The sequence below is a fragment of the Onychostoma macrolepis genome, chromosome 10 (assembly GCF_012432095.1).
Source record: "Onychostoma macrolepis isolate SWU-2019 chromosome 10, ASM1243209v1, whole genome shotgun sequence".
Taxonomy (NCBI): domain Eukaryota; kingdom Metazoa; phylum Chordata; class Actinopteri; order Cypriniformes; family Cyprinidae; genus Onychostoma; species Onychostoma macrolepis.
The window spans coordinates 12332821-12393768 of record NC_081164.1 but is presented as its reverse complement, the minus strand read 5'-3'; the positions used below and the strand labels follow the sequence as shown (position 1 = coordinate 12393768).

Below are 60948 nucleotides of genomic sequence, written 5' to 3'. Positions count from 1 at the left end.
TTAAAATGGTGAAAATATTTAACAATTTTACTGCTTTTGCTGTATTTTGGATCAAATAAATGCAGGCAGAAGAGAATTCTTTAAAAACAACGATATATATATATATATATATATATATATATATATATATATATATATATATATATGTACATATTTACGTTTAGTCATTTATCTGACGCTTTTATCCAAAGCGACTTACAAATGAGGACAACAGAAGCAATCAAAATCAACAAAAGAGCTATAACAAGTCTCAGGTAGCTTAACGCAGTACACGTAGCAAGGTTTGTTTGTTTTTTTAAATTGTATATTAAATAAAAAGAAAACATGTTGACCGTTCCAAGGCGGCATTCATGGAGCGGTTGAATGAGCTATCTCCATATAGATATCTATGGTCACAGCACTGTTTATGAGTCTAATAAAACAGAAATTAATTTTGCATTTTTGAAATTCTGGTTCCATTGTCCCAAAGTCAATGTTTTTTTTTTTTGTTAAATGGCCGCAATACGGTCTGTGGTTAAATACATCTGTAATACCCCATTTGTAATTATTTATATATTGCAATTGTATGTATATATATATATATATATATTTTTTTTTTTTTTTTTCGGGGTAAAAAAAAATGCTATTAATGACTCGTTGGAATAATTATACACAAATTAGATAAATGTTTTAAAGTCTTTTATTTAGAAGTAGCTTATAGCATATCACATCGCAACACATTGTTGTCACTGCTTGATATTAATTCATGTCAACAACCCAATAATTTATGACTGATAAATGAACACAGATTGAAGCATTTAGCATGGCCAAAACATTTTATTTGTTCTTATTTTCCTTTAGTAAACTTTAGTTATCATGAATAAAATATAAACAGCCCAAATCTCCAAAATAAAGAATAAAGAAAAGCCACATAAAGTTTCATTAAAAACCTCACAGGGTAAGAACACAGTGAGCATAAGTTAGATAATCAGTCTGTTTTTCCATTATCGTCGCTGTTCGTTTTTCAAAGCAAAGAAACACTGTGAAAAAAATAATTATGCATGTCAAGTATGCTTGTTTTCACCTCTTGGTTTCCTATTACGTAACTGGCTAGCTGAAAAGAGGAACAAAGTGACAGCATAACAAGGAAGTAAATAGATGTAGTGTTTAGAAAAAGCAAAAAAATAAAGGCACTCATGGGCTGCCTAATGTATCGCCCATGAAAAAACACTTATATATGTATACAGTATAAAAATCTCTCAGATATCTCTTAGACATAACATGCTTAACATGTACAATGCAAATTAGTATACAGGAGCATCAGGAGTGTTAGTTACATGACAGAGGACGCAATCATGCATTTGTATGGATCATGTAAAAATATGTATATTTCTGATGCAAGGATAAAAAACAAAACCCATGATGCATATGGCAAGAGTTCTTACATTTGATGTGACATGTAAATGGCTCTTCTTTTGAACATATGGTACCTTAATTTAACGTAACGTTTTTTTTATAATATGTATCTCCCTGCTATGAGAGGGACAGTACAATCATGATATTATGGGCACTTCATATTTTGGTTACTTGTTACATGATCAAGGCATAAAATTGGCATTAGCTATTCTATTATTGCACTGTTTTTTTTTTACAAATCTCAGGCAATCTTGACCTATCTGACTTTTTTTTGTTATCAGGGACAATCCAAAGAAAACACAGTGAAAAACAATGGCACGATGCTTTAAATACTAACAGCGGTTTGCAAATTGTTTTGATGAAATGATCTGTGACGTTGTTTTAAAAGCGAGTGAGCAAAAGGATGCATGAAATGTGGGAGTGGCTAGTTGAAAACTGATTTTACTGTACATTCACTGCATCCAACGACTGTTGCCGCCACCACTTCCTGTTTAATAGCTGTAGAAAAGAGGTTTTAAGAGAAGTGTTGTACTGTAAACACTCCCAGGAATACGAAAAGAACTGATGGACATATTTATGCACAAACACATGTCATTATTCAATGATTGCATATAAGAATATAGGCGATAGTGAGAACGTGGCATTTAAAAATGTTCGACAGGGCTTCCACAAAGCGTTTTTTTTCTTTAGCAGAGGGCTACAGTGGCATAGAGCACTTTGGTGAGTGGTGAATTTTAAGGCAATACTGTGAACTCAGTGTTTGCGGGGTCGTCCAGCAGGGCCGTTTCATTTGTCTTGCATCTTCTCTAGGATGGGTACGATCATGTCGAATTTGGGCCTCTTGGCAGGATCCTCGTTCATGCAGATTTTCATTAGCTTGCAAATGTGGGGGGAAATGCCTGGCGGGATGGTGGGCCGCAGTCCCTCTAGTGCCACCTAATGAAGAGATAAGGAATAGCCAGGGTCAGAAATGGATTTTTACATCACTTACATCATTTTTAGCATTACATCACTTGGATCCTCTGCAGTGAATGGGTGCCGTCAGAATGAGAGTCCAAACAGCTGATAAAAACGTTGTCATAATCTACAAGTAATCCACATGACTCCAGTCCATTAATGAATGTCTTACAAACTGAAAAGCTGCAGGTTTAAAACAAACTAATTCATAATGAAAGCATTTCTTTGTAATATCTTGCTAAAATAGTCCATAATCAATAAAAATGCTTCCTCCAGTAAAAACAGTCCATGCCCTGTTGTCATCTCACATCAAAATGCACATATTTGTTGACCTTTGTTTAGAAATGCTTTTGACTGTTTTCGCTTGTAGATAGCGTTTGATCATATTTCTTTTCTGATTCAGACGAGACCACTTTTCACTGGAGAAAACAATATTATGAACTCATTAGAAGTGAAAAACGTCTCAATGATGGTTCTGTTTCTTACAAACATGCAGCTTTCACTTCACAAGACATTTACTGATGGACTGGAGTCATGTGGATTACTTGAGGATTATTGTGGTGTTTTTATCAGCTGTTTGGACTCTCATTCTGACGGCACCCATTCACTGCAGAGGATCCACTGGTGAGCAAGTGATATAATGCTAAATTTCTCCAAGTCTGTTCCAATGAAGAAACAAACTTATCTACATCTTGGGTCGAGGGTTAATATATTTTTGTTTATTTGGGCTGCATTTTTACCCCAAGCAACCCTAAATTTTTGTTTCATTTTGGTTCGGCTCTTACTTTCCAAAGTCATAGAATCATCTCACCTTCATGCCAATTTCCATGTTTGAGAGGTCAGCGAAGGGCACTTCTCTGGTGACAAGCTCCCAGAGCAACACTGCAAAACTCCACATGTCCGCAGAGCGCCGGTTAATCTCCTCTGGCTTCTTCTGCAGGGCTGAGAAGAGGTAAGATATCAGTGAATCAAAACTTCCTGTTTAAGGTGCAGGCACATCTATTCTGCGGGCAAATCTATCTGTTCTGCAAATTTCTGTAGGTAAAATACAGCCATTTCAAAAGGAATTCACGCGATTGTGAATTTTCCCATGCAGATTTCACAATGGGTTCACGCTGTTTATGCAAATTTGCTGCACTGCCCAACAGAAAACTGCTTGGTTTGAATGTGACTTTTGTGTGAGCTGTGCTTCATATATCGCTACACTACTGATAATAGACACTGAAACTTTGCCGGAGAAGATTCGTAGAAATTTCGCTAATGTGACCGTATCTTAGGCAAATAAAGTGGATAAAATAAAATCTTCTTGAGAAGTTTGAATTTAGGAATTCAGTAAGTGAAGAAAAGGAACAGTACCTTCAGGTGCCACCCATGCGGGAGAGTACATCCTGCCAGGACACTGGAAGGAGAACTTCACATCTGCCATGCTTATCCTGGCCGTCATGTCTTCATCAATCTGATGTCAATGAATCAATGAGAACAGATTCATTAGGATGTGTGAGCATGAAACAGTCAGTTAGGGTAAGCTCAGGTTTTTGCTGCCTCAGTCAGTTGATTGTGTGTAATATGACCAGTGCAGCTACTAGTAGTTGAGAAGTTGTTTGGTTGAGGCTTTGTGCTTTAAACTGATACCTACTGACTTTCCATATGGACTTTCCTTAAAGGGATAGTTCACCCAAAAATGAAAATTCTGTCATTTACTCACCCTCACTTAGTTCCAAACCTGTATGAATGTCGTTGTTCTGCTGAACACAAAGGAAGCTATTCTGAAGAATGTGGGAAACAGAGCAGTTCTGGGGCACCATTGACTTCCATAGTATTTTTTTTTCCCTACTATGGAAGTCAATGGTGCCCCAAAACAGCCTGGTTACAAACTTTCTTCAAAATATCTTCATTTGTGTTCGGCAGAACAAAGAAATTCATACAGGTTTGGAACTACTTGAGGGTGAGTAAATGATGACAGAATTGTCATTTTTGGGTGAACTATCCCTTTAAGAGGCAGGGAGAAATCCACTATCAAAGAATGTACTTTCACTACATTACTCAAACTCTGAACTTGTGGTGGGATGTACAGAAACTTCAGACAGAGAACACAGAGGAACTAAGACTATTTATAACAGTTCCTGTTCACAGTGGTCTATCTGCTGAGACTACATTTATGGAGTGCAAGTTTCACTGAATCAGTTCCACATACCATGACAACAAATAAAACAAACAAACAGTGAGAGTGTATTTTGCAATCACCGGTTAACCCTGAGTATCTAAATTCTATGGAAATGAATCTACAGCTAGGTTTGTAACTACACATCTTCATGTTCTCTTGTAGAACAGGAATAGACACTCTGGAAAAACCCAAAGTTGTAGAAACCAAGATTAACACGAAACGTCTGCTTCAAGTTCCTCACCATGACGCTCTTGCTGTTGAGATAATGCCGAGGGATCATGGGCTCCAGTGTGTGCAGGAAAGCCATTCCACAAGCTATATCCAAAGCAAACTTCACCGCTTGCATCTGATCCACAACAAAGTCTAGATGGACAAGAGAATGATAACGATACAGGAGAAGGATTGAGTGGGTTTAACTTAAATTTAAGAATTAAAGACGTCCTTTTTTTATGTCATGTCCAGAATTTAAAAAGCAATCAATCATATTTCTAACTTTATTAAACATTCATTAACATTCAAATGAAGTTGACAAACACCAAATGGTCTGTGTGAGACAGTAATGTGTGTGTTTTACTTACTGGTTCCCTCGTGAAGCACATTGTAGAGGGAGCCATAGGGCATCCAGTGTGTAATTATGATTGGATGAGGGGCGGGTGGAGACTGACACGCCCCCAACACGGGCAACACGTTTGGGTGGGAGAAGATTCTACAACAGGGTAAACACCGAGGTGGAGAAGGACACATGAACAGACAGAAACAACAGACCACTAACACAATGTAGATGTTTTTACAGATTTTGAACAGTGTTATTTTAGTATCAGTGTAATTAAAACTACTATTATAGTTTTTATTATTATTTTGAATTCATTTTCATCTTTATATTTTCCATTTTTATTTCCATTTTAGTTAACTTTAGTCACTTTTATTAGTCTATAGATTTTAATGTATTTTCATTTCAGTTTTAGTTATTTCTGTACATCAAGTTAAAATGAAAATGAGAAATGTTTCTTATGCAGCTAGCTGAAATACAATAAGTTAATAATAAATAACATTTTCTTTTATATTTTAGTTTCAGTTCGGTTTGGATTTAGGGCACATCACTCTACGGAGACAGCAAATTGTCATTTTGTTGAACAAATTAAATCCAGTCTTGATAGGGGAGGTGTTGTTGATGCTGTCTTGATTTATCTAAATTGTCAAAGTTTAATTTTTCTACTAACACGTTAACTCAGATGGAATCATACTTAAATTTAACGAAACAATGTAGAAGAATTATTGATGCATGCTCACCATTTCTTGACTGTAATATTGGAGTCCCCCAAGGGTCGATTCTTGGACCAATTTTGTTTAGTTTATATATTAATGATCTGCCTACAGTTTGTTCAGAGGTCCAGGTTTACATGTATGTAGATGATGCAGTTGTTTATACTTATGTAAGACAAAAGAACAAGTTTCTATGAAACTTACTCAGATTGGGTATGCCACTCTTTCCTTACTCTTAATTGTAAGTAAAACTGTGGGAATGTAATTTTCGATTAAGAGAGTTGATTAGCATTGTCCAGATATTTTAGTCAAAAGAGAGAGAGTAAATATTGTTGAGCATTTTAAATATTTGGGTATGATTATTGAAGTGCTAGAGAAAGCTTGATAATCTTCAGGAATATTAGGCACCAGTCACCTATATCTGTGCGCTTTATGCATACAATAATTCTCCCACATTTATCCTATAGTGCTACAAGTTGGTCCCAAATAATTATAACCATAATATAGTATTTATAAACAAGCTGTGAAAATTTTAGCTAAGAAGCCAAGGAGTTATCATCATTGCATTAATATTAAATATTATTAATATATTATTAAATATTAAAAATGCATGGTACCTGGTAAATAAACTAAACTATTTAACTATAATAACCCTAATTTGGAACAACATTTTTGGGCAAACTGTCCCTTTAATTTGTGTATTCTGGGCAAACTGGACTGGAGGTTCATCACCTTAGTTTAGGGTACTCCTCATTAAAGTCACGGCTCTTTCTTGTAGTCCAATCCCGCACATGAAGCATCTTGACCACAATCTCTGTGCCCTGCCAGCGGCCTTGCCACAGCTGCCAGAGAGAGAGCAAAGGCATCAGTGCTTCCATAAATGCTCTGAGACATGGGTAGCTATTGTGGTTTGGTAAATGAGCTCACCTCCCCAGAGTGGTTCTCGTTGATCTTGGCCAGCATGGAGAGCTGCTTATAATCTACGCCAGCATGTTTGTTTAGTGTGCCGTTACCTGAAGGCATCATGGGAAAAATATACAACAATCAAACCTCGGTTATGGATAATTCATATAATTTTATAAGGCAATCTACAGTTACGCTGAATGACAATAAAATGCTTGTTTGCCAAAGCATCTACGTTATGAATTTAAATGAGAATCAGATGTTCTGAGGGTGCTTACGTGGTCGCGTTCGAGTGGTTCCCTTCCAGAAAGTGTCCTTGAAAGGAACTTTGGTTAGGCTTTGTCCTTGTTTCTCCGCCAGCTCTGATTCATAAACACAAAAGAATTATTAGGCAGGGGAACATATAAAAAAAACAGATCTTTGAGGCTTCACAATGTTAGCAAACAGCCTTTCCAACAAATCTTCTGCTGATGTCACATTTGCTACATTATTAAAGAAGAGAGTTTACCTTTCAGATTTGCAGCAAGCTGTGGTTTGGCCTTGTCCAGTGGAGTTTCTCCATACTTGTTGCAGATGCTCACCTGAGCCCCATTATTGATCAGATCCTGGAAAGAATAATAACATATTTGGTGTGATTAAAATGACATTGTTTAAACATTTTCAAGGTAATTTTTCTCAAATGTTATAGGAAGAAAGACAACATAGTGGTTGTCCTTTGCGATCAGTGTTATTTTTTTTATTATTATTTATATACTATTTTCCTATTTATTTATTTTTTTGTTAGTTTTATATTTTCAAGTTTCCAAATTTTAAGTTTTAGTAATTTTGTTTGTATTTGTAATTTTTATACATTTTTTTATATTTCTATTTAATATTTCCACATTTCATTTTCAGTTTTAGTAACATTAGTACTTTTTTAATTTTTTAATCTAATATTTTTATTTTATTTTGATATTTCAGCTTTATTTGAATTAACAAAAGCAATTTTAATAGTTTTATTCTTAGTTAACTGTAACAATACAGTTATTGATACAATAAAAATGAACTGGAACTACTGAGCTTCAAAAATGATGTAAATAAAAATGACACATAAGTGATTAATAAGACTTCTGCTATATTTTTGTGCAATATTCCAAATCTTCTGAAAACGTACTAAAGCGTTATGTGAGGAACAGACCAAAATTCAATCTTTTGTTTATGGTAAAGACATTTGCCAAAATATCTTTGCTGCACAAAAGAAAGAAAATCAATTCATGTATTTTCCCCAAACAGCACCATCGTATAGATTCAGAAGACTTCAGAACCACTTCTATGATAATGTTTGGTGTTTGAAAGCTCTTGTCCCCATTCATTATAACTGCAAGGAAAACAGCGTTCACACAACCCAGAGTTTCTCATTTTTCCCAGCAGAGGGCACTTCAAACTAACCTCTGCCACCAGGTCATGGGCCCAGAAGCAGGCGTAATGGAGAGGGGTGTTGCCGTGCTCGTTTGCCGCATTGGTATCTGCTTTACACTGGATCAGCTAGACAACACAAACCACAACATAATTTAGTATCCAAAACAGCAAACACAAAAACATCCATTCCAAATCTGATATACAAAATTAAAAGTGACTTAAAATAATGAGTTATTTATTTTAAAAGTAAATTAAAATAGACATTTGTCAGTTCCTTATTCCTTCTTGAGTGTTTAAAGTTTGTGTGTGTGATTATTTATAATTGCTGTTTGCAGCTGTGTGTTTGTTTACACCTTTCCATGACCACTGTGGTCACAGTGGTTGTTCAGGTGCAGTTGTGTGTGTGTGTGTGAGCGTTTATCCGCTATGATCTGTTCACACCTTGGCCAGAATGTCACGGTGGCCGTGGCTCGCAGCCAGGTGCAGGGGTGTGTCGTCGCCGCGGTTCATGACATTGATGCGAGCCCCTCTCATGATGAGCATATCCACGACACCTGAACGACCCTCACGGCACGCCCAGTGTAACGGACTGAATCCGTGATCATCCCTGCAAGACACAAACACACGCCAGCATATTAAGAGTAAGTCATAAATATCACATGAATACTTATTAAAACAATAATGTATAAAGTATTCATTTAAAAAAATAATAAAAACACACACACATATACATACATACATATATATATATACATACACACACATACATACATCATACATACATACATATATATTATATTATATATATATACACACACATACATATATATATATGAAGAGTTTGGTTCCAAAATGCTATAAATCCATTTTAATTAATTTGAGTAAAAATGTGTTTTCTTTACCAAGAAAGTGGCTAGATGAAAACCACTATTTTCTGGTTCAAACTTTCACATACCTTCTTATCTTTAGGTTATAATAACATTAAAAATTAAAATCCAGATTTTGATTTTCAAAAATGTATTATAAAAAGAGATTATTTTTTCTCCAAAATTCAATAAATGAATTTATTGTTGTTTTTTTTTTTTCAAAATGCAATCCACTGAATCAATATAAAAGTTATTTTTCATATTGAAACTGTTGACAATATACAACAAAGCAAGTTGATCCACATATGACAGCCTCTGAACTTGGTCAATACTAATCTTATATTACAGGCAATGGACTAAAAATAGCCTACATTCAACCAACCATCGCTCCCAAAATTAATTCAACGGGTCATCTTGTTAATTCTATAAATTAATTACAACAATAAAAGAAAATTTCATCATGAACAAGAACATGAACAACAATATCACATTAGAACACAGAAATTCCAAAATGACATTTCCCTTACATTCAACTTCCAGTGCATTCATCTTTGCCATGTTACATTCATTTAGTTGACTAGTGCTATACACTGTATTAACAAAAACATTAATGGCATTAATAAAAACACAAGATACGCAATATCGCGTTCATAATCGAATGCGATTCATCTGCGATTATGAATGCGATATTGCGTAGCTTGTCAGTGATCTACGGCTTTGTGTATTAAATGCTGCTCCATCTGAAAGCAGGTGATAGAGTTTGCTATCACAAAACCGGCTTTACTGACTAGATGCGCATGACAATCACATGCGATTTATCGTGAAGCGCTTTTTGTTTGTTTGTTGATCACAAAGTACAAAGTAGATGAAGAAAACTTGGATGCCGGGTGTATTCAAAGCGCCGCCATTACTGTCTACAGTGCATGGAATGGTGCGCTGTGATTGGTTGAGCGGATATATCGCGATCTGCAGAGAAGGGAGACTGGCGTTTGATGCGGTTTGAAAAAAAAAAAAAGGGAGAAAACATGACAGAATAACACGATGGATATTTTATAGACTTTTTATGGACCAGATACAATACTGATTTTGGTGTTAATTAAAGGCCTAATTATTAAAGGCCTAAATTCATTTTATTTAAAATGTAATTTAATTAAATTTTTATTTATTTATTTGCATACATGTTTGGAAACAATGACAAATTCGGTTTTTGGGTGGACTGGCTTCAAAAAAGATGGAAATTTCATATGCAATTCAATTGTATTAATCCTAAATTTAGGCATGAGTATTTTTATAGTGCATACTTGTTTGGAAATAATGACAGAAGCTTGTTTTGTTTTTTGTTTTTGGTGTAGTGTCCCTTTAAATCAAGGCACTTTTTTTTTTTGACGCAGTGGTTGGCGGTAAACTGTCTCCAGTCAGGCTAGTGATCCTGCTCTCAGCTGTCTGTCTCCAGCCAGTTAAATATAAACAGCCGTTAACTGGCCCCTTCCTCCAGATTATGTATATCCCTCTACCCCCGTCTGTTTGAGTCTGAGATCCGTTCTCAGGCCTTCCTATTTCCTTTTCAAAACCACAGTCAAACTCACACTTATAGTGCTTCAGGTTGATGGTGACCCAAAAGTTACAATAACAACACTGTGATCAGATCAGAGCCCTGTGCATTAGGGCTGCTACTGAGAGCACGTGTGAATGAACCAATGGGGGTTTTACTATTAAACCACTGAACGCAACTGCTGAGAGTGTGTTATAAATAAAAGAAGGTAATGTCTGCAGCTGGTGGTCGTGCTCATCCCCAAAGTAATTACTTGTAAGCTTTTGTTTTCAATAATGAAGTGTTTGTTGAAGGGCTGGGAGTGTGCAGTACAGTAGGAAGTCTCTGGGTAAATAATCAGGCCAGTAGTGTGGCTAAACTTAGGGTAGCTGCTGAAAGTACTCACAAGGTCCTGCCGGAACAGACCAGACCACACACATTCACACTCTATCTCACTCACTCACACACACACACACACACACACACACTCGGAGTCAAATGGTGGGTTGGTCACAGCTGAAGGGGTTAAAGACAAGAACAATGGACAAAATATTAAGACAAATAAACAGGAAGTCCCCCCTCCTCAAATAATTTAAATCAAATTAAGACAGTGAGTCCTGAGCTTCCCAATGGGAATTCCGGAATGTTCTTTATTTCTGGCCAAACTGCACATTTCAAGGAAGGAAGGAGGGGAAAACGAAAGAATGCAAGCAAGGCAAGGAAAGCGACGAACAAATTAGGAAAGAAAGCAGCAAAGAAACTGGAAAAGACAGGAAGCTAGAAAGGAAGAGGGGAAGAAGTGGGAAAGAAAAGAGGAAAGAAAAGGAGGCGAGGAAAGAGAAAAAGAAAGAAAGAATTAAAGAAAGGAAAGTACAAATACATAAAAAGCAAAGAAAAGAAGAGTAACAGGAAGAAACCTGGGAAAGACTTAAAAGTTGGAAAATAATCTGAAAAAAAGAGGGATAAAACAGAAAAAGGAAGAAAGTGAAAAGGAAGCAAAGGAAGGAAAAGAAAGTGCAGAAAAGGAAGATGGATGAAACAAAGTGGGAAAGAAAGAAAGAAAGAAAGAAAGAAAGAAAGAAAGAAAGAAAGAAAGAAAGAAAGAAAGAAAAAGTTGAAAAGAAGCTGGAACAGAGGGAAAAAACGAAGAATGCAGGAAAGGTAAGTAAAGACAGTAAGTAAAGAAGGAATGAAAGAAGGAATAGTATAAGGAAGAAACTGGGAAAGACAGGATGAAAGTTAGAAGGAAGCTAAAAAGGAAAAGAAAAATATGGGGAAAAAATAAGTGGGAAAGCAAGCAAGCAAGAAAGAAAAAAAGATAGGGAAGAAAGTTCCCAAAGAAAAGAAAAGAAAAAAGGAAGAACATGGGAAACAAGGAAAGAAAGATGGAACAGCATAAGGAAGAAACCCAGAAAAACTGGAGAAAAGTTGGAAAGAAAGGAAGCTAAAATGGAAGCTAAAACAGTGCAAGACAAAAGGAAATTAACAAGAAAGAAAGCAAGTAAGGAAGTGGGGAAATAATGAAAAAATGCAGGACAATGCAGAAAGGAGAGCTATCTGTGGTGACTCTTATCACATCACTCAGCAGTGCCCCGACACACAAATGAAGCAGCGGAGGGGCGGACTGCGGAAACCAGAGCGGGAAACACAGGAAATAATATTCCACGCTCTCTCTTCCACCGCTAGCGGCTCCCCCCCTTTGCCTGTGTGAGAGTGTGAGCGCTCGGGACAATTCATATCCAGTTAGTTCCTCTCTCTTGTCCTTGTAAGGACGTGAAGCACGCGCTATTAACCAGCACACACACACACACAGAGAGAGAAAGGAACGTTTACGCTAACAGACTTACACACGTACAAAGACAGACTAAGTAAACATTGATACTGGAGTCACAGCTGAAAGATTACGTCTTGAGCCTGCAGTTATACGATCAAAGAGTTGAAAAGCGCAGTTATTAAAAGCTTCCTTTGGCCAAAAAGCGTTCTGGGGTTGCATTCGGTGATGATTTAAAAGTACAACTCCACATCTGAGTTCAGGTTTCTACCTTTCAGCAACAATCTGGTTGAGTGAAAGCTCATATACTGAATTAGATCATAAACTGCACATCAGTGAGGCGCCATGGTCTAAAAACGTATCTGAGCTAACAAGGTAGTGAAGTGCGCCAGAATGACGTATACGTGACAGGAAATGAAGCTGGAAAAGGTAAAATAATATTTTTGGTACCTTCTGATTCAAATCAGACATCAAAAAGGATGTACGAGTGTTATATTTTTAGATAGTGCAGCTAAAAACAAGAAGTTAAAATACAGGAAGTATTTTAGTAGTAAATAATTCACTCTAAACACTGTAAATGCTCCTGATTGGCCTGAGCGTCAGAAGCTTCAGTGTCTGTTATAAAGCCACAGAGACAAACACAGCTGTAACCTAGTATTTAGTTTGCTTCAGTTTTCTGTTCTTCTACTATCATTAGCCGCTCTGAGCTCTGTCCAGACATCAAGAACGAGAAAAAAAAAAAAAAAAGCCACAAAATGTGTCAGTTCCTCTTTGAGTCACAATTTGAGAGCAGGCTTGCTGTCGACTTAAATGGCATTTGCTACTAGAGAAGCACAAATGCAAAATTTGGGTGCTGATACGGATATCCGATCTGCAAAACAACTTGATGATGTAACGCATAGTATTATAAACTGCACACAAGCAACATACAATAAAAATGTTAACTTGCAAGAGTACAGAATTGCACATGGAAACACTTTTACGGTTAAAAATGAAGTTCCTTAACCTAGTAAATATTTCACCATATTCTTTTCTACTCCAAGTAAAATTTATTATTGTATAAAAATATGTCAGACCAAACTTTAGACAAACTTTACAACAATTTTAACATTTTATTGTCATTTAAAAACAAGTATGAATTTACTTGTCAAACATAGGTGTATCTGTCAAGCTTTAAGTTACTTTCTTAATACATGTTCAATTAATATACCTAATACATGTGTTCTTTATCAGTATGGGTTCATTATCGTTTATCTAAAGGTAATAACTTCTCTTTTGAAATGACCTGCTATCTTGACACACTTCCCACATCTTTTTTCAAAAGTGTGCTTAACTGTTTAGAAGCAGATCTTAGAAGTGGTGAACGCCTCACTTCTTACTGGGACTTTTCCAAACTCCCTGAAAACTGCAGTTGAAACTCCTTCTGAAAAAGCGCAATCTTGATAACACAATGTTGAGCAACTATAGACCAATATCAAATCTTCCTTTCATAGGTAAGATTATTGAAAAGGTAGTTTTAATCAGCTGAACAACTACTTAAACTCAAATGGATACCTGGACAATTTTCAATCTGGTTTCCGAGCGCATCACAGTACAGAGACAGCGCTTATTAAGATAATAAATGATATTTGCTTCAATTCTGATTCTGGCAAAATATCAGTGCTGGTACTACTAGATCTTAGTTCTGCGTTTGACACTGTTGATCATAACATACTTCTAGAGACTGGAAAACTGGGTCGGGCTCTCTGGGATGGTACTCAAATGGTTCAGGTCATACTTAGAAGGGAGAGGTCATTATGTGAGTATAGAAGAGCATAAGTCTAAGTGGACGTCCATGACATGCGGAGTCCCACAAGGCTCAATTCTTGCACCACTCTTGTTTAGCCTGTATATGCTCCCACTAAGTCAAATAATGAGAAAGAACCAAATTGCCTATCACAGCTATGCTGATGATACCCAGATTTACCTAGCCTTATCTCCAAATGACTATAGCCCCATTGACTCCCTCTGCCAATGCAATGATGAAATAAACTGTTGGATGTGCCAGAACTTTAACAAGGAGAAGTTAAACAAGGAGAAAACTGAAGTCATTGCATTTGGAAACAAAGATGAAGTTCTCAAGGTGAATGTATATCTTGACTCTAGGGGTTAAACAACTAAAAATAAAGTCAAAAATCTTGGGGTTATTCTGGAGACAGACCTAAGTTTTAGTAGTCATGTCAAAGCAGTAACTAAATCAGCATACTATCATCTCAAAAACATTGCAAGAATTAGATGTTTTGTGTCCAGTCAAGACTTGGAGAAACTTTTTCATGCCTTTATCACCAGCAGGGTGGATTATTGTAATGGTCTCCTCACCGGCCTTCCAAAGAAGACCATTAGACAGCTGCAGCTCATCCAGAACGCTGCTGCCAGGATTCTGACTAGAACCAGAAAATCTGAGCATATCACACCAGTCCTCAGGTCCTTACACTGGCTTCCAGTTACATTTAGGATTGATTTTAAAATACTTTTACTCATTTATATATCACTCAATGGCCTAGGACCTAAATACATTGCACATATGCTCACTGAATATAAACCTAACAGACCACTCATATCATTAGGATCGAGTCAGTTAGAAATACCAAGGGTTAACACAAAACAAGGGGAGTCCGCTTTCAGCTATTATGCCTCCCGCAGTTGGAACCAGCTTCCAGATGAGATCAGATGTGCTAAAACTTTAGCCACATTTAAATCCAGACTCAAAACTCATCTGTTTAGCTGTGCATTTGTCAAATGAGCACTGTGCTACGTCCGAACTGATTGCACTGTGTATAATCATTTTCTATTCTTAACTGTTTTAAATTCTTTTTAAGTCAATTTTTATATCTTGTTTTTATTATTATTTTTTAATCCCTTGTTTTTATTGTTGTGACTTTTTTTAATGACTTTATCACTTCCTTTTATGTAAAGCACTTTGAATTACCACTGTGTATGAAATGTGCTATATAAATAAACTTGCCTTGCCATCCTGTTCCACTGAACAAGATGTTGTTTAATTTTAATTTAACATAATATTAGTATTACTAACTTAAAATTAATTAATGAATATCAAAATATCAATAAATGTCATTTTTCAAATTGTCATTTATCATCTGAATTATTTTTTTTTTAGCATTTTGCATATTAAAGATTTACCAACATAAAGAAAAATGCACTGTGTGAAACTGTCATGGTGGAGAGATTTTTCAACAGTTTTCTTCTAAAGACATTTCTTGTGGTTTTATTATCATAATAGTGATGTCTTTGTTAGTGGTGACGAAATGTCAGTTTGCAAAAACAAACGTCTTAACAGCTTTTTCGATATTGCTTAACATTACTTTTCCTTCAGTGGAACAGGAAGCTCATTCTGGTGGTAAAGGTTTTTTTTTTCCTTTACACTTTAATGAAACATTGCATAATAAAAAAAAAAAAATCACTCATGCATTAATAAGATAGTTCACCCAAAAATAATAATTTTGTCATAATTTACTTAGCCTCATGTTGTTATAAATCTGTATGAATTTCTTTCTTATGTATATAACACAAAGATATATATACATATACATACAGCATATATATACAGTGCCCTCCAAAAGTATTGGAACAGTAAAGACAAAATTGCTCTGTTGGCTGTGTAGTCAAGATATTTACAAATATGATTAAAAGATGAATATGAGAAAAAACTACAGAATGTCACATTTTATTATTGGGTGATTCAACACAGATTATTTTACCAGCTCAGAAGATTAGCACTTTTAGAGTTTCATCCCTCTATCTGATGTGAGCGTAAGTATTGGAACAGTTGCCTCACAGGTCTTTCTAAGTGGTCAGCTGTGTCCTGCTGCATTAATTCTTCAGATATTAAAAGCAGGGAATGTGTTGTATCAGTTATATCCATTACTTCGAGTTTTGGAACTGTGTTTATGGACCAATGAGAAAGATGAACCTTTATCGAAGTGATGGGAAAGCAAAAATGTGGAGAAAAAAAGGGAACTGCAATGATCCCAAGCATACAGCCTCATCTGTAAAGCATGGTGGAGGTGGTGTCGTGGCATGGGCATGCATGGCTGCCTCTGGAACAGGCCCTCTCAACTTTACCGATGACTTAATGAATGATGACAGTAGCAGAATGAATTTGGAAGAGTACAAAACCATCTTGTCTACCAATATTCAAGAACATGCCACCAGATTCATTGGGAAGCGCTTCATATTGCATCAGGACAATGACCCGAAACACCCCGCCAGTTCAGTCAAGGAATTTATAAGGGCAAAGAAATGGAAAGTCTTAGATTGCCCAAGTCAGTCTCCAGATTTAAATCTGATTGAACATGAATTTCACCAGCTGAAGAGGAGAGTAAAGGCAGAAACTCCCCAAAACAAGCAACAATTGGAATTGGCTGCATTAAAGGCTGGGAAAAGCATTTCAAAGGATGAGACCAAGAGTCTGGTGATGTCTATGGGTCACAGACTCTCTGCTGTGATTGAGCGCAAGGGATCTGCAACTAAATAATAGCTTTTAATCTTTTATATCTGCCTTATGTTCAGCTGTCCCAATACTAATTGATGTGAGCATAAGTGGGATGAACTCTAAAAGTGCTGTTCTTTTTATTTGGTAAAACATGTGTGTGTTGAAACGGCTAATAATAAAATGTGACATTCTCTAGTTTTGTCTCATATTCATCTTTTCATCATATTTGCAAATGTCTCGACTCCACAGCCAACAGAACAATTTTGTCTTCACTGTTCCAATACTTTTGGAGGGTACTGTATATATACAGGTGCATCTCAATGAATTAGAATGTTGTGAAAAAGTTCATTTTTTCTTGTAACTTATTTCAAAAAGTGAAACTTTCATATATTTTAGATTCATTACATGTAAAGTAAATACTAATAATAATAATTTTGAGGATTAGAGCTTACAGCTCATGAAAGTCAAAAATCAGTATCTCAAAATATTAGAATATTTACATTTGAGTTTCAATTAATGACCATTCCTACAGTATAAATTCCGGGTATCTCTTGTTCTTTGAAACCACAATAATGGGGAACACTGCTGACTTGGCAATGATCCAGAAGACGAATATTGACGCCTTCCATAAAGAGGGTAAGTCACAGAGGGTCATTACTGAAAGGTGTGGCTGTTTACAGAGTGCTGTATCAAAGCATATTAAATGCAACGTTGATTGGAAGGAAGACTTTGGGTAGGAAAAGGTGCACAAGCAACAGGGATGAACGCAAGCTTGAGAATACAGTCAAGCAAAGCTGATTCAAACACTTGGGAGAGCTTCACAAGGAGTGGACTGAAGCTGGAGTCAGTGCATCAAGAGTCACCACGCTCAGATGTCTTCAGGAAAAGGGCTACCAAGCCACTTCTGAACCAGAGACAACGTCAGAAGCATCTGGGCAGTGGAGAAAAAGAACTGGACTGTTGCTTAGTGGTCCAAAATCCTCTTTTCAGATGAAAGTAAATTTTGCATTTCATTTGGAAATCAAGGTCCCAGAGTCTGGAGGAAGAGTGGAGAGGCACAGAATCCACGTTGCTTGAAGTCCAGTATGAAGTTTCTGAAGTCAGGGATGATTTGGGCTGCCATGTCATCTGCTGGTGTTGGTCCACTGCGTTTTCTGAAGTCCACAGTCAATGCAGCCATCCACCAGGAAATTTTAGAGCACTTCATGCTTCCTTCTGCTGACAAGCTTTATGGAGATGCTGATTTCATTTTCCAGCAGGACTTGGCACCTGCCCACACTGCCAAAGGTAGCAAAAGCTGGTTCAATGACCATAGTGTTACTGTTCTTGATTGGCCAGCAAACTCGCCTGACCTGAACCCCATAGAGAATCTATAGGGTATTGTCAAGAGGAAGATGAGAGACATCAGACCCAACAATGCAGATGACCTGAAGGCCACTGTCAAAGAAACCTGGGTTTCCATACCACCTCAGCAGTGCCACTAACTGATCACCTCCATGATATGCCGAATTGAGGCAGTAATTAAAGCAAAAGGAGCCCCTACCAAGTATTGAGTACATATACAGTAAATTAACATACTTTCCAAAAGGCCAACAATTCACTAAAAATGTTTTTTTTTATTGGTCTTATGAAGTATTCTAATTTGTTGAGATAGTGAATTGGTGGGTTTTTGTTAAATGTGAGCCAAAATCATCACAATTAAAAGAACCAAAGACTTAAACTACTTCAGTCTATGTGCATTGAATTTATTTAATATTTGTTATTTAGTTATTTGTTCTGGCACAGAGTCCTGCACGCGGGGTACCCGACGGGTGAACCGCAAAAATTGATGTAACGGGTGGAATAATATTGACGTGTCGGGTGCGGTGCGGGTGTGGGTCGGACTGGTGACAGGCACGGGCGGGTTGCGGGTACAATTATAACCAAGACTATTTCGACTTAATCCAGTACACGCTGATAGGCAGCTCCTTTCAAATTGTCCCGTGCTTGTGTTCGCGCTCTGTCTGAAGACCGGGCTTCTACAGCGGATTTGCAAACACTGAGCACTGTAGCCAATCGACAGCTGTATTGACATTGATTGACAGCTGTAAGTCTAGTGATTACATTAAAGGGAGCGCTCTTTGCTCGCTTTTCTGTAGTTAATCTATTCACAGTTTGAATAAAAGCTTTAGTCCGCAATAGTTTTAGATTGTTTACACGTTGAATGGTGCTTTCTCTCTCTGTGTTAACTTGTTGGGCTGCGTGTGTTAAATGTTATTATTACATTTATTATTATTTATTATTAAAATATTAAAGCATTAACTCAGAATGACTTGTTAATTGCTTGTTACATTAAAAATAAAATAAAGGTGTTTTGTCTGCCTTATGTAGATTTAATGCGGTGTGGTTCGGTCGCGGTTTTTATGTCAAACGGGTCGGGTCGGGTTCGGAATTAAATTAGTGTTGCTGTTGGATAACGGGTCGGGTATTCGGTTAACTACTGCGGGTGCGGGCGGGTGCGGGTTTATCAAACAGGACCCGTGCAGGACTCTGTTCTGGCAAATGAACTCTTCATTCATATATATATATATATATATATATATATATATATATATATATATATATATATATATATATATATATATATATATAGATAGATAGATAGATATAGATAGATAGATATAGAAGAGATATTATGAAGGATGTTGGCAGTTGCTGATAGCCATCAATTCCATAGTATTTTTTCTCCTACTATGGACGTCAATGGCTACCACCGACTTTTTGGTTACCAAAAATATTCAAAATAGCCTATTTGTGTTGTTCAGCAGAAGAAAGCAACTAATACATGAATTTAGGCATTTCATTATAATAATATACAATATGGAAAATGGATATTCATATGAGATTTTCTCAAATTCCTATGAAATTTAAAAGTGTATTAGTTTAATCAATTATTAGTTAAAAAATTAACTTTAAATGAGTGTAAGATGTATAAAAATAGGGGAAATTGGCATTCACAAATAAATATCCAATATCGACAATTCTGATAAATAAATAAAAAACTAAATCTAGTATCAGTTGATAGCTGATATGGTGGCCATATATCTAAATATTTAACATATCTGATGCTACAATAATGCAATCATTGAATTGAACACATTAGCATACAAAATAGCCTATTTGTGTTGTTCAGCAGAAGAAAGCAACTAATACAGGTTTGGAACAACTTGAAAGTCTTTGAATAATGACAGAATTTTCATTTTTGAGTGAAACATCCCTTAAAGAAAATAAATACGGCCTATTTTAATTTCAATGTTTGAACAACAATTTCAAAAACAACAAGTTCATGCATAATGGACAAATTTTCAATAATTTTCATATGTTTAACATATTATACATTTAGAGATAAGAAGATAAAATATAAGATAGGACAAAGCCCAGTTTGCTGACTGACATGCTGTAATGTGAAGCATAAACAACGCCCATGTATGTCTGCTATTTCCTGTCTCCTCCCACAAACACATAAGGTCGTGACATCTCAAGCCATACTGAAACTCCTCATGGCCCTTCAGAAGAACTGAATCAAACAGCCACTCTTCTCATCAACCATTTCAAAGCATCTAAATCATTTTATTAGGCAAACCGCAATAGGCGAATCCCTTAGCTTGAGATTTTCTATTTCTGGAAAAGGAAAACACTTTGAGACGGGTAAGTGGGGAGGAAGAGAGAGAGAGAGAGAAGTGACACAGAGAGGACTGGTATGGCTCAAGTCAGCATGCTTTGGTTGGTGAGCTCATCGTATGGAAACTATTCGTCCCAACCATTTCATTTTAGCCCATACCGTTCCCTCCTCCCCCTCTTCTGAGTCACAAATTAGACATGGACTCCAACTCACACTGGCCTGGAAGGCAGATCTGTAGAGGATCAACTGCTGTTTAGAGTAGGGAATGCTAACATAAATAAAAATCAAGTGTATTGTCTTATTTTTGGGTTTTGTTCTTGTTGAGTTGGCTTTTTCCCCCCTCTTACTGGCAGTTTCTCTAGTTAGTCAAACATTTCTTTTGTCACATAATTTCAAAGTCACAACTTCAGCCATGTGAAGAGCACAGGAAATGCCTAGATAGTGATCTACGTCAGACGCTTCAACGCTTCATCTAAACTAGCCGTTGCCTGTAATCTGCTGATTCTGTGCTGAATCAGCACCAGCGAACCATTTGTCTCTGACCCGTTCCTTTCAGGTTATAATTCTCGTGGCTGACAGCAAGAGAACTGGTCCAGATCAGATTCCTCACAAGTTCTTGGAGATCTACCTGGACGCTTTCCTCTCTTTTGTGCTTCCCAGCTGTTCTGGGATGTATTAGTGAGGGAAGGCAGGCCAAGGCTGTTTGTGAGAGGGAGCTTGGCAGAGGTGGAGGTATTTGAAGAGGGTGCATGGATCTACTCTGTGTATGCTTTACACCATATAGGGCTAGAACTGGAATTCTGGTCTTCAACGTGGGGAATGTTTTCTGTTTAGTTTGTAAGAAACAAATGGGATATTTCAGTTCTTGCTTCTTTAAACCTAGGCTAACAACATTCAATTTCATAGAAGGGCTGCACAATATTAAAAAGGAAGCCAAAAGGAAAAGTCAATAATAATTATCAATAATAAAATTATATGCTATTTTGTCTAAATATTACACATAAAACATAAAAAAAAAAAAAAATCTAAACCATTGAATTTTACTAAAATAAATAAATAAACAACATTTTAAATATATTAAAAATTAAAACAATTTTTTTTTTTTTTAAATGCTACAAGTGAATTTAGGCATTTCATTATAATAATATACAATATGGAAAATGGATATTCATATGAGATTTTCTCAAATTCCTATGAAATTTAAAAGTGTATTAGTTTAATCAATTATTAGTGAAAAAATGAACTTTAAATGAGTGTAAGATGTATAAAAATAGGGGAAATTGGCATTCACAAATAAATATCCAATATCGACAATTCTGATAAATAAATAAAAAACTAAATCTAGTATCAGTTGATAGCTGATATGGTGGCCATATATCTAAATATTTAACATATCTGATGCTACAATAATGCAATCATTGAATTGAACACATTAGCATACTATTTTCAATATATATGTACATTTCCTAAAACGTCTGTGAAAGTTAATTTCAAAAAATAATTTTAATTAAGAAATACACTTAGCATTACACTTACATCTTAGCAATATGGCGGCATGTTTTGTATGGGTAAAAGATCTTGTTTTTTCGGGTATAAACACAAAAACTAGTACTAGTAGAATTATACAAGAATAATAATTTAATACTGAATCTCTTTAATACCTCAAAACCATCTGAAAAGCTGTGTAGGCTACGACAAGCCAAATAACTGAATGATATCCACAACAGACAAAAAGTGATAAAAATCTATCCTCATCGTCTTTCAGAGTCCCTGCTCCACTGCGCCCAGGGATTAGAAGACTGATAAAAGTGAGGGGTGAACTAAAGGACAAGACCTGACAGAAGATCCTCACAAACAGGACAGTTTCTGCACAATACATTTTGAATTTCCTGAAGTTTTTGGGGGGGCGTGGCCCCTACTGACAGCATCCAAGATCATCTTTGAATGAGAAAATAAGCTAACTGCTAAACCAAGACTGTACAAAACCACAAATAAGTGGTTTCTACAACCACACGGCAATCTACCTAATAACAGCTCTGTCTAAATTCATATTATGACTCATTTAAACATACTCACCCCTGGTTTAGGTCGTTCTCTGTGTTGTCCAACCAGAGGCGGACGGCTACCGCGTTGCCTTCACGGCACTGAGTGAAGATGTCATCCATCTCTGCACCCTCTCTCCTCTCACGCAACCCAAATCGTTTGTCCTCTACCAGGAGTGTCCTGGGAGAGGGGTCTGATGCTGCTGTAGACTACAGGCGAGGGTCTGACAGAACATCCAGCCACGGGAAGGGTCCGACAGGACAGTCTCTTCACAGCCACAGGGCAAGTGTCTGGTGTCTGCGCTGCACTGCAGAGAGACGAGAAGAAGGAAGCTCAGATGAGATGTTTTGAACACTGCTTGCCCAAAACACTGTGTCACAGTTCAAGTCACTAGGGAACAATGACTAAAACTCAAAAATAACAAGCAGTTTCAGGCAACACTTGACTAGAAATGAAAAGTTCAATGACATGATGCTCATTTATTTCTGTCTTTTATTCAAATAAACATTATTGCAATTCGTGCATACAACGCCTTCAATACACCGCTTCTATCCTGATATTATAACAAAGAGAGAAAAAAAATCTTCATTAAAAATTATATTATTATATTATGGAAAAGACAAACAATATTTCTACAAAACTATTTCCAAAGAAATTACATTATAAATTATATTTATGAATTACTAATTCATTATATAATAGTAATAACTTTTTGTCTTTCTTTTTTGAAAGTACCGATTAAAATGTGTCTATTTACATGTATTCCGTTTAAAGAAAATACCACATGACATTGCTTAGAGTCATTAAATCAAATTACGCTTTTCAAAACCACATGAAACCAAATTAAATACCAAAAGTGAATTCATTAAGTGAATTAAATAAAAAAAGTTTTTAATTTCTTTATAAAGGACACTTATTTGTCTTTTTTTTTTTTGCTCAACAAAAGGAACAAACATACATGTACAAGCCGCTCAGGCAAGAGAGAGGCAAGAGAGTGACAAGAAGAGAGAATAAACGACAGAATTGTCATTTTTGTTTGAGCTATACCTTTAATTCACCTCACAGGTTTAAGCGATGAGTTCAAATATGTGTTCATTAAATGCTGATAGGTGATGAATACCTGTGTAATCATACAAGCCTCTGCCTGTTATAACACACTTATCACTCCCTTCCTGAAGTCCAACACAACCCTCTGCCAACAGAATGTGTTTCTTTAATACTCTGACATCACTCCGACTCATACTTTAGTTAAGAGGTCTTCGCAAAGTGAAAAACTAATTGTCTGTTTTATTAGAGAATTAAAGAAAGGCTGTGTTATTAAAAACAAAATGGAAAATGTATCTAAAATACACTTAAGAAGCTATTTCTTATGTGAACTGTTATGCATTGTATATACTTTGCTGAGTGTGTTGATAGATTTTGTACAAAAACAGAACAAATACAGTTAGAAAGAGAACCAAATGTGTTCGCTTGGAGAAAACGACAGATAAATTAGATAAGAGAGACAAAAGCAGGGTGATATCGATTCAGTTAAATATGCATTCAATCACAAAGGCACTCAGATGTAAACATGATAGTTAATACTCAGAGAAAGAGGAAATGAATTAGACACACAAACAGTTATTTTTTTAACAGATGACAGGTAGATGTCAGATTTAGTTTAAACCGACAGACAACCAGATATCAGGGAAAAAAACACAAAATGAGAAACAGACAGATACGCATGTGGACAGATTTAAACAGGCAAACAGTTAGAAAGGTATGTTTTGAAAGAGAGACACGTAAGTTCACATACAATGGGATAGACAGAGAGATAGATAGACAGATGTTCAAATATACAGATAGACATGTATGTTCAAAGAGAAAGAGATTAATATTTTTTCAAGAAGACCGACAGAAAGCAAGACAGGCAGGTCAAGAGACAGATAGATAGACAGACAGACAGACAGACAGACAGATAGATATGTGTCCAAATATACAAATAGACATGTATGTTCAAACAGAAGCAGACGAGTATTTGTTCAAGAAGACTGACAGAAAGCAAGACAGGCAGGTCAAGACAGATAGATAGAGAGATAGAGTGGGTGTTCAGAAACAAAGAAAGGTATTTGCAGCAGACAGACAGATATACAGACAGTCAGTCAGACAGACAGACAGGTAGGTACGTGTGTTCTCTCAGTAAGAGTGACATTAGCCGCGCAGCTAACAGACACTCCAATCAAAGAGTGACTAAAGACTCTTAACTATGGGTGAACCAAAAGAAAAAATCATACGGTTTGAATTATAATTTACCTAAACATGCTCAATGAAATGACTTTTTGACTTCACACTTTATTTATGGCTATACAACAGTAGTTTTATAGTCTTGTGAGCTAGTGCGCTAATGCTGCTAGCAGTCATAACGTTATACGCCCACAGTCACTGAACTTACAACAACTGATCAACACTCGATTCATGCTTCCCTGACACTCAACCGATCACAACAACCACCATTACCTGTTTATATGACCGCTTTTAGCTGAAGTGGACCAACGGTGATGACTGGGACAGTTCGGACCGACACTCTTCCAGCGTCCACACCCTACTAGCGCCCGAGTCTGAGACCTCCTCCCCGCCGACAGACACACACTCACTCCCCGCTGATCACGCCACTGCAGCGCCCCCGGCCGGACAGCGAGGAAAACAAGCGCCTCGGGACACGATTTTCTCTATTTCAAAAATTGTGCCTGGGGTTATGAATATTCCATAATATACATGAATTTAACAAAAATCATCCCAAAGTAAATATGCATGGTGCTTTCCTTTTCCCATCAGTATTAGAGCAAAATAAAGGTCTGCTCTACTACACATATATAACACAAGTTACTACACTTAAAATATTATTAGTCACTTGTCAGCAATAATTTTATAAAATAAATAAATAAATAACATCTACAGATTCTAAAAATTAAAAAAAAAAATATTTCATTCATTTTATTATTTTTAATAAAAATATTTAAAATTAAAAACAACTAGTATTCAAATTCATTAATTGAATTAATCACCATAAGCATTACTGTAACAAGTAATAATAAATAAAATGTTAATTACAAAGTTATTTATATGTGCAAAATAAATATATAATATTCATATGATACTTATGTAATGTGATAAAATAACTGAACAGAAATAGCTTTAAGAAAACATTAAAAAAGAACACAAAAAAAAAACTTTAGTGTGAATAACAATTATTTAACAAAAATGTTATCTAATAACATTTTTACTCATATACCTCTTTAATTCCACAAACCACTTATCCTAAAAATACCACATACAGATTTAATAAATAAATAAGTCAAATAAATTATCTTTCCATGATGTACTTTTATTAAAAGACAAATGTTAGCCATCAGTACATAGTCTTCTCTGCCATGTCTCAAGATCAGGATGGATTTTGGGGGCTCTGTCCTGCTCCCCCTTCAGACCGTGTTTCAGGAACTGTTGTGGTTGTTACACTGCTGGGCTTCAGATTTAGTTTTTCTACTGCGCTCAAGACAGGACCTCCATCTACTTTAGGTACACTAGAAAATGTTGAGATCACTGGCGATGGTGCTACTAGTTCTTCTAAAGACTCATTTGTAAACGTTTGTGCGTTGTTTGGTACTGTGGGCACATCTGTCAATGACTGTGTTTGTCCAAAAGCTGAGACATTTGTCTTGATATCTGATGGATTATTAGAAACTGAAGGTATCTGTGGGCTCTCAAGTATTGGTGTTGTGGTTGTGATGGCAGTAGATGGATTTTCTAATGATGAAGCACCTCCTTGTGCTGCAGCTTCAGCTTTTGCTGCTTCTGCAGCTTTGCTCTCCATCTCCTGCATTCGCTTCTGCACCATCGCGGGCATCAGCTGCACATACGTGCCCATTAAACGGTGATTGGTCCTTATTAACTTGCCAGCACAACTGTCAACACATCGCTCCTGGTAAAACAACACAAACAAAAGACAGAAAAGGGAACATTATATAACTTTCATAGTAAATTTATGTATAATGACCAATATATGTATGATTCTGCAGATTTCATGGGTAACACACTATGTTAATATGTTCTCTTAATGTGAATGTGAGTTGTATTACAACTCACACAACGAGTTGATCTATTATTTAAAAAATTCACAAAAATCTAACCTTTCATTGGATAATAAGAATTTAAAATGGGGGAAAATATCATTATGAAATAAATGTTTTTCTCAAATACACATTGGACAATTATTGGTACCCCTAGAAATTCTTATGAGTAAAATATATCTGAAGTATATTCCCATTCATATTTTGGAGCACTCCAGGGTGATTATGAACATGAAATTATCCAGCCATGGCTTCCTGTTTCACACAAACATATATAGGAGGGAAAACAAAGCCCAAATTCCCTTAATCATCCACCACAATGAGAAAAACCAAAGAATATTTCTGATGTGCAGCAAAAGATAACTGAGCTTCACAAATTAGTGAAGTGGCTTTAAGAAAAGAGCTAGAGCAGTGAAAATTCCCATTTCCAACATCAGTGCAATAATTAAGAGTTTCCAATTAACATAAAATGTTACGAAACTGCCTGGAAGAGGACATGTGTCTATATCGTCCTAATGCACGGTGAGAAGGAGAGTTTGAGTGGCTAAAGACTCTCCAAGGACCACAGCTGGAGAACTGCAGAAAATAGTTGAGTCTCGGGGTCAGAAAACCTTTAAAAAAAATTGTCACACAGCACCTACATCACCACATGTTGTTTGGGAGGATTTCAAGAAAAATTCTCCTCGCTCATCCAAAAACAAACTCCAGCATATTCAGTTATCAGACACGACTGGAACTTCACTGGACTGGCTTCTATGGTCAGATGAAACTAAAAAATGAGCTTTTTAGCAGCAAACACTCAAGATGGGTTTGGTGCACACAGGGATAAAAAGAACCCCATGTGTACAATGAAATATACTGCTGTGTTTTTGATGTTGTGGGCCTATATTTCTGCTGGAGGTCCTGGACATCTTTTTTAGACACATGGCATCATGGATTCTATCAAATACCAACAGATAAAAAATCAGTAAGTGACTGACTCTGTTAGAAATCTTACAATGGGCCATGTTTGGATCTTCCAACCGTACAATAATCCAAACACAAACCTAAAAAAACACACAAAAATAGGTCACTGAGCACAAAACCAAGCTTCTGCTGGCCATTCCAGTCCTCTGACCTGAACCCTATAGAAAATGAGTGGTGAACTGAAGAGAAGAAGCACCAACATGGAGCTGGTAATCTAAAGGGTCTGGAGTGATTCTGGATGAAGGAATGGTCTCTGATCTCTTGTCAGGTGTTCTCTAACCTCATCAGGCATTATAGGAGAAAATTTTGAGCTGTTAAACTGGCAAATGGAGGTTTCAAAAAGTATTGAATAAAAGGGTGCCGTTAATTGTGGCCAATGTGTATTAGAGAAAAACATTTATTTCATAATGATATTTTCCCCCCCATTTTAAAGTCTTATTATTCAATGAAAGGTTAGATTTTTGAATTTTTAAATAAAAGATCAAAAGGATCATATTTACCAAGGGTGCCGATATTTTTGGCCATGACTGTATATAATATATATATATATATATATATATATATATATATATATATATATATATATATATATATATATATATATATATATATACACACACATACAGTGGGTACGGAAAGTATTCAGACCCCCTTAAATTTTTCACTCTGTTATATTGCAGCCATTTGCTAAAATCATTTAAGTTCATTTTTTTTCCTCAATGTACACACAGCACCCCATATTGACAGAAAAACACAGACTTGTTGACATTTTTGCAGATTTATTAAAAAAGAAAAACTGAAATATCACATGGTCCTAAGTATTCAGACCCTTTGCTCAGTATTTAGTAGAAGCACCCTTTTGATCTAATACAGCCATGAGTCTTTTTGGGAAAGATGTAACAAGTTTTTCACACCTGGATTTGGGGATCTCTGCCATTCCTCCTTGCAGATCCTCTCCAGTTCTGTCAGGTTGGATGGTAAACGTTGGTGGACAGCCATTTTTAGGTCTCTCCAGAGATGTTCAATTGGGTTTAAGTCAGGGCTCTGGCTGGGCCATTCAAGAACAGTCACGGAGTTGTTGTGAAGCCACTCCTTCGTTATTTTAGCTGTGTGCTTAGGGTCATTGTCTTGTTGGAAGGTAAACCTTCGGCCCAGTCTGAGGTCCTGAGCACTCTGGAGAAGGTTTTCGTTCAGGATATCCCTGTACTTGGCCACATTCATCTTTCCCTCGATTTCAAACAGTCGTCCTGTCCCTGCAGCTGAAAAACACCCCCACAGCATGATGCTGCCACCACCATGCTTCACTGTTGGGACTGTATTGGACAGGTGATGAGCAGTGCCTGGTTTTCTCCACACATACCGCTTAGAATTAAGGCCAAAATTCTGTCTTGGTCTCATCAGACCAGAGAATCTTATTCAGGTGTTTTTTAGCAAACTCCATGCAGGCTTTCATGTGTCTTGCACTGAGGAGAGGCTTCCGTCGGGCCACTCTGCCAAAAAGCCCCGACTGGTGGAGGGCTGCAGTGATGGTTGACTTTCTACAACTTTCTCCCATCTCCCGACTGCATCTCTGGAGCTCAGCCACAGTGATCTTTGGGTTCTTCTTTACCTCTCTCACCAAGGCTCTTCTCCCCCGATAGCTCAGTTTGGCTGGACGGCCAGCTCTAGGAAGGGTTCTGGTCGTCCCAAACGTCTTCCATTTAAGGATTATGGAGGCCACTGTGCTCTTAGGAACCTTAAGTGCAGCAGAAATTTTTTTGTAACCTTGGCCAGATCTGTGCCTTGCCACAATTCTGTCTCTGAGCTCTTCAGGCAGTTCCTTTGACCTCATGATTCTCATTTGCTCTGACATGCACTGTGAGCTGTAAGGTCTTATATAGACAGGTGTGTGGCTTTCCTAATCAAGTCCAATCAGTATAATCAAACACAGCTGGACTCAAATGAAGGTGTAGAACCATCTCAAGGATGATCAGAAGAAATGGACAGCACCTGAGTTAAATATATGAGTGTCACAGCAAAGGGTCTGAATACTTAGGACCATGTGATATTTCAGTTTTTCTTTTTTAATAAATCTGCAAAAATGTCAACAATTCTGTGTTTTTCTGTCAATATCGGGTGCTGTGTGTACATTAATGAGGAAAAAAAAAGAACAAATGATTTTAGCAAATGGCTGCAATATAACAGAGAGTGAAAAATTTAAGGGGGTCTGAATACTTTCCATACCCACTGTGTGTATATATATATATATATATATATATATACACACACACATATACAGTGCTGGGTAGATTACTTACAAATTGTAAACTGTTACTGATTCCAGATTACATGACAAAAATTGTAGTTAGTAACGTAATCAGTTACATTACACATTTTAGGTAATATAATCAGATTACTTTTAGATTACTTTTGATTTAACTCGTTTATCACATTGATTTAAATAGCATTATCTTGTACCATAATGATGTAAAAAATGCAAAGAATAAGAAAACTTGTTCCATTCATTGTAATTTACAACATGAAGTGCATGAAACATTATATTATATCAAGGTTTCCCAAACTAGGGTTCGTAAATGAACTGCAGGGGGGTTGTGAGTTTAATGAAAAGCTGACAATTAATTAAATCATAAAAAATAAAAATGAAAATAAATAATTTTAAAACAAACTCCCTTTCGAGGAAAGTCTCTTCACTTGGCGGCCATATTTGCAACGCCTCTGGGCAGCTTGTACAAGACCAATCTTAATGAACGGGGGAATCCTGAAATCTCAAAAACTGCTCGCTGAACTCACAATTAAATTACATATGTCAAATAAGCAACAAAAATCTGAAATTAATTGCCCCATGAATGTTGTTTCTAATGCTCAAATAGCGTTTAAAAAGCTTATTTTTCAGGCTATGCGCATGCAGAGTCATAACATGCTTATACTGCGCATGTGCATCTAGTCAGGTTTCTATGGGAAATTTGGCTTTTTCATTTAGAAGGTGGGACTATTCCTTCACATTGTGCGTTGCAGTTTCTCCCATTCATAAATATAGGAGTGAACAGTCTTTGTATTTCTATAGTCCGTTTTAAATAAAACACTTACTAAAAGAGATGAAATATTTTTATTTACCTGCATGCCACGTGATCATTACTCAACATCAAAGAAACCGTGAACATGCATGCAAATGTGATACTTAATTACTGAAATATTTATTTTAAAATCTCAGGGGTACTTAAAGCAAATATATTTGGTGAATAAGGTTTAGATAACAAAGTTTAGGAATTCCTGCATTACATGTAACTAAGAAATAACGTGAATATGTGCATTTTGATTAGTTATAATTAATAATACATGGTTAAAAAAAAAAACCTACAGAGTAATAATTCAAATAAAAATGAATGTGTTCATCAATAGTTGATGCAATGCTGAAACCCTTCTTAAACCTGAAATGATTTTTGTAAATCCAGCGGTCAAATGCTGTCACCACCTGACTAATGACTGATCTTTGTGTGAATGTCCACAAAACTGGACTACATATATATATATATATATATATATATATATATATATATATATATACATATAATATATGTATATAATCAGTAGGCTATTTTAGAAAGGAAAATTTAAAAGATGAAAAAGAGAAATTAGGGAGAATCAATGAATTATGAATAATTTATAGCTATTGTGTGAATAATATGTAATCCTGTAATCCATAAAAAAGTAACTGTAGTCTGATTAAGAGTATTTTAAAATGTAAATTACTCTAATTACAAGTACTTAATTTTTGGAATCTGATTAATGTAATCAGTTACTACCCAGCTCTGTATATATATATATATTAGGGCTGGACCAGAATAGTCGATTATTCGAATATTCGTTCGGTGGGTTGGCATTCGATTTTCAATTTTGAGATTCAAGTATTTTTTTGTTTTGAACACATGGCATGCCCCGCGAAACGGTTCTCATTCGCGCTTGAATATGAATCGCCCATGAGTGAACGTCATGATTCAGAGATTGATTTTTGAGAAGACAAAAATGCCAAAGACCTCAGCTGTGTGGGAGCACTTTAAATTGAGTGAGGACAAGATAAAGGCAATGTGTCAAATATATGCGATTTGAAACTGGCCTACCACAACAGCACATCAAGTTTGAAAAATCACCCGAGTTCTGTAAGTAGATTGTTGGTGTAAAAAAAAAAAAAAAAAACGAGATTCTTATATCCACCATGTTAATCAGTAATTTTACACAAGATAAAAATGTGCACTTAATTTGCTTGGAAAATACTTGCGAATGTAAAGCAGTCAGAATTTTTTTTTAATTTTATTCAAACTGTTCGTTAATTAAAATGTGTGATGCTGTTATTGAAAGCCTATGCTATCGTGTTATTTATTTATTACAGTTCGTTGAACTTCGTTCATTTATTTTTCGTTCTTCTTTTATTTAAATAGCCTTTATGGTGTCAGTAATTACTGTGCTGCTAATTTCTGATTTGGGAGTAATTTGTTTGTTAGAAAAATGTTAGGCTGCCTTATTAAAAGTATTGCTCTTGACAGACCTGATTACATTTGCATCTCAAGTATGTATATCTCGATTTATGGATGTTTGGATATTTGTATTGGAAAACAAAAATACAGAGGAAAAATACATTTTTTTTGCAATGCATGCAAAATTTAATGCCATGAATTCAAGACTTTCTGCTCTGATTTCAAACTTTTTAAGGCCTTAATTTGTTGAAGAGAGAATTAAGACTTTTTAAGACCTGCAGAATGACAGATGTCTACCTCCACATCCATAAATGAATAAATAAATACACTTACACATGCAGATGGAAAAAAATAAACCCTCCTTTAGTTTATTTCCTAATGATTTTGTTAAATTATTTCAAATAATTATGCTCTGCTATGTCAAAAATATTTATTATCTTAGTATATTTTTGATGTAAATCCTCCTTTACATTATTTCTTAATAATTTTGAGAAATTATTTCAAATAATTATTCTCTGCAATGTCAAAAATATTTATATTACTATTACAATCTTAGTGTATTTTTGATTAGCATGTTTTGTTTATGAGCCTATATTTTATTTCAAATCTTGCTCCTATTTGATATGTTCCCTGCGCGCGCGCGCGCGCACACACACACACACACACACACACACACACACGAAAAACGAAAATCTATAAATAACATCCCAGGAACACATCAATTAAGGCATTTTTAAAACGTTTTTATAAATTAAAGTAAGTTAAATCATATTTGCCTCACCTCATCCATTGTCAGATTTCTGTAGTTGAAATTGCTTGTGCATCGCTGGAAGCACATTTCCGTCATGCGATTGTAAACAAGCAGGAAGTCCCGCAACTAAATCACAAAAACAGTATAAAATCATGATTTTATAAAATATTTGTCTCATTCATATATGGATGAAAAGGACTGCACGCGCTAGCTGTAATACGTACATTTCGTAGCTGTCCGGCTGAGTCCATGACAATATTGTTGGCAGTATATATCAAGACAAACGTTTATATAACTGCAAATAAATTACAATTGAAAGAGATGAAAATAAGAAATGAGAGCTATCGCATGACTTTCAACAGCGCGCGGCCATGTTTACTATCACGTGACTACAGGAGAAAACGTCACGATTAGTTGAGGCGGAAATTTGCAAAAAGTCCTCACCTCGCTACTGGAAAAAAAAAAAAAAAAGAAAAAACCTCACCTCGCTACTGTAGTGTTGCATTTTTCCTGCCTGTCGTCTCTGTACGTGAAATGAAGACTTTTTACTTTCTTTCTTTTCTTTTTATTAACGAAAGTGGTTAAGGAGTGTAAGAAAAGCTTTTGCAGTCTCTCTCACAATTTTTTCATTTGATAGTTTCTAGCAAAGCTAAGTGAGAATATTTTTTATGGTAAATGTTTTGCATCTTCAGACATTCTTCAAAGCTTTCAAATAAAGAATTACAGATACAAAAATAGAGTCACCAAGACCTTTAATATCAAGACAAAGCCACAGAAATCCTATTACAACAACTCTGAGTAATAGCTATTAAACGGTCCTTATTTTTCTGTGCATAGGTAGCCTACATCAAATACCTTGAGTCATCATTCAACCTTATTTTCACAAATATACATTTATATGTTATCCTGAAAAAAAAAGCATAAAAACAAGCAGATAAATATATATTCTTCTTACTATAAGTACAACAACAAACAGACCAATCTTCAAAAGAAACAAGAAAGCACATTTAAAGTGGTAAACTCCTTTAAATGAGTCTCAGTTGGACACAACCTCAGAACAGAAATTATGATTTGGGATGTGACATATGTACTTAAGTGATAAGCTTTAAATATCACAGCTGTTGACAGCACCACCCACAGTATCCTGTGTTTCTTCTTTTAAGACGCTAAAAGTTTTTTTTTTGTTTGTTTTTTTGTTTTTTAACTCACAAACTGTTAACTGTCCTGTTCTAGACTTTGTCTTGATCTACCGAGGGAGTGATCAAAGCCTTCATGCACATTTCTGTGCATCTCAAACTCTCTCTCTGCATTATCATCTCTTTCCATTTCCATTTCCATTTCCATCTCTCTTTCTCTCTCCCTCTCCCTCTCCCTCTCTTCTGCCTCCAGGGCTACTTGATGACTGTTGAGGTAGATGCTGTGACGTGAAACCATGAGGCTGCTGCTCCGGGACGGGAGGGTGATGTCCGCCTCTTCATCCTGGTCCATACAGTTCTGCTGGGATGCAGGTTGAGGATGTGTCTGGGCCTGGTGAGTCTGACCCTGTTTTTGGTATTTTCTCTTCTTCCTACGCTTTTTATTGGCAGTCAGATCCAAAGAGGCGTAGGACACGTCCCCCTGCTGGACCTGTGAGATAATGACAAACCTAACCTGTATTTTCATGATGTAACATGCCCAATGCAATGAAAAACAAAACAAAACAAAACTAAAAACCACGATGTTACATTAACTTAGTGTACCTTGCCTCAGTTTAGATTTCAGGTTAAATTGCAACACAACAAAGGTCATCAAAACAATTTCGCAATAAGTTGCGCAATACTGGTATAGCTTTCTTAAAATCTCAGATTGCAAATTATGCGTTATGATATCTTACACCTCTGATAGTGTTGAAATAGACTAAAGGCGTTTTTAGACCTGTTCCGCAACAGGGACCTAAATTATGACAATGTTGCATTTTCTTTTTGGTTCAGTTCACTTTCATATGGCAACATTTCAAAGCATACAAATATGTGTTTATGCGAGTCGCATGTAAGTAAAATCGTCCTCTCATGGTGCAAATGTTTATGTTCCTTATAGCATCATCCATCAAGGCTATGTCTGTAGCTGTCGTTACACACACTTTTATTCTCGAATATACACAATTTCTCATTTAGAGCAGGAATCAATGGAAAGAAGAACAACAATTAAACAACGTTTTAAGATGAATAGGTGCTCTTTGGTTTTCAGCTGCGATAACTAATGTGCTCACCCAGGAAATCAGATTTTGCTGATTCTATGTAATACATTTCCCATTATTAATGCTTTTACAGCTTGGTTTGTTGTATTGGATTTCTTTGTCATCAAAACCAAACCAGTTTGTTTTCAATTGGACTGAGACTACCACGTTCAGGCGATCGTGGACCGATTGTATTGTTCATATATGCCTAAACAAACCGAACTAGGAAAGAAAATGTGTCAGTTTCAAAAACAATTGCTGCGAATGAGCCAGATGGGAAAACAGCATAAAACTCAACACCAAATTTTAAAGTCTGAAATGAATGAATGATTTTGTCCATTAGAAAGTTTTGTCATTACAATGTGAGTGACAGGTTACTGAAGAGAAGATGTTATTGTGCTGCCTTCACGTTGATGAACATATCATGAGAGATTTTGATAAAAGATTGACCCTTTTCACATTTCTGGGGTCATAAACTTCACTACACCAAAACTACAACAAAAATAATTATTGTATTCTCATTTGCCCCAATAGCAAAATACAAAAATCCATGACAGCATTTCTGACTTTCCAAAAGAAGAAAAAAATATTGTTGGTCAAAAGAGAGAAAGATGTCAAATTTGCCTTCACTCTGTCATCCTTTGAATTAGAAACCCTGACACTGCAGCGTTAACTAGTTTTATGTATGCCAAGGTAAAAAAAAAACACAAAGTATATGGTTAAAATGTATTATTAAAGTTAAAAATTTAAATATATGTAAACTTTTTTTTGCTAGATTTACGATGTTAATAACTTTGGAAATGTTTTGTCATAGTCTGTGAAAAGTCCATGATGAGAGTGGCATGAATAATAATAATAATGATGTGCACGGATGAATCATTTATAATAAACACTGCAATATTCAATTTTAAAAAAAAATCTCAATTTTGATATGGTGGTGACTTCAGCTGAACAAAAAAGGCGCAATATCTTGCAGAAGTATCAGTGCACTTGAATGTTCAGCTAGCGAGCTATTAATGTGGCATAACAATGTAGCTTTTGACATACATACTGCTGTAGAGTGGTCTGAGAAACCTGACCACAGCTGTGTTCATTAAAAGACCTGCTTCTACACGTGTCTATTTTCTGAAAAATGCGTAGGCGTGCGTGCCTAAAATAGTTATCAAATGTGAATTCTCACGCAGCCCTTCTCTGTGAATGTCTTCAATTTAAACCATTAAGCCATATTTAAGCCAAATTTAAACCATGTAAATAAGTGATTATGAAAAATGTCTCACTGTACAGATTGATATATGAAGGTGCGCTTTCTAATTTTTAGTGCGTTGGAAATACTATAACGCATGTTTTACGCATGCAACCAGCAGATTTTACTTTAATATATATATATAATTTAATAGTTGCTGCATAAGAGAAGACAGAGAACCTGAAAATAAAATCCACATATTAAATGTTTCAATTCTGTTTAATATGCAATTTGTTAATGGTTGGCCATCAAATTACCAATGCCATCCAGTGAACCAACCAAACAAACAAACAAACAAATGGATAAATGGATGAATAAATAAATAAGGGCAGGAATATTTTGGCTGAATTGGAATTAGTTTGGATGGATATTTTTCATAAAAACATTGATTAAGCTTGTAAAAGTTTTTACGGTTAACGGATAAACTCATTGTTTTACAGTATATTTTATGTCTTCTAATGTAGATAAGTAGTGTAAATATTAATGTAAAAATAATTTCATATTAATAATGTGCATTGAATGGCTCCAGATCTTAGCAATTTCCATGAAATTTGTTGAAACCATACCTTTAATCCCTTCTTTGCTGTGCTTGCATGTGACATTTGTTCATAACACACCTCCTGAGACATTTCAAAAGGTCCTATACACAATTAACAGGTATTAAATATATAGCAAGGCCATCATAACAGCATAATTATTAGCTCTAAGTAGCAGACATGCACTGGATTACTGTATTTGTGAACTAGACATACCTCCTCCATCTAAACATATATTTCCATAAATCGGATTTTCCTGTCTTTCCATCTCATCATCCTCAAACCTGCACAAAACATAACCAAATGTATTGAAATTATTCAAAGGGCTGTTGCTGTGAAAAATGATTTTTACATTTTAAATCAAAACATTTTCCCCTTATTGTGAGAATACACATAAAAAAAAAAAAAAAATCTAATTCAAACAATATGCTGATAATTACCTGCAAGACTGAAGTGAATCTTGACGTAATGGTTCTTCATTGGAATCTCCATAGTAAAGCATGTTTTCATTTTCTGATTTAAAAAAAAAAGTTTATAATTGTGACCTCAAGTTGTTGTAGATTTGTTATAATTCATCTTTTTATATGTTCTATAAAAGTCAAACGTTTGAAGCATACCTGCATATTTTTTTCCCTTTCTTCTTAATAAACAGAATACAACGTTTAAGCACACAGATATCAGCAGTGCAATCGATGTCAGACCAATAGCAATATTTTGACCTATGCAGTGAGGTGGTTCTAAAGAGAGAATTAACAGGTCATGATTGGATGAATATTGCATTACCTTCTTATCTAATATTTATACATATATATATACAAAATTTTATAATCATTTCCACAGTAGACATTATTTTGCCTGACTAAACTGAAAGAACAACAACAGGCAAGTGGTGCAATCATTATTTTATAATTGTTTTTTAATTCTTGCCTGACTAAACTTTCAATAAATATTTTAATATTTCAATGGAATATTTTATTATTTACCTAAAACTGTTACAGATCGTTTTCTTCTTCTTTATTTAAATTCTTTCAACTTTCAATAAATAGTTTAATATTTCAATGGAATATTTTATAATTGACATAAAATTGTTACAGATCGTTTTCTTCTTTATTTCAATTCTTAAAACTTTCAATAAATATTTTAATATTTCAAATGAATGTTTGATTTATTTATATAAAAATTGTTGTAGTCAGATATAATCTCAAATAGTGTAGAAACAGAAATCATTAAGAAAAGTTGTTTGAGTTTCCGTAGACGTCATCACACTGAAATAATTTAAAGAATTTCTACCAATATAATCGTTATCATTCATATCATTAATAAAATTCACTAATTGTTTTGTGTAGATTATTTACTGTATAATTTACTGTATTATTCAAAGAAGATTTAGTATGTCAGGGTTTGACTTCAATCTATGACTATTCTAAGCCTTAAGAACAAAAAAATGATTGAGAACCACAAAGAAAACCTGCAAAAAACTATTCTGAAAGAAAAAAATGTATAAAGTCTGCCATTGACATGATTACTGATTGAGACAACAAAACAGCTTTCATTTAAACACAACGTGTTATAAATACCGTCAGCAGAGAACAATCCCATACAAAAGGGATAAAGCATTTTCTTCTTACCTGTCCCCATGATTTTATAGGGTCAAATGTCCACTAAAGCCTTCCCTGATAAAAACCTTTCACCTGTACGTGAGCATGTTCATCAAGAAGTGCACCAGTGTCGCTGCTATTTTTATCGTCTTTAGACGTTTTCGGTTACAAACAGGAAATGTGGCGGCTACCTTATTCGTTGCAAACGTTCTCATCACAAGAAACACATGGAGTCTGCAATGTGTAGCGTCATGAACCACACTGTTGTTGAGATGTACATCGAAAGCATTTCATTTTTATTGTGTCATTGTATTTATTCAAATGTAAGTGTGAAATGTTTCTGAAAGAATTTGCATTTAAAAGTTTCCTTGTGAAATATGTCAAATCTGTTGTGTTTGTTATCTTGATTTTCTTTATTAAAAAGTATATTGCCTTTACGTTTTTATCTTGTATTGATTGCTTGTGAGCAAACTCTAATATTTAGAAAATTAGGTGAAAAGTAAGAAATCAAACAGGGCCATAACTACCATAGACACTGAGAGTGCTGCAATATTTAGATTAGCATTGGACGATTATGTGTTTTTCAGTGACCAATTCTTAACTTTTTTGCTCCAATCTTGAATATTTGGTTACATCCACGAGATCAAATACTTTGTTGAATAGCAATTTTATTGTGAAACAAATCATCGTTTGAATTCATACACGTAATATGCAACTAAAACATTGCTAAAATGTCAAAGACAAGCTTATTATCAACACAAATGTTCTTATAATTACAATTTATGATATTCATAATATACGGTATTATACTTTTTTTTTTCAACAGAACAACTACACGATTCTGTTTTCTACTTTCTGTATTTTGTATAACTGAACTTAAAGTATGTACTGTACTTTATTGTGTAATGCAAAGGTATAGAATAAAATTTTGAACAATTGATTATTTTTCTCATACATTATTGGTAAATTCATCATGAAGAACACTAATACATTGGAGATATGATTATACAGTGCAGGATACAGATAATTTAACAACCGAAACAATCAATCCTTTTTTCTGAATTTTCCATTTCCGACCACAATAGCAAGAGCAGGAAACGTCCCTCTGCATAAACGTGTCGCTGTTGTAGCAGAGAACCACAATGCACAAAACTCATGTACAAAAAGCATCTCTCTCTCTCTCTTTCTCTTGTTTTGTCTTAACACACACATTCTCTATCAGGTGTATGTCGCTGTTCATCAATCAGAAATGCCTTTCCATCTCCATCTTCTCCCACATTTAATGAAGGCTTATTCTCAGGAGTAAACCGCGTTTTAAAAGGCCAAATGTTGTATAAGCAGCCTGACCAAAACCAGAAATTCAGCCTAAGTTGCTTTAAGCACCAAATAAACAACCACCAGCTGTGCTGTTATTGCAAGTTATAATAAATGGTGACCAGAGCCTGCGTTTGTATTTGCAGATTAGACCTGTAAGGTTATGGATACATACTATCTCTGTTGGTCACTGTCTGATGTGGTTTTGGCAGTTGGTTTGTGTCTCGAGTATCTGAGGTGTAAACTGAGGTTTCATGGGGCCTGAAACAATCAGCTGATAGCCTTTGCTTTGTTAGCAGAACATGCAGCCACAACAAGAGGTCAGTGTTGCAGGCTTTATTGCAAAGCTATCTGATACTAATAGCGCTCACTTATTTTCTTTGTAGTTGTATTATAATGGAATCAAAATCCAACATTGCAATAAGTGTCTCATCTATTGAACAATTATTATTATTATTAATGATAATAATAATAATTATTATTAAGAAACTCTAAAGTTACCTTATAGGCCTTGTCATATTTCATATTTCTGGAATTTACCCGGTTATTGACCCCACCTCCTCCCACCCTCCCACGCTTTTGCTTTTTGTAAATTCGCACATTTCAGGGAATATTTTTGACATAGTTATGATGTAGGAGTAGTTTGTGTGCTAAGTAAAACTCTCAAAGAGATTTGATAATATATTTAATGTCTGTAAAGCATAGTTAAGCAAAATTACCAAAAAATGTAATGTACAAGCTATTCATTCATACGGAGACAATAAGTAAAAAGTACTTTAAAAATCACATAAAAACATAAACATATGGGTGATTTTATATTAACCCAAAAATATAACAAAATAGAATGGTAAAAAGTAAAAAAAAACAAGTTAAAATAAAAATTACAAACATATTTTACAACATATTTGATGTCATTTATGCACTAATCAATGTTTATATGTGAATAAAAGCTTAAATTAACATTAAATTAAATTAAACTGGGTGATTCATATGGGTTACATTTACAATGCCTTCATGAACTTTTTGAAGCATCAAAGTATTGGTTGCGTGGACTACAGAACTTCATGAGGATGAGTAATTCATGAAACAATTTTCATTTTTGGATGAGGCCTTTAGGGAGAAATCTTCCTGTCAGCATATATGTGGCCCACGGTTTTTGGGTTCTCAAGAGCATGATACATTCACACTAGAATATCAGTCATAGGGACATCATGGTTCTTCACTGAAGTGTATTTCACTGGGGGAGGTGGCATATCCATTCTCAAAAGAAAAAGTAAAAAGTAAATAAATGGACTGGAAACATGAAGGATGTGATTATGTAACAGGACAGAGGATGCGTCTCACTTTTTGGTTCTGGTGTCTTCTGTATAGAAGCACAATCAACACGAGCAACAGCAACCCAATCGGGACGGCGATATATGCTGAGTTTTTTGATGCTGAAAGAAAAACAAGAGATATGCATGGAAAAGTGAACCAACGATAAGAGGCCTTGTTTTATAATTAGCCCAGATCTTGGCCCAAATTCATATCCTGTTTGTACTGTCATGTGCATGTCTGTTTGAGAACAAAACACTGATATCAATCATAGATCACACACTTTAAATCAAACAGCATGACATCATATGTGTGGCTCTTAAGGTAAGGCTCCCCAAGTTATAGCTAAACACGTCAGAGGACTTTATCTTGTGTATTAAATTTGTTTAAAATCAGCATAAAATTTGACCATAAGAGATCCACTTTCCAGCTCCAACCCTAATCAAACACACCTGAACAAGCTAATCAAGGTCTTCAGACTTACTATAAAGTTGCAGGTAGCTGTGTTTAATCCAGGTTTTAGCTAATCTCTACAGGAAAGTGGATCTCGTGGTCCAGAGTTGAGGAACCCTATAGAGCATGCAGCGTGAACCTGATCTCCAGCATCGAGATTCTTGATGTATCCTAAAGATATCGTTTTTTTTCTATTACTGCCATACCATTTCAGTTTTTACCGGTTTTTAATACATTTAAGAAATCAGCAATTACCTGCAACAACAAACATCACCAAATGTAGTCATCATCATGGGGGAACAAAGCTTTTTTATACACTGATGCTGTGTCCCAATGTGCCTACTTATACTACGCCCTTAAAGTATGTACTCTTTTGGTGAAGAAAAAGTGCACACTTTTGAGTGTGTAGTAGAAGAGTTTTTAATTTAGAATTTTTTTTTTTTATTACATTATAACAAAAATATTACAAATTTACAGAACAAATTGGCATATAACATACATTCAAAAAAGCCATTCTAAGCGGGGCTTAGACATACATGAATAAAAAAATAAAATAAAATAAAAAAATAAAAAGCATAAACAATCTTTCAACCATCAATTTTAATAAGTGCAAATTCAGCAGGGGATAAGTAAGTAATTATAATAAATTATATTTATCAAATAAATCTAACAAGATTCCAGCTTTTTTATTTTTTGTTTTTGACAAAGTTTTTAAGTATTGTCTCAAATAATTCTTAAATACTATAAACAAGGGGGGTGATTTAAAGAATCTACATTTGTGAATAAAATTTTTAGCTATCAAAAGTAAATTGTTAATCAAGAAACCTTTTTTACCATCTTCTTCAAAATTTCCATACTTAATATCTATAAAGGACAGATTGAATTCAACCACATTTCCTTCTTTTAACCATAATTGTATTTTGTCCCAGAAGGCACTAGAATATTTGCAAGCAAAAAAAAATGTGTTCTGTATTATCTTGTAGTAGAAGAGTAGGCAAGCTTTGGGACATACTAACACGTCACACAACTGCGTCTTTAACGGACCGCTCTGTCGCATATGTTACACGCACCCTGTCACTGTAAACTGGCCTGTCAATCATCTTGTCACAGTTAACAGCCTCCACATTTAGTTTCATACGGTATTGGAGAGAAAAAAGTAGCTCGTTGATCTGCCAGTCTGTTCTCTTTCATGGCGAGAAAGGCATATTTTCTGCATAATGATGCATTTAAAAGTTAACGACCAAATGGATGTTTATAAACGTTCACATGGCTGTTGCAGATGAAATATAACACGGATAACAATAAATACATATTTTTTACCAGGTTAAATGTTGATTATTAGTAACTCACACCAGGGCCGTAACCACCATAGACATTGAGGGGGACAAGTCCCCCCCACACAATAATTAGAAATGGCCAAATGTCCCCCTCAATATTTGAAATTGTTGCACTGATCTGCTGTCCTCCATTACGCAGCGCTCTTGTTAGGATGACAAAAAAGCTTTAAAAGTAACATTTTCACGGGCTAACAGCGCTCGTCAATGTCAAAATAATTGAACTGGCCAATCAAATCAAAGTGGGCGTGGTTTAGCAATCACAGACGCTGAGAGTGCCGCGAAGATTGAAAACATTGAAAGAGAGCGAGGTAAGATGGAAGCTGCAAATCATTTAATGTTAGTCAGCTGTTTTACGATAGAAATGTTAAATGACCGACAGTTATATTCAGTGAAGCAAACTAGAGAGAGAGAGAGAGAGAGAGAGAGAGATTAAACGTGCGTGTGGTAATTATCTGCATCTGTTTGTCTGTCCCTACAAACAATGAAACTGTGAATTTAGTTCTACTTGTAGGAAACTATTTTATTACAATAAAAGTTGGGGGGTAGTGTTGACAAGTTTCTGTGTGCGTGCATCAATTAAAGCATAGACAGTGGAGCCTGCAGGTGCGGCTGTAGGCACTGTGCGTACCATGAGCGCTCAGACTGACCTGAGATTTGCCCCGCAAACATTTCAGCAGTAAATTATAGGCCCGTTTGTCCCGTATTTCTGTCGACTGAACCAGCCATGCCATTAATAATGAATGTATCAGTCTTTTGCATGCCAAAGTCAATTTCTGCTTATAAACATTGTCAAATAGAAAGAGAAAATCGTGCTACACGCACTTTCATGAGATCTGGTTAGACTACAACAATTAATTTGTAGCCTATTTTACAAATAGGAATACAACGAATTCATGACAATGTTTTACATTCAATCTACCCTAAAATTTATAGTGAAAAGTTCTTTAAAATCATCTGGAATGCAATAAAGTAATTTTTAAAGCTGTTTTTAAAGCATTTACCCTATTCAAAATAATTCACATATCAGACAAAATTGCGTTGCAGAAAATCCTTTAAATTTTAAGGAATCCAGAGCAGAGCAACATAAAAAGCAGAAAAAAATATAATCGGGCCTGTTTTAGGCTTTTCCTTATTTTTATATTTTAGAGGGTGATGAAAAATGACTCGCCATCTCCTCATTGGACGTGCCTTTAGAGAGAAATGCATCTTTATGGATTACATAATGAAAGACTTTTTGTTTTCGATTTGAATTATTTCGTTTTAAAGTAGTAATTTAAAGCTTTCTATAGATATATTTATCATATTTGTTACTCAATTCGTTGAGTTTCGGTTCATCATTGTGAAGCGCTCCTGTTCAAGATGAGACGGCAAGCGCATCCACTGTTTTCCTATTTATTTTATAAAAGCACAACGTTTTGTTGAAATTGTGAATACACACAAATAAAAGCAGACCCTTTACAGTTGCGAATAATGTATTACTCTTACCTTTATGAGCAAAAATTACGGCATATTTAAAGTTGTTTCCACTATCAAGAAAAAATGCTAGTGGCCGCTCTGGCGCATCCATGTCCTGCAAAGTGAGCTTCAGCTTCCACTCTTTACACAAACCATTAGATATGCACCTAGTGCACATTTATATAGTTCAAACATTTAAACTAACATTGTGATATGCTTGAACTGTTTATATCCATAGATTTTATTTTAGGCAAGTCATGATGATTTGAGAAGGCTAAATTGAAGGCTATGATCAGCTCACTGTCTGCCGCTGGCCGCTTGGTCGTTATTTAAAACAAAAAAAACAAAAAAACTTACATTTAACGAACAAAAAGTGCTCCAAAGGTTTTTATAAATTAACTTTATAAAAAACTAAACAAAATATAATCACTTTACCATTACATACGACAATCTTTTTTTTAGAATGTAAAAATACAGACAGTTTCATGTGAGGGGTAGGTTTAGGTAGGGCAAATAGTATAAGTATAAATACTTAAATACTATTTCGATAGTCCACTTTAACAGTAGTAACTTTGCAACTACATGTCAACTAGCAATCATCAGAGTATTAGTAGTCTGTCTGCTTAATAACTTCTAACACTTTATTTTGATGGGTTCACAACATACAACATACTGACTATGAGAAACTTTGCAAGTATATGTCAACTTATTCTACTAACCATAAACCTAACCTAACAGTCTACTCTGAGAGTTAGTAGACATGTAATTGCAAATGAATGAGAAGTAGTTGACATGTAGTTGACGTGTAGTTACATAGTTACTTATAGTTAGTATGTCTAAAGTGGACTATCAAAATAAAGTGTAACCAAATACCATTACTCCTATGGAGAGTCCCCACAAGGATAACAAACCAGACAAGTGTGTGGGTGTTGTACCTTTTGATGTTGTAACAGTGGTGGTGATGTTTTTCTTTGTTATAACAGAGGCATCTGTTTTTCTTCTGGTAGCTGGATCTGGAATTGTGCACAGTTTAACTGTATAAGAGGTTATTTCATGTAATGTAAATACAATGCCAACAGGTGGAGCAGAAGAGCTGTCATTGAGGAAAGAGGCATGGCTGGTGAGTCTGGGTTGTAGGGTGGTCATAATGGCATTTGGTTAGAATGTGCAGTGGCATTTTTATGTTTTTCCATTGTTTGTGCTGTGTGTGCTTTGTTTTGGGCAAACTGGGATTTTATTGTTCATTACAAAAAAGCTGTTCCTTACCTTCGCTTTGCTTTGAGAGAACATGAATAGTAAACTCCATGTCTGTCTGCAGTTGATTGTCCAGAAAGACAGCTGTCAGTTTGTATGTTCCTGATTGGTCAGATGTTACGGAGGTCAGAGACAAAGAGTCTGAGAGAGACAGTGTTGTGTCACCCTAAAAATCATCACATGGGTTTGTAATTTTAGACAAGCTGAGAGAGTTATTACACTACAAGTGGTTTATTTAAAGCAAGTCTCTTAATATTTCACAATCTTACTCTCATCCACTTATACTGCAAGTACTGTGATGCTGTTGCGACACAAGAAAGTGCCACATCTTCACCAGCGCTGACGTTTAAAGGGCTGCTTGTGTTACACTCAATGCCATCAAGAACTGTTTGGAAAAGCAGGAATTATTTCATATGGATTTGTTTACTTGGAAGAGCTTTTATGCGACAGACAATGATAAAAAATAATAATTCAAAAACCTTTTTAGGTGCAACTGATTTATATTCTCAGTACAAACACTCACAATTCACAGTCAGTTCCACGGTGGCATTGAGACCTTGCTGATTTCGGACTAACGAGTCCCATTCTGGTAAACAGATGTACAGATCGCTGTCGTTTCTGGTGACGTTGAGTAAAATGAACTCTCCATTTGAGCTTTCCAGAAAAAATATCTTGTCCTGATAAGATGAATGAGATCAACAGAACAGTTGTATAAACTGTGGCGTATAGAAATGTATATTTTTCCGTCTGACTCACCTTTGACCTTCCAAGTTTATAACGGAGTGGTGGAGGGCTCGCTGAACAAGTTATTTTCACTTCATCTCCCTCTTTTATGAATCCATATGGATATGGCATCTTCACTGATGTTGGAGGCTCTGAAATTAGCAGACAGATGATGCTTATTCTCTTTTAAATGTGAACTGAATGTGAGAATGTTGTTACAGTAAGCAGTTTACCTGTCACTTGCAGCTTTGTGGTTCTTTTAATCAAGCCATTAGGATAAGAAGTAATTTCGCAAATATAGTTTGCACTGTCATTCTCTGTAACTTTATGCAGAGTCAGGATTGAGCCCTGTAGCTCCCCAGTTTTTGAACTGGTCACTGTCTCCAGAAGAGGACCAGATTGAAAATAATGTATTGCCAACCCAGGATGGAACACTACAATCTTCTTATCGTTCCTCTCATTATCTTTTTGCTGTTTAATCCATTCCAGCTGGATAATTTTGATGTAATGCTCCTCTCCCACAATGCACTGCAAGCTGATGTTCTGTCCCTCCACAGCAGTTGCAAAAGCATTGTAATGTATAAGCATTCCATATGTTCCTGATAAATCAATTTCATAAGTGATAGTCAGAGTACTGAAATGTCCAATGTCATCTGTAGTGTAATTTGATGTCCTTTTATGTATAGAGACCTAGTCTAGGTCAAGAAAGGTTAAGGAAAGTTTAAATTACATCACTTTGTAAAGTTTCTGAAATTTGTTTGATTTGACAAGGATTGACTCTTTTGTCTTTATGAAATCAGGACAGTATCATTCTGTAATTTAACTTTAATTTTAACACAGAAATTAAAAACATGATCATCGTACAGTAGGAGTGCATTCAAGTCTTTATAACTCAGAATTGTGAATGCATTTTTTGTGAAAAGAATAGGACAAAATTGAGTGTCACGTCATTGACTACCTAACCAAAGCACAGATCAGTTTAAAAGCTAGTAAACATTTTCTTTGTTGGCAGAAATAAAATATCAAATCCCTCTTACCTTGTTGTATCATGCATAAAAAGATAAAAAGTTTATAAGCTGGCTCTGTCATCAAAAAATCCATATCTGTGAGAACAACAGTCTTAACAGAGACTGACATAAGCAAGACGCAAACATAAGCAGCAGCAGCAGAGGCACAGGAAGTGAGCTACACCACCATTTCTCTATTCTAATCTGTCTGAATCAACGTTGCTTGGTTTTTTGCTTAAATGTGCAGTATATGTGGTTTTATTTCCCCAACTGAACAGCAGAGATTATTTAATGGAGAGATGCTCTTATGTCTAGATTGGAGTTGGTCCTGATACTCTTTATAAGCACAATGAAGTGATTTAAATCTGTTAAAGCAGTTTATTGTGCTTATAAAGAGTAATTATAACCTCATTTTGATTAAGTGTTGGCATTCAGCATGTCTTCCTCGATTTCCTGTCAGAATCTGTGACAAGCTGTGGCCACGTTCTTTTTAAATAAAAAATTAAACATTATACCTAAAACTCTTTTAGATAAAGGTGGTGTAGTTGGAGCCATGTTCTTGATCTGAAGAAAGAATTTGACACTGTTAATCATAAAATCCTTATTTCTAAGTTGTCTAGTTTTAATTTATGTTAGAATCATATTTGTCAGATCAGGTTCAGTGTGTTATAGTACAAAATCATCAATCATCTGATCTAGTTACATCTACTGGTGTTCCTCAAGGATCTATTTTGGGCCCACTGTTCTTTGCGCTATATATAAATGAACTTAATTTTGCATGTCCTGGCATTAATATACAAAAGATGATACTGCAATTTATTTACATGGTAATAGTTCCACACAAGTTGCAAATTAACTTACGAATTCTATGGTTAATGTGTCGGCATTGCTAAAAGAGAATTGCTTGCAACTAAATGTGTCCAAAACAGTATGTATTTTTTATCTAAGTCAAACAGTATTACCGAAGAGCCGGATGTTTACGTGCCAGGGCTGAGGCTGCAGGTAGTGTCTCAATATAAATACCTTGGAATACTGATCGATTCTAAACTTACATTTAAAACTCAGATTAAAAATCTGCAAGCAGGTTAAATTCAATCTCTATAATTTTAGGTTTACAAGAGATTATGTCATTAGAGTCAGCTAAGATGTATATGCATTCTATGGTTATTTCTCACATGACTTACTGTTTAAGTCTTTAGCAAGTTTAGTGACTCCATTAGAGTCCTTACAAGTCCTTAACCCATATTTGAATTGTTTTATTAATGTACAATGTCCCTGTTAACTTACTAACTAACTAACTAAATAAATAAATACATAAAAATATAGAATACTAGATGTTAGATAATAATGATACATAAATAGGAACATAACGATATTACTATTCTGGTCAATAATAATTTTCATGTTATATTCAGTATGATCAATAACTTAAACTTAAATATGAGCAGATAACTGGTATTTTACCATGTATATCATGTATCCATATTTTTAGATAAGAAATTACCAGGATCACAACGAGCATCATAGATTGCCATCAGAATGGCAAGGAGGCCTCTGATTATTTTTAAATCTAAACTCACAGATGTTTCACACTTCTGAACTAACCCAAATTATGTCATGTAATTATGTCATAAAAGTGTACCTTGCCTCAGTTTGGCTCTCAGGTTAAATTGCAACAGAACAAAGGCCTTCAAAGAGTTTCACAGTAAGTTGCACAAAACTGGTAGATAGCTTTCTCTAAGACTCAGACTGTAAATCTGCGTTGATATCTTGCATCTCTGATTTTAGTGATGAAATTGCATTTTCGGTTGTTTTCAGAATCATTGCATTGTCTTCTTGGTTCACTTCTCTTTTCTGTCCTCTTTTACACGCTAATATTTGAAAGTGTACTAAAATGTGTTGCAAGTCACATGTAAGTAAAACTGTCCTCTCATTGGTCAGAGTACACCTTATGTTCCTCTTAGCATCATTCATTAAGATGGATTGACAGGATAGCTAAATAAGTTAGCAAGTTAGCTAAATTTCTAATTTATCAGTTAAAGTGGGAATTAAGGGAATTAGGACAATGGGACAACAAACAACAAACAAAACTAAGAGAGAAAAGGTTCCAAAACAAATGCTCCAAACAGGAGCAACATGTAGGACGGGACTTAATTTTGTCCATTGGAAATGGATTGGATTATTTTAATTTCTTCAATGTAAGCGACAGGTTGCTGAAGGGAGGGTGTTATTATTCTGCCTTCACGTCGGTGAACACATCAGGAGAGATTTTTTTTAATAAAGTTTGATCCTTTTCACATAAACTTCATAAACTTCACTACACCAACTACAGCTAAAATATTTTTTGTATTCTCATTTTCTCCAATGGCAACAGAAAATAATCTACAATACAATGTCTATAACTTTCCAAAAGAGGAAAAATATATTGAGAGATTGATTACGTTGGTCAAAAGTGAGAAAGATTTTGCCATCACTGACAACAGTCATTTTTTGATGTATGTGCGATGTATTTCATGTATTTGCAGTTATGTAAAGCACATTGGTCAATGTGTGGTTTTAATTGTGCAATACAAATAAAGTGACATTGACATTGGCATTGTTATAGGGCTGCGTGATTTGGCCCAAAATGTTGTGTGTATATATTAATATGACTAATAATTATTATTAGGATTATTATTGTTATTATTATTGCTAAATAAAAATATTAAACAAAATAAGAAATATTGCTATTGTAATAACAATGTTAATTATTAAGTAGTGGAAGTAGGGTGAATAGTTATGTGTTTTGGAAGGTTTTTTTCACTTAGTGCGGAAAAGTTTGAACAAAGCTTGAGGATGTTTGTTTTTAAATTCCTTGTTTTTATTGTTGTGATTATTTATAAATTATTGTCTATTTTATTTCCTTTTATGTAAAGCACTTTGAATTACCACTGTGTATGAAATGTGCTATATAAATAAACTTGCCTTGCCTATTAAAACAAAAACTAGAGTTTTAAAGAATAAATATCATAATATAATATAATTTGCAATTATTTTCAGCGAAACGCACGGCTTAAGTAGTTCCGTTATTTCAGTTATTTCTAAGTGATATATTTGTAATTTATTTAATGTGTGCAAAGCATAGCAATGATTGTAAACCAAAATTCAATCACATTTTTGAAAATAATTTTTAAAACTTACCAAAAAACAACAAACCCAGAGTATTTACAAGAGTAACAGATTTTATGTACAACCTATTCAGAACTACAGAGAAAAATCACATAAAAACATAAAAACGAGGATCTCATGTTAACCAAAAATATAACAAAATAAAACTTATTTATAAATAAAAGAGGTAATTCACCTAAATATGAAAATTCTAAACCCACAAGACTTCCGTTTATCTTCAAATCACTTTTTTTTACATATTTGATGTGGTCTATGGGTGTTGATAAACGTTTTTATATGTTAATAAAACCATTAAAATGAAATCTGTCTCTTTAGAAGAAGTTTTAAATTAAACAACTAGATTTGGATGAGGCCTTTAGGGAGAAATCTTCCTGTCAGCATATTTGTGGCCCACGGTTTGTGGGTTCTCAAGTGATACATTCACACTAGAATATCAGTCATAGGGACATGGTTCCTCACTGATGTGTATTTCACTGGTGGTGGGGGAGGTTTGAATGGAGGTGGCATATCCATTCTGAAAAGAAAAAGTAAAATGTAGATAAATGGACTGGAAATGTGTAGGATGTGATTATGTAAAAGGACAGAGGATGTGCTGCTGATTTTGGTGTGTCTCACTTTTTTTGGTTCTGGTGTCTTCTGTATAGAAGCACAATCAACACGAGCAACAGCAACACAATCGGGACGGCGATATATGCTGAGTTTTTTGATGCTGAAAGAAAAACAAGAGATATGCATGGAAAAGTGAACCAACGATAAGAGGCCTTGTTTTATAATTAGCCCAGATCTTGGCCCAAATTCATATCCTGTTTGTACTGTCATGTGCATGTCTGTTTGAGAACAAAACACTGATATCAATCATAGATCACGCAGTTTAAATCAAACAATGTGATGTTATTCAAAGACAATATTCCAGTAACAGCTTAATATATGACAGATAAGTTGATTTGAATTTAATTGAAACTCTGAATCTTTTGAATCATTGCTTCGCAAAATGATTCACTGTTTCAAAGCCCTCGAAACACTAAAGACTGGCAGCACCTGCTGAAAAAAAAAAAAAAAACCTAATCTTTTACAAAGCAGTTTTTTAATGAAAGTGTAATTATTAAATGTAATCTACAGATAATTTAATAACATTAAGGTTCTGTAAAATTCGCTTTATTTACCTATAACTAGGTCAATTAGAATCAATTATATATTCTTCTTTTTGTATTATACACGCACAAGTATTAAAATTCAATACGTTAATTAAAAATGAACCTACATTATAAAACTAACCCAGGAACTGAAGCAGTCTTTTGAAAGTGCCAATCACTGACCAACAGACCGCATTAAATATGTGAAGGAAAGTTGTTTCAGGAGCAGAGAAAATAATATTGTTTCTTTGGAATTATTTTCCACGAGAGCGTGTGTTAAAAAGTGAGTATGATAAGATTTGATTTAAAGTTGTCTTTCAGAAGAGTAATTTGTGTGTGTTTTACCTTTTGGTGTTGTAACAGTGTGGATGATGTTTTTCTGTGTTATAACAGTGGTGGCTACTTCTCTTCTTGTAGCAGGATCTGGAGTCGAGCTCAAACTGTCTGTAGATTTTACAGTGCTTGCATGTAATGTAGATGCATTGCCAACAGGTGGAGCAGAAGAGCTGCCAGTGAGAGGAGTGGGATGGCTGGTGTGTTTGGGTTGTAGGGTTGTCAGAGTGGTATTTGATTTCACTGTGCTGACTAGGAAGTGACCAGATTCTGTTGTAGACACAGTGGTATCAGTGCTCCATGAGCTGGTCCCATTGGAGGTAAAGCTGCTCAGATGTTTGGTGGTTCTTACTGGGGAAGGAGTTGTCATTCCTTCAGCAGAAATCGTTACGGAAGGGAAAATGAAATAAAGAATGCATATTAAGAAATATTACATTTATATTACTGCAATACATATTACAATAATAATAGAAACCTACACAGGTCAAGTGGTTTGGAAAAAGGATTATTATATTATATTATATATTACTGCATTAGACTACAGTAAAACTAGACTTTAAAAACTGTATGGGAGTGAAACAGTATTGGGATGTTTTTGGTGTGAGTTTGCACAATGGTACTATTCACTGTCTGAAATGGCACAGAAAGTACAGTATATGATGCACACACACACTCTAAGAAAATTTGATCAAATAGGGCCTAACTTTCCGTATTGATTTTTCACAGGTGTTTTACCCATATTTTAGGGTTAGATGTCTGTAAACTTGAAGGGTTAGTCTAAACTCCATCATCATTTACTCACCCTCATGTTAATCCACCCTGTACTTTCGGTTCCTATTAACTTCCATTGTACATACAAAGGAGGTCATTGGGAACAGAAACTGTTTGGTTAGCAACTTTTTTTACAATATCATCTTTCATGTTCCACAGAAGAAAGGACGTCATACAGGTGATGACGTGTGAATGATGACAGAATTCAATTTTTTGGGTGGACTGTCTCTTTAACAGATAATGTCCTGGCAGATCATTTACAAGTACGTTAATGTTTTTCTACAGATTTGTTTTCTTACAGTGCACACATTTGTGAGCTAATGATAAAGTTTATTCCCTACCATTAAAATGAATCATTACAAAAACCTTCGGCATTTTTTCATTTTCTTTAAGATTATTTAACCTGTTTATTTAGCCATTTTCCTCATGAGGACCGTTGGCTTGTTACAGTGTAGATGATTTCAAGTTTTACTATCCTTATGGGGACATTTAGTTCCAGCAATCCAGGCAAAACCTAACCTGCGCTCACAGAAACACCCCAACAGCCTTTCACAATAAGTCCCAGAAGGCTTCGAAAGAGGGAAATTGATTAATTAACCTCTGTTCCAAAAAGTATAATTAATTCCCAAAGGCTTCAGTCTTATTCTTAAGTTTTTCCATTGTTTGTGCTGTGTGTGCATTGCTTTGGGCAAACTAGGACTTTATCGTTTATTATTCACAGTTAAGAAGCTGTTATTTTTTTTATTTTTACAAAGGAATTTTAAATTGCCATGTGATCACAATTACAAAAAGCCTTTTCTTACCTTCGCTTTGCTTTGAGAGAACATGAATAGTAAACTCCATGTCTGTCTGCAGTTGATTGTCCAGAAAGACAGCTGTCAGTTTGTATGTTCCTGATTGGTCAGATGTTACGGAGGTCAGAGACAAAGTGTCTGAGAGAGACAGTGTTGTGTCACCCTAAAAATCATCACATGGGTTTGTAATTTTAGACAAGCTGAGACAGTTAATACACTACAAATGCACTATTTTAAGCAATGCTGCTTTAATATTTCATTTCAATCTCTTAATATTTCACAATCTTACTCTCATCCACTTATACTGCAAGTACTGTGATGCTTTTGCGACACAAGAAAGTGCCACATCTTCACCAGCGCTGACGTTTAAAGGGCTGCTTGTGTTACACTCAATGCCATCAAGAACTGTTTGGAAAAGCAGGAATTATTTCATATGGATTTGTTTACTTGGAAGAGCTTTTATGCGACAGACAATGATAAAAAATAATAATTCAAAAACCTTTTTAGGTGCAACTGATTTATATTCTCAGTACAAACACTCACAATTCACAGTCAGTTCCACGGTGGCATTGAGACCTTGCTGATTTCGGACTAACGAGTCCCATTCTGGTAAACAGATGTACAGATCGCTGTCGTTTCTGGTGACGTTGAGTAAAATGAACTCTCCATTTGAGCTTTCCAGAAAAAATATCTTGTCCTGATAAGATGAATGAGATCAACAGAACAGTTGTATAAACTGTGGCGTATAGAAATGTGTATTTTTCCGTCTGACTCACCTTTGACCTTCCAAGTTTATAACGGAGTGGTGGAGGGCTCACTGAACAAGTTATTTTCACTTCATCTCCCTCTTTTATGAATCCATATGGATATGACATCTTCACTGATGTTGGAGGCTCTGAAATTAGCAGACAGATGATGCTTATGATTCTCTTTTAAATGTGAACTGAATGTGAGAATGTAGGTTAACAGTAAGCAGTTTACCTGTCACTTGCAGGTTTGTGGTTCTTTTAATCGAGCCATTAGGATAAGAAGTAATTTCGCAAACGTAGTTTGCACTGTCATTCACTGTAACTTTATGCAGAGTCAGGATTGAGCCCTGTAGCTCCCCAGTTTTTAAACTGGTCACTGTCTCCAGAAGAGGACCAGATTGAAAATAATGTATTGCCAACCCAGGATGGAACACTACAATCTTCTTATGGTTCTTCTCATTATCTTTTTGCTGTTTAATCCATTCCAGCTGGATAATTTTGATGTTATGCTCCTCTCCCACAATGCACTGCAAGCTGATGTTCTGTCCCTCCACAGCAGTTGTGGATGTGTCATAATATATAAGCATTCCACACGTTCCTGATAAACCAGTTTCATAAGTGATAGTCAGATTGTGTTATTGATGTGTTACTAGCAAGGTCATCTGTAGTATAATTATATGCCATTTTATGTACCTTTTTGGATAGTTCAAGAAAAGATAACCATCAAGTAAAAAGTAATATATTTTCCTTACACATTGAACATATATGAGTTTGCATATCTTAATAATTATATAAAATTTAGAAAACAATTTAAAATGTTTTTCAAGATAAAAAGTGTTTATTATAAGGATTTATTTATTTATTTTTACCATCAAGTAAATGCTATGTATTTTCATTACACCTTAAATGCATGTGAGTGTGCATATCTTAATCCTTATTTAAAATGCTTAAAGTTAACAAAATATTTGACATAAAATAGTACTTTAATTATTGATTTATTATTAATTTATTTAATTTTGTTGCAAATGTCATTTATCATTGACCCATAAATATCATCACATTTAGGAGTGTCGCTCCACTTGACATCTTACAGCCTGAATAACCTGCCTTGTGAGAAAAAGATCACATTGTCTGATATTTTTAGAGATTTATTGACAGTAATGAGGGTAATTTCAAGATATTTCTGCTTGATTGAACCACAAGACTTTGATTTGGCAGACAAAGGTTATATATTATATAGGAATTATATATATTATATATGAAATAGATTTGTTTTATTCCAATAAATAATAATAAAAGTACTTTTTTTTTAACAATTGATTTTAAGATGATTTTGTCTTAATATGAATTCAGAACAGTAGCATCGTACTGTTGCTTTTGACTTGCATTCATTTTAATAGAAATTAAAAAACATGCTCATAATAGGATTATCTGTCAGATCGCTGTATGTATACATTATATTTTGACTCCATTTTATGAGTAAATAAATAGAACAAAAAGATGAGTGTTGCATTATAAACCCCCTAACCGCAGCACCAATCAGTATAAATCTAGTAAACATTTTCTTTGCAGGTATAAATAAAAATTCAAGCCCCTCTTACCTCGTATCATGCATAAAAATATAAGAAGTTTATAAGTTGACTCTGTCATCAAAAAATCCATATCTGTGAGAACAACAGTCTTAACAGAGAGAGTCAAACATAAGCAGCGGCAGAAGCACAGGAAGTGAGCTACACCACCAGAGAGACAGGAACTGGTTTGTCTTCGTCGTCTTACATCTCTAGTCTAGTCTGACTGAATCAACAGCTTGGTGCGGTGTAGACCCCCCCCCCCCCCCCAAGTGAACAGCAGAAGATACCTAATGAAGAGATGATTTTAAGTTTAGAGTAGATTGGTGATGGAGTGATGGATTTGGTCATGATACTCTTTATAAACATAATAAACTGCTTCAACAGATAATTATGACCTTATTTTGTTGACAGTTAGTGTTCACAGTCAGCATGTCTTCATCGATTTCCTGTCAGAATGCATCTATGTGACAAGCTGCGGCCACGTTTACACACACACACACACACACACACACGTATCAAGACCACATGAAATTTTAAAGCCCCTACAGGCAGTAGGTGTGTTGTTGTTTGTGCACATTATTGGCCAAAGTCCCTTGGCCAATTTAACTTATTTCTTTGGTACTTCTTATGTTATTATAGAATTTACTGTTAATTTATATCTTAAATGAGACGTGACAGGAAACTACAGTGGGGAGAGTGTGAATCCTCAGTTTAACAAATAAAGACATCTCAACCTACTTCAGGTGCAGGCGGGAGTCACAGAATACTAGTAATGATGTTACATAATCAGGATACATAATTAGGGACACTCTGATATTAAAATTTGGGTCAATAATTATTTTCAGGTTATGGCCAATATTAAAATTCTAGACTACTTTGTCTAAATAACTGAAAATAAAACTAGTAATGACATTTCGTAATCAAAATACTTGCACCAATGCACCGATATTAAAATTCTGACTGATAATATTCACATTATGGCTGATATTAAAATGCTACGCTGTTTTATTAGAAAAAGGAATAAACAGGAACACAACGATATTAAAATTCTGAACAATTACTGCCCTGTTATGGCCAATATTAAAATTATATACTATTTTGTCTGAATAAATAAGAAATAAAACAAACCTGAAAATGAGTCTGGGAAAACCAGTAATGATATTACAGGGTACTTGAAAGTACAGAATGCATTTATATTAAAATTTGGGAAGATTAGCCCAGAATTACTTTCAGGTAATGGCTGATCTTAAAATTCTATACTATTTTGTCTAAATAAATGAAAAATTAAACATTAAAACCTAGCACTGAGTAATGGTCTTAAAATTCTGGTAGATAAGCTGATAATTACTTTAATGTTATGGCTGATATTAAAATTATATACTATTTTGTCTAAATAAATTAAAAATGAAACATTAAAAACTAAAAGTTAAAAGTGTTAAATGCTTGAAATTAAATTTAAGCATTGCAGCATTATAAAGCACAGTGAATGAATGAACTATTAATTTTGAGATTTGCTAAAGATTACATTTATTAAAAGTGTTTTTAAAGAATGATGTGAGTGTTAGTTAGATGATGGCAAGGGTAAACTAAATGTAAAATTATAGGGGGAAAGAGCACAATTAAAAATCCAATGTATATACATTAATTTCAAAAATTAAAAATATTGGCAGATTATCATGCATTCCCATTTTTTAGTAAGAAATTACTAGGATTGCCATCAGAAGAGAGAAACCTCAGCTTTGTTTGATTTAAACTTGAAGATGACACTTCTGAAATAACTACCTGTTACCCAGATATTCACATGCATTCACATGTGCCATTTCCATTCCTCACGGCCTCTGGGGTCTGAAGCTCATAATCAGGGTCTTGTAGAAAAAGATCAAAATCACATACTATCAAATAATAAATGAAGCAATGTGTGCCGTAAGTGGGGAGGGAATTGATGTCTCTATTAGATTCTTTTGGTGGGGATATAAGAGAAGTTAAAAGATCCATGAATGTGGCAGCTGATAGCAGCGTGGGGAGATATAAACTGTAAAATATAAAATCAAAGCAGCATCTTGGTAATTATGAGGAAATGTTACAAAGAATACTGGGGACGTGTGTACTTTAATATACGCATAGAGTATTTAGAGAGACAGGCTGGATGATACCAAGTAACAAATATGAATAGATCTCTATAAAAGTCCTGAAGTCAAATTATTTCAGAAGGTCAAGATCCGCTGTCATCTGTAATATTTGCCTGTCAAAAGAACACACATTTGAAACTTTGTATTCTGCCAAAGGACTAAAATATCCTCTTTCATTATAGGATTCAGTGAGCAAAGAATTTGATTCAGAAATTGACTAAGTGTCTGATGTAATCCATATACATAACCTCTAAAAACTGTGCTTGTGTGTGTGTGTGTGCGCGTGTCTGCCTCTGAGGCAAAGACTCGGGGAGAAATTCAGTGAGGCTGAATATCATAATGCAGCCTGCATCATTTTAATGAATAATTCGATGAATAAAATTGTACAAATCAGGTAATCAGGCAGTCATGCACAAAATATTCCTGCTTGTCGTTATCAGCAATGACATGAATGTCTTTGAGCTTGTAAACAGACAGAAATTGCACCCAGACAAGAGCAGTGAAACAAATGAAGTTCTGATGTAAGTTTCATCAGATGTTCAAAAAGGAACGATCACGCCAAATACACAAAATCATGTTTAGCTTCACAAAAATGAGGCTTCAAAATGGGTTTCAGTGAGTTCACCAGACTGTATCTTATCTTTAGCTATGCTACGATATGTGCTTGTACCCTAGTGGTTCTCATCTCAAAAACTCCTGCAAGATCCTATCCTATCAGAATATCCACCTTTTCCAGTGCATGATCATAAACATGTGCATTACATGTGCTTATCTTGTTCAAGCTGATCAAAAGAGTTTTTACTGACCTTTTTGTGTTTTCCTTAGCTAGTAGGCCAAGCTTGCTAACTGAAGGCTTACTGAAAACAAACTAAGGGAAATATTTTGGCCATATTTAGCCCCTGAAATATGTGACAGCGATATGTTGGCTAAGCTGTTAGCTTGCTAACCAAAGGCTAATCGAAAACAAAAAAGGGAATTGTTTTGACCATTTCAGCTCCTATACTATAATGTCATATGCAAGATGTAGGCTAAGCTGTTAGCTAACAAACCAGATGCTAAAAACAAGTAAAATGTTCAATTGACCATTTTAGCTTCTGTAATATATTTGTTGTGATCGGAACGACTTTAAAGGCCAATTCATTTCACACAGCACAGACAAAAACCAACAAACAAGTTGGCTGTTGGGTTCAGAATTTTATGAAAAATAACTGCCCCGACAGGCACTGAAAAACACTGACTGAACATGTTCACTCGGGTGAAAACAAACTCCAACCAACACCAACAGACGCCGACAGGGATAACACACTGATCAGACAAAATCCAACAAACATGTTGTTAGCGTTTTTGCGGTGTGAATTGGCCTGCTAGTGTGTGATTTTGAGTCAGCATTACAAATTCAGTAAGTGTTTGATGACTCTGTTCAGATTTTAAAAGTAGTGTAGTGTATTACAGCCTTTAGAAAAAGCGGTTTTACACACATTCCAAATCATAAACATCTGATAGGAAACTTCTTAGAGACATAGGCTATTGCAGATGAGCAAATACTCAGAAAAAAAAATAAAAATAAAAATAAATAAATAAATAAATAAATATATATATATATATATATATATATATATATATATATATATATATATATATATATTTTAAGATCAAATACACGTCTCTGTGATGTATCTATGCATGTCCCTTACAAAAATTAACCATGGTTTTATTATATTAAAAGTGTAGTAACCATGTTTTTGTGGCAGATTGATTATCATTTGTATTACCACAGTTTTACTACAAATACCATGATTAAACTATGGTTAGTGTGCGGTTACCATTGTTTAACTATAGTAACCATGTTTTTTTGGTTTTATTTGTAGTAAAACCATGGTTAGTTTTCGTAGGGGTCAGGGAAGCTGTTAGCTTGTTTATTTAAACTAAGCTTAACAGCTTACTGTTTGGTTTGGTTACTGAATAAAAATTAAAGTTTAATTTAACCATTTTAGATTCTGTAATATAATGTAATTTATTTTTGGTGCTTTTATTAGGATAAGACAGTGTAGACAGGAAGCGAAGTGGGAAAGAGAGAAGGGGGCAGCATCGGGAAAGATCCATCAGCCAGGACTCAAACTCAGGACGCCTAAAGCACAACGGCGCTATATATACACACGCTGCCCACAAGGCTACTTGCCACCGACATAATGTGATTTGTGATATGTCATTTAGACATTTTTTTGATTATGAATAAATAAATCGTAAAGCAATTTTCTATCATTAAGTACCAAATAGAGTACATCAGGCACAAAGCTGTCCAACTGACCTTCATGGCGATTTTAATTTTAATGACCCAGGTGTGACATTTTAGGCTATCTAGCACATCTCCATTGTATGGCATTATGTATTCACTTGTATTTAGTTAGCACAGGGTGTACAGGGCTGTTTTAGAAAGAGCTCACTCCCTCTGTTTGCATGTCCATCATTTATTTTTAAATCTGGCACACAATCGATGCACCCACAACCCCAGTAATGATAATCCAGTGCCTCTAATAGGATCTGTATTAGTGTTATGTGAAGATGAGTGAAAGTGACCTTTTCTCAAGTCTTTTTCTTAGTGAAGATGTCGCACATAAGCAGCACATGTGTTCCTTTGATCACTGTCTCATTAGGCCACACATTATCATGAACACATTGAGTGGATGAAATTAGGGCAGCTAAATTCAGGTTGGTAAATAACTGTGTGAAATAAATAAATATTTCTTACTGTGCATGAGATGTTTTTTTACACTAATTTTTTAAGGATGTATTTTTATTTATTTATTAAAAACATTTAGTAGTGATGTTATGTTGCTGTTTCTGTTTGCTTTACATTTTTTAAAAATAAATATTTATTTATTTATAAAGAAAAATCATGTAGTATGTATTTATTTATAAATAAATAAAAATCTTATGTTGCAGTTTTTGTCTCATTTACATTATATAAATAATTATTGATTATTTATGTATTTATGAAAAAAAGTTTATTATGTTGGACTTTGTAATAAAGTTACAGGCCAACTAGTTTTATTTCCTCTGCAAAGCCCATTTTTAATTCCATTCGGAATCATGAGCATTCTATTGGAATAAT

The 60948-nt window shown here is 35.0% G+C and overlaps 5 protein-coding genes across 9 annotated transcripts in view; all 5 read right to left on the bottom strand.

The window, feature by feature from the left end:
- Positions 1-665: 665 nt before the first annotated feature.
- On the bottom strand, positions 666-25108 carry ilk (integrin-linked kinase). Its single transcript, XM_058790416.1, has 13 exons — positions 24941-25108; positions 22478-22751; positions 8522-8687; positions 8111-8206; positions 7191-7287; positions 6961-7044; positions 6707-6792; positions 6512-6621; positions 5095-5222; positions 4758-4879; positions 3709-3808; positions 3164-3294; positions 666-2331 (listed from the first exon to the last, which is right to left on the bottom strand). Exons 2-13 carry the CDS (start codon positions 22564-22566, stop codon positions 2182-2184), a joined length of 1359 nt encoding a protein of 452 aa, XP_058646399.1. The 5' UTR covers positions 22567-22751; positions 24941-25108; the 3' UTR covers positions 666-2181.
- A 666-nt stretch (positions 25109-25774) lies between these two features.
- Positions 25775-33152, bottom strand: timm10b (translocase of inner mitochondrial membrane 10 homolog B (yeast)). Its single transcript, XM_058790430.1, has 3 exons — positions 32964-33152; positions 32770-32865; positions 25775-26402 (listed from the first exon to the last, which is right to left on the bottom strand). The coding sequence occupies exons 1-3, from the start codon at positions 32988-32990 to the stop codon at positions 25866-25868; spliced, it is 660 nt and encodes a 219-aa protein (XP_058646413.1). The 5' UTR covers positions 32991-33152; the 3' UTR covers positions 25775-25865.
- Positions 33153-33481: 329 nt separating this feature from the next.
- On the bottom strand, positions 33482-38537 carry LOC131548825 (RNA-binding protein 25). Of its 2 annotated transcripts, none has more exons than XM_058790428.1 (6): positions 38362-38537; positions 37351-37470; positions 37174-37246; positions 36950-37017; positions 36764-36837; positions 33482-34365 (listed from the first exon to the last, which is right to left on the bottom strand). In XM_058790428.1, the coding sequence occupies exons 1-6, from the start codon at positions 38369-38371 to the stop codon at positions 33955-33957; spliced, it is 756 nt and encodes a 251-aa protein (XP_058646411.1). In that variant the 5' UTR covers positions 38372-38537; the 3' UTR covers positions 33482-33954. The 2 variants fall into 2 exon arrangements, with proteins under 2 accessions (XP_058646411.1, XP_058646412.1); XM_058790429.1 differs by having other exon boundaries at positions 37351-37373; positions 38362-38535.
- A 1818-nt stretch (positions 38538-40355) lies between these two features.
- Positions 40356-47375, bottom strand: LOC131548820 (carcinoembryonic antigen-related cell adhesion molecule 2-like). 3 transcript variants are annotated; one of them, XM_058790418.1, is made up of 9 exons: positions 47219-47375; positions 46415-46876; positions 46215-46333; positions 45982-46135; positions 45728-45843; positions 45471-45624; positions 45140-45217; positions 40990-41081; positions 40356-40905 (listed from the first exon to the last, which is right to left on the bottom strand). In XM_058790418.1, exons 2-9 carry the CDS (start codon positions 46767-46769, stop codon positions 40855-40857), a joined length of 1119 nt encoding a protein of 372 aa, XP_058646401.1. In that variant the 5' UTR covers positions 46770-46876; positions 47219-47375; the 3' UTR covers positions 40356-40854. The 3 variants fall into 3 exon arrangements, with proteins under 3 accessions (XP_058646401.1, XP_058646402.1, XP_058646400.1); XM_058790419.1 differs by having other exon boundaries at positions 46415-46871; XM_058790417.1 differs by having other exon boundaries at positions 46415-46780.
- Positions 47376-50389: 3014 nt separating this feature from the next.
- LOC131548817 (basal cell adhesion molecule-like) overlaps positions 50390-60948 on the bottom strand; it is a 15208-nt gene continuing 4649 nt past the window's right edge. Inside the window, exons 1-9 of one of the 2 annotated variants that reach the window (XM_058790412.1) lie at positions 55738-55891; positions 54369-54734; positions 54164-54282; positions 53931-54084; positions 53677-53792; positions 53397-53550; positions 51835-52194; positions 50972-51065; positions 50390-50870 (exon numbers count right to left, since the gene is read on the bottom strand). In XM_058790412.1, coding sequence (XP_058646395.1) covers positions 50777-50870; positions 50972-51065; positions 51835-52194; positions 53397-53550; positions 53677-53792; positions 53931-54084; positions 54164-54282; positions 54369-54734; positions 55738-55798 — 1518 coding nt within the window. In that variant the 5' untranslated portion in view covers positions 55799-55891 and the 3' untranslated portion in view covers positions 50390-50776. Of the gene's footprint in view, positions 50871-50971; positions 51066-51834; positions 52195-53396; positions 53551-53676; positions 53793-53930; positions 54085-54163; positions 54283-54368; positions 54735-55737; positions 55892-60948 lie in introns of those variants that run through there. The other variant, XM_058790413.1, reaches the window with a different exon arrangement.

What these genes read in the sequence shown, in the direction of transcription:
- ilk (XM_058790416.1), bottom strand. Translation starts at nt 22,566, where the DNA reads ATGGATGACATCTTCACTCAGTGCCGTGAAGGCAACGCGGTAGCCGTC. An exon ending in ACCGTGACATTCTGGCCAAG is followed by an intron (nt 8,207 to 8,521) that starts GTGTGAACAGAT and finishes TGTGTTGTCTAG; the next exon opens with CTGATCCAGTGTAAAGCAGA. An exon ending in GAGGAGTACCCTAAACTAAG is followed by an intron (nt 5,223 to 6,511) that starts GTGATGAACCTC and finishes ACCCTGTTGTAG; the next exon opens with AATCTTCTCCCACCCAAACG.
- timm10b (XM_058790430.1), bottom strand. Translation starts at nt 32,990, where the DNA reads ATGGACTCAGCCGGACAGCTACGAAAT. An exon ending in CAGCCGGACAGCTACGAAAT is followed by an intron (nt 32,866 to 32,963) that starts GTACGTATTACA and finishes TTTGTGATTTAG; the next exon opens with TTGCGGGACTTCCTGCTTGT. An exon ending in GAAATCTGACAATGGATGAG is followed by an intron (nt 26,403 to 32,769) that starts GTGAGGCAAATA and finishes TTGTTTTACCAG; the next exon opens with GAGCGATGTGTTGACAGTTG.
- LOC131548825 (XM_058790428.1), bottom strand. An exon ending in AAAGGGAAAAAAATATGCAG is followed by an intron (nt 37,247 to 37,350) that starts GTATGCTTCAAA and finishes TTTTTAAATCAG; the next exon opens with AAAATGAAAACATGCTTTAC. An exon ending in TATATGTTTAGATGGAGGAG is followed by an intron (nt 36,838 to 36,949) that starts GTATGTCTAGTT and finishes AATTGTGTATAG; the next exon opens with GACCTTTTGAAATGTCTCAG.
- LOC131548820 (XM_058790417.1), bottom strand. Translation starts at nt 47,318, where the DNA reads ATGTCAGTCTCTGTTAAGACTGTTGTTCTCACAGATATGGATTTTTTG. An exon ending in CACAAAGCTGCAAGTGACAG is followed by an intron (nt 46,334 to 46,414) that starts GTAAACTGCTTA and finishes TGCTAATTTCAG; the next exon opens with AGCCTCCAACATCAGTGAAG. An exon ending in CACTGTTACAACATCAAAAG is followed by an intron (nt 41,082 to 45,139) that starts GTACAACACCCA and finishes TTTTTCTTTCAG; the next exon opens with CATCAAAAAACTCAGCATAT.